We start from the raw sequence: 56,822 nt of genomic DNA on the forward strand, positions 1-56,822 counted from the left end.
TCCCAGCTACAGGGAGGCTGAGGCAAGAAGATTGCAAGTTCAAGGCTGGCTTCAGCAACTTAGACCCTGTCTTAAAATTAAATATATAAATAAATAATGGCTAGGGGTGTAGCTCAGTGGTGGAGTACTTGCTTAGCATGTACAAGGCCCTGTGTTCAACCCTCAGGATACACACTTGCACGTACCCCCGCCCCCCCACACACAAATATAACCTGAAAACTACTACAACTGTTAAAAAAAAATTTACTTTGTAGTCAATAACTTTCCAATAGAGAAAATTCCATAATGCCAGATGGCGACAGTAATGATGTCAGTCACCAAATGCAAAAATACAAAAAGGAAATATAATACGAATCCCACGAAATTTCTTTCAGAAAATTTTATAAGACCAGAATATTCTAATACCATAAATAGAAAAGGATAGTATAAGAGCACTACAGAAAAATATCCCTCATCAATATAGATATAAAACACTCAACAGAATATTAGCATCCAATATTCTGCGATATATTTTTTTAAAAAATAAGAACACATTAAGACCAAGTAGGACTCATCCCAGGAATTCAAAGCAGATTCAACATTAAAATAAGCAATCAATGTAATTCACTGTATTGATAGACTAAACATTGTTCTAGAAATCCTAGCTAGTATAAGAAGCAAGAAAAATAAACAAAAGGCATACAAATTGAAAAGAAAAATAAATCTTTCTCTGTTCTTTTATGACGTGAGAGTCTGCATAGAAAAATCTCAAAGTATCTACATCTCCCAGAACTAATAAGTGAGCTTAGAGAGCTCACAGGATTAAGATCCATATGCAAACATCAGTTATATTTCGATATACTAGCAATGAAAAACTGGGAATCAAAAATTTTAAAACAGTACAATTTACAAGATGAAATGCTTTGATATACCTAATAAAATACACTCTGGGTTTGTATGCTGAAAACTACAAAACATTGATAAAAGATATCAAAGAAGAGCTAAATAAATGAAGAGCTATAATACATTTATGGATTAGAAGACTCAATATTGCTAAAATTTATATGCTCTCCAACTTCATCTGTACATTCAATAAAATTTAACAATCAATCAAAGTTCCAGAAAATATTTTCCTAAATATTATCGACCAGTTAATTCTAAAATTAACACAAAAAGACAAAGGAAGTAGAATCATTAAAACATGTCAAAAAAGAACAAAGGTAGAGTACTCATACTACTTTTGTTGTAAAGCCGTAGTTATAGAAACAGTGTGGTATTGCCAAAAAACATACACACATCTATCAATAGAACAGGACAGAGACCAAAGACACATGAATATGATCAATTAACTTTAACAAGGGCGCACGTACTATTAATGGAGGAAGGACAGTATTTTTAACAAATGGTTTTGTAATAATTAATTGCATGTGCAGATGCAAAGAAGTGAACCTTGACCTATTATGTCATACCTTATACAAAAATTAGCTCTAAATGGCCAGGTGCATAGTGCATGCCTGGAATCCTAGCAGCTCAGGGGAAGGAGGCAGGATTGTGAGTCCAAGTCAGTTCCAGCAAAAGCAAGGCACTGAGCAACTCAGTGAGACCCTGTCTCTAAATAAATAAAAAATAGGGCTGGGGATGTGGCTCAATGGGTGAGTGCTCATGAGTTCAATCTCCAGTACCAAAAAACAAAACAAAACAAAACAAAAAATTATTAGCTCTATATGGATCATAAGGTGATATAGCTCAGTGGTAGAATATTTGACTCGAGTGCATGAGGCACTTGGTTCAATCCCCAACATCAAAAGAAAAAGAAACAAAAAAGATTATTGACTTAAATATAAAATATTGAATTATAAAATTTACTGGAGGAAATCTTTGTGAAACTCAGCATGGATTAAGCAAGCAAAGGGTACTTAGATAGGCACCCAAAGCACGATTCATAAAGAAGGAATAAAAAGACACATTGAACTTCATCAAAATTAAACTTTTGACCTGTGAAAAATTTACAATTAAAATAAAAGCTCCAGACTAGGAGTACCTGAAAATCACATATCTGATAAAGTGGGCTCATATCCAGAATATATAAAGAACTCTCAAAACTCAACAAAAAGGGAACAAGCAGACCGGTTTTAAAAGCAGGTTAAGTATCCCAGTAGAGACTTCACCAAAGAAGTTATATGAATAGCAAATAAGGAAACATAGAAAGGTGTTCAACATCACTAGACATTATAGAAATGCCAACTAAAACCACATGAGACCTTACTACTATACCTAACTAAACGGGTTTTTAAAAAACAAAACAAAACAAGAATATCATGTATGGGTGAATATGCAGAGCAATTGAAACTATCTCTACCAGTAATGCAAAATGGTACAAGTGCTTGAGAAATAGGCCATGTCTTATAAAAAGTAAATATATACTCCCCATATGACCCAGAACTGTCAATCGTAGTTATTTACTCGAGAGAAATAAAAAAAAGTTTGTTCACACAAAATTCTGTTAACAGATGCTTATATAACAGATTTATTCATAAAATCGAAAAATTGGAAATGACCCAAATGTCCTGTACGTGGTGAATGGATGAACAAAATAGACTCTATCCATACAATGAAATGAAAAAGACCTCGGCGAGAGCAAGGAACAAATTACTGGGTGACCGAGCAACAAGGATCAATCTCATACATCATGCTAAAAGAAAGACACCAGACCCCAAGGGCTGCATACGCTATGTTTATGTTTAAATGACATTCTTCATGGAAAGATGGAGGACGTCACTGAGGTTGCCTCTGGTCAGGAAAGGGAAGCTACAGAGGGTGACACAGGGAGAGTTTGGAGAATGATGGAAACTGTAGCCATTTAAAATTTATTCTTTTCTTTCAAGGTTTGATACTTTCAGTCTATGATATAAACTGACGATAGAGAGATGATGGGGAAAAGAACACACAAAATTTATTACATGCCTAAGGCAAAGAGGGATAAGATAGCTGACCCCTGTAGAGAGCTTGAAGGGACAGGGTCTTGGGCTTCTGGGGCCAAGGGAGATGGCCAGGCCTACAGGAGAGGGCATGTAAACCACAAGTAAGGCTTGTCTTGTTATGCAGATGAAGTCTCCCAGATAAGACCCACTTTTAGCAATCTGTGTCAGCTGGCAGACACTCAGGCCCTCAATCTCTTCTTCTGTAGAAGATCTTTCCTTGTCAGAAAGGGCTGGGGCAGATGTCAGAGAGAAAAGCCTCCGTCTGCATTTGCTATTTATTAATATAAATAGATTTGGATTTCTTTTTACCAAAGGACAGCTTTTCAGAGTCATTCTCATATCTGCAGAGGTCTGTGGTTTCTCTGAATAACCAATTTGAAATGTGCCACAGAAACATATTTGGAGTGGGATATTTTACTCTTCCACAAAACTTTTGTATTTTGATTGTGGCAGCGGTTACACTACTCCATGTGTTTGCCAAAACACATAGAACTACACTTTAAAAGAATATGATTTATTTCAAATTAAAAAATAAAACAAACACTAATAAAATGTCTATTTTTATTTCTGGTACTGGGGATTGAAGCCAGGGGTATTCTATCCACTGAACTACATTTCCAAGCTTTTTTTATTTTTTGTTTTGAGACAGGTCTCACTATGTTGCGGAGGCTCACCTCAAACTTGTGAGCCCCTTGTCTTAGCCTCCCATGTCACTGGGATTACAGGCATGAGCCACCACTCCTGGCTAAAATGTACTTTTTGTAATTAAAAGTTTCATAGCTTATACTGTAATGCCAGATTCGTGGGACCCCAACAGACCTCCAGGAGCCGAATCTGATGCAATCACACTAGAGTCTTTATTGCAAGCTCAAGCCTGGACTCACAACCATTTCCAACTCAGCGGTCCAGAGGAGTGAGCCCCGGTTCTTTGTTCAGTGAGATTTTTATAGGTTTTTGGGGATACTCTATGTGTCACAAATCACACAGCAAATCATTTCATACCGCGGGAAAATCAAACAACAACTCTTAACATTGATTAGCACATTCACTGGGGGGAACAAGTTGGGGAGGGGTGATTGGTTAGTACAAGAAGAGGATTCGTTTGAACGGATTGGTTTAATCCGTGAGGAGTGTACGTGCTAAACTACATGGTTTCCCAACATGTTATCAATCACCAAGACCACTGGGGGGTCATCTGTCATCCTCCCTGTCTCATGCTGATTGGTGGTTGCTAGGGGGGTTGCTATGGGTCCTCACCTAGCCTAACTGAGTCAGGGACACCCGGGGCCACAGATCTCTCCTGTTATTTGCAGACAAACAACTCAGCAGGGTGGGTATGTGCCTAGGAGTGCTCTGTGGGTTTTTCCAAGGACAAGGGTCATGCATGCCCCCTCCCTCTGGACAGGCCTTGAGGTAGAAGCTGTTTTCAAAAATGGAGTCACATCAGTTTCTCAATACAATATTTTTTACATTCCTTTTTACATTGTTGCCTATAAATTGGGATTTGTGTGTGTGTGTGTGTGTGTGTGTGTGTGTGTGTTAGAAAAGTGTGATTGTGTTAGAATTTTAAAAGAAATACTGAAATCCAAGAGTCAGAGTTTGATGGCTGCATAGGTCTTAAAGAAGGTTTGGAAAACTTTCAAACTACCTCATTGTTTCTAGAGAAGGGAGGGGGAAAAAAGCACAATTTTCCATTGTTTGAAACTCCGCCCCATATACTCTAGGTAAAGTTCCTCCTTACATCTTCCTAGGGATTCTTCCGCTATTTTCTAAGATGCCAGGCGTCATGACTTCCCCTTCTTTCCAAAGCCACACGAGGGAATTTCCTGGCTGAGAGGACCCAGGGAGGAAGCTCGATCCCACAGCTTCCCTCCCCCCAACCTTAACAAAACTATAAATCCCCCCAAATCTCACATAACAAAAGAAATAAAACTAGGGGAGGAAAATTACACAACAGAGGCATAGAAATTACCCTACCAATGTGAGGGCCAAATTCCTGCCAAAAATCTTTCAAAAAGGGGCAACTGGAGTTAAAGAAACAAGAATGCAGGGCTGGGGATGTGGCTCAAGCAGTAGCGCGCTCGCCTGGCATGCGTGCGGCCGGGGTTCGATCCTCAGCACCACATACAAAGATGTTGTGTCCCCCGAAAACTAAAAAATAAATATTAAAAAAAAAAAAGAATGCAGAAATATGCCTGGGTTCTCAATGCTGCCTGACCCCTCCCTCACCCTCAACCCCTTAAACTGTAAAGGAGAAGAAAGACCCAGAAGACAGCACTGGGGAATATCTTCTAATTATAGGAAAGATAGGAGAATAGACGGTTATCAGTGATTTTGAGAACAGATACAGAAATGTCTTCCACACCCCTACCATCTCCAGGCTCTCTCTGGAGGTAGGAAAATCCATTGTTTTGATGTTTTCTGGCTGGAGAGCTCAGCTAGAGGGCACAGAGCACAATCATGTGGCCAGTTGCTCTAATTTTCTCTAGCCATATACAGGCATTTAGGAGACAGATGACGGCTGTCTGGCCTGAAAACAAGTCAGAACGTCTCTCTACCTCAGGCTGCACAAGACTGATTTCCATTGACTGCGGTGAAGAAGATCTAGGATCCAGAGGCAAAAGCTGTTCTCATTTTAAAGTGAGTACCAAGGGCCTTCCTGCCCACCTGTTGATGATGGGCCTCCTGATCCTCCCAGAAATATTGTGATATGAAGTAGGCACTGCATATCTGGTATTCTGGGCAGTGTGTCCAGGAGTGTCACCTAAGCGCTATTGCCCAACCCCTGTAGGTAGGAGAGGCAACAAATCTAAGTGAATGGATGATGCCAACTCTCCTTTCTTCTCCTGCCACCAGGATTGTGTTAGTAAGTTTTCTGTTACTATGATGAAATGCCTGAGATAATTAACTTAAAGGAAATAAAGGTTTATTTTGGCTCACTACTTCAGAGTTTTCAGTCTTTGGTGGCTTGGCCCTGTTGCTTTGGGCCTGTGGAGGCATAAGATATCATGGTAGGAACGTGTGGCAGAGGATGCCTGCTCTCTTTGTGGCGGATAGGAAGTAAAAGAGCAAGACAGGAAGGGTAGGGGTCCCAGTATCTCTTTTAAGGGCACACCTTCTGCTCCCAGCAGCCAAGTCAGCAAAGCTGCCTAGGTCCTTGTTGCTGGATTCAGTCTCCTATCCTCATAACAGATAAACTAAATTTTAAAAAATTAATTCACTTGTAGTTTTGGCCAAAACTGAGGAGAAGCCGCTAGCCTGTCTCTAGTGGTCCTATAGAAGTCATTAGATTTATAGAAACAGAAGACTTTGCTGGCACTTTGCTGGGTTTTGGAAGCCATTTCTCAGTTTCCATTCTCAGCAGGAAGAAACTCCAGATGAGAAAAGCAGTTATCAGGAAGTTTGCTTTTTTCATTTTAAAGGGAGCTCAGTTTCACTTCAACTAGGCCCCGCCTCCCAAATGTTCCAATACTCCCCAATATCACCATGGGCTGGGGACCTAATCTTAACACTTATTCAAACTGCAGCAAGTCCAGATGGCTTTCAGGGCTTACCCCCAAAGTCCTGTGTCAACAGAAGAAATTACACAGGAAGCTTAAACTAGCCAGTGTCAAGACTGGTCTTTGAATTACCCAAACATTCTTTTTTTTTTTAAACATAAATTATTATCAGAAATTTTATTAAGGCTTCCCCTGTTCAATGGACCCAAACATTCTTTGAAGTGTATGTGTCTCTGAAATGAAGGTGCAGTCTGCCCTCAAAGCCGGATTCAGAATCCAATTCCAGGAAAAAGAAAAAAAAAAAAATCTAGTTGCACTATGGTGATAGTTTTTCATTCTACTTCTATGAACTTTAAAATATTTACTCTAAACAAATGACAAAACAGCAAGAAAAAAAATTTCATCAAATTGAATGTGCAGTTTAAAAATAAAAAACCCAGAAAAGCCAAAAAGCAAAACAGTACCCAAAGTCTCCTCTTGACATCCTGCCCTCACCTCTCCTCTGCTCTCTTGAAGTGGCTATTTAAATCTCAGCTATTTTGTCCCAGCGGATAGGGTTTTAAAAACCTGTGGTCAGTGTCAGGCAGGACTGAGGCTTTCTGAGCTCCCTAAGGCCCAGAGGGCTGAGGACTGAATCCCCAGCTTCTTCAAGGGAGAGGCTGGCCCAACTGTGTAGATGATGGGAAGATCAAAGGCAAAGCAAGCATAGGGCTGTCTGTGCATAGGTTCTAGCTACTCTGTTATGATTTGGATGTGAGGTGTCCCCCCAAAAGCTCACGTGTGAGACGATGCAAGAAGGTTCAGAGGAGAAATAATTGGGGGTTGTGAGAGTCTTAACCCAATCAGTGAATTGATCCCCTGATAGGGATTAACTGAGTGGTAGCTGAAGTGGTAGGGTGTAGCTGGAGGAGGTGGGACTTGGGGCGTGGCTTTGGGTATATATTTCTATCTGGCAAGTGGAGACCTCTGCCTCTGCTTCCTGATCATCATGTGAGCTGATTCCTTCTGCCACACTCTTCTGCCATAATGTCCTGCCTGACCTCAAGCTCCGAGGAATGGAGCCTGCTGTCTATGAATTGAGACCTCTGAAACTGTGAACCCCTAAATAAACCTTTCCTCCTCTATAGTTGTTCTGGTCAGATCCCTTGAACACAGTAGCAAAAAAGCTGACTAAAACATACTCTTATTACTGCTTCCTGCACTATGACCAGGGAGTGATTTTGGAATCTTGATTTCCCATTTAAGAAGCAGGATCCTTCCGGTTTTCATTCTTTGGTGTTAAAATGGTCCTGAATTTCTCCTCTTCCCACCCCTTCTTGATCATCATGAGAACTGTGGCTATAGTCAGTGTCCATCAAAGACAATGTTCACGTTGCCAAAACCTGTTTGAATATCTGGAGTCCAAATCTCCTTACTCAACTTACATTTTTCTTGAATTTGTCATGCAATGTACAGAACGGAATATCTCAATGGGCAGTATTGCATCTAATTAAAACCCAGAATGAACTTATTTTCTTTGGGTTGGGGCCATGACCCAGTTTCAAGCCCAAAGGGAAGTCTTCTTTTCAAGGTCAACACACAGAACACTCAGCAGAGGTGAGAGGCGGCAGATAGACAGCCTTATCTCCAAGTTATGGCTTGTCACTCCCCAGTTGTGTGTACTTCTGACTCCCTCCCTAAATATCCAAGGCTATTGCTACTCCTCCACGACTCGGCATGATGATTTTCTCTCTCATTCTGCCTCCCTGGAGACTATGAGGCCGGAGAACATGAACTTGGGCTCAGTCCCCATTGTGCACACCCACAGTAGTTACTCAATATTGTGTTTTGTTGATTCCAGTTGACTCTCTTTAGGAGAAAAGGCAAGAGTTGGGAAATGAAAGGATGTTCTGATACTAAGAGGGTTGGATTCTGCCTGAAGTTTCAGCCACACTTGTTAATCTCATAAACTGTTTTCTATTTAAGAGAAATCGCTCTTGACCGCTGGCGTCACAAATGCCTCAGAAAGGGCTCGCATCTGTCTATGATTATGTCTCTTTCCCTTTGAAGTTTTCTGTTGGAGAATGAAATTTAACGTTAGGATACATGCGTGCCTCCCTTCACTGCACATGCAGAGGGTCCTCATTAACAGGACAACCACTATCAGAGAAAACAAAACTAAGGCTGAGATGGAGACATATCAAGAATGAAAATAAAAAATGGCTTGATCTCCAAAATGAAATGAAGTTATGAAAAGATTTATTTTATCTTAAAAACCTAGATTATATTTGCAGTTACCGAAAACTCTTAAAATGAACAAAGATTGAATCATAATATGGAGAAGGGCAAAGAAATTCAGACAAAAGGTGTGATTGCTTGATATGACTTCCTTCTCTTTACATTTGATTCCTATTTTCTTCTCTTCTTCACATTTGATTCTTGCTCCATGATCATGAGTCAGTTTTGCAAAAACATGTAATCATTTGATCAATTTTCTTAACTCATTGAGATTCAAATCATTCTTTTTTGAAGCACCTATCATGTCATTAATCTAGTTGATCTCTTCAACTGTTGACTGGTCTATTTTTTATTGTGTTGTTTATTTTATCAAAATGAAACATTTTTAAATGCATTTACCTTCAACTCTTATTTTCATGTGTTAAGATCATTACATTTGCCACCCCCAATTGTTACTGCTTGATGAAAAATTAATAATTTTATTTATCTTTTTTTTTTTTTTGCAGTATGGTGCTGGAATTGAACCCAGGAGGGCCTTGCCCATGCTAGGCAGGTGCTCCACCACTGAGCTATATCCACAACTGTTATGCTCGAATTCGAGACCCCCAAAAGACCACCAGAGACCCAAGATCGATGTAAACAGCAAAGAGGTGTTTATTGCGAGCTAGCTCGGTCCTCCGTGCGCACACACAGCAACTGGTGACACTGAGAGGCCCCGAGCCCAGGGTTTGCAGCAGTTTTATACATTCTTTGGAGAAGGCAGGGACTTCACATACATCATAGCATCTCTTAGCAAATCATCACACACCGGGGAAAATCAAATAACAACTCTAAAACATGATTAGCACATTCACTGGCAGGAACAAGTTGGGTAGGGGTGATTGGTCAGTACAAAAGGGGTATTCATTTGAACTGATTGGTTTAAGCCAAGAGGGGGTGTACGTGCTGAACTACATGGTTTCCCAACATGTTATCAACCACCATAAACTACTGGGAGGGTCATCTGGCATCCCAGGTATTTCCCTGTCTCATGCTGATTGGTGGCTGCTAGGGGGTTGCTGTGGATCCCCACCTAGCCTGACTGAGTCAGGGACACCTGGTGCAGCAGATCTCTCCTGTTATTTGTAGATAAACAACTTAGCAGGGTGGGAATGTGCCTAGGAGTGCTCTGTGGGTTTTTCCAAGGACAAAGGTGATGTCCCTTCCTTGGACAGGCTTTGCTCTTAGGTAGAGGCTGGTTTTTCACAACCCTTTTAAAATTTTATTTTGAGAAAGAGTCTCGATAAGTTCCCCCTAATGAACTTCAATTTGGGATCCTCTTGCCTCAGCCTCCCAAGTAGCCTGCATACTGTACTCAGCTTGCTGAATAATCTTTTTTTTTTTAAATATTTATTTTATAGTTGGAAACAGGACCTTTATTTCATTCATTTTATTTTTTACGTGGTGCTGAGGATCAAACCCAAGGTCCCGTGTGTGAGATGAGCGCTCTACCGCTGAGCCACACCCCCGCCTGCTGAATAATGTTTAATCACACAAGGATGACCTGTGTAATATTTTCCCAGTATTTCGTTTTGAAATTTTTTCTCCTACTATAAAAAGATACAGTGAGTTTCTCACCTAAAAGCCACCATCTTCATTACCACTCCAAGTTCCTGGTGTTACAGAACACAGAGCCAAGGAGAGAAAACTCTTCCTAGAACAGATCTGTGGGCTCTGAGTTCACACAAACTTGACTCTGTACCTGCAGAGTTTTGGGTCCTTTAAACATGGCATTTGAGTATGATCATCTCAAAGCATCTATGGCTTTAAATTAAGAGTAGGAATACTGGCGATTGCTTATTAGGCATTTACTATACACTCCCCAGTGCACTGAGTGCTTTTACAGTTAGGTCACTCAAGCCTCACAACATCCCAGTTAATTCAGTTCTATGATTAATCCCATGATCAATCTCATTTCATATATGAGAAAAGTGAGGCTCAGAGAGTTGAAGGACTTTCCCAAGTTACCCAGCTCTTGGCTAGTCCTTGAACTAAGGAGCCTTGGTCTTACCTGGGTCTGTATCTACTTCATTCTGGCAAGTTCCTGTACTGTCATTCCTATTCTGTCATTGTATGGATGCCAATCCAAGGCCCCTTCATAGGGACTCTTTTTTGAACTTGCGGCACTTGATCACTGAGCCACATTCCCAGCCCTATTTTGTATTTTATTTAAAGACAGGGTCTCATCAATTTGCTTAATACCTGCTTTTGCTGAGGCTGGTTTGAACTCTCAATCCTCTTGCCTCAGCCTCCCAAGTACTGGGATTACAGGCTTGTGCCGCCACGCCCTGCTTCGTAGGGACTCTTATGCCCAGCCCTCTTCCATTCCCTAAATCTTCCCTAATTCTGCTTTCCTCCCTGTTAATTTAACCCAAATATGCCTGGGGTGCCAGTAGCTCAGTCTATGGGTATTGTGGTCAAAGACAGAAATACATCCTGAAACAATTTAAACAGCCTTAACTTATTAAATCTCTACTCAGTCTTTTAAGGAAATGACACAAGTGCAAAACATTCATAAGGCTTAGCAAACTTTCCAACTCTCTCTCTCCACCACTGCCGAGTCCTCTTGGCAGCAGCTGTCCAGGACTCCTTTCCCCCTTGCAGATTTCCTATTTCTTTTCTTTCTCATATTTTTCCATCTCACAGTTTGATTATGTAGATCAGTTTTACCCCACTGGTGTTTTGAGTTTCATTTTGTCCTTCATCTATTATCCCAACCCAGCACTACCAAGGACAGGCCAGCATATGACCCAGAAAGCAAAAATCCTTTTTTCCTGGAAACCAGGGGGTGATGATGAGGGGTTGAAAATTCTTAGACATGAATACTTTGAGTCTCCGTAGCCTTAGTGAGATGAATTGAGCCTCCCTTGGAGCCAGCGTGGTTTCTTGCTCCTGGCAGGAAGGGAGGAAATAGTTCAAAGCAAGATTTCCTGGTATGCGTCCCTCTTGTATCTTTGCTAAAACATCCTGTTCCCTGTGCACAGGGTCCCATTCATTTTTAAAGACGTTAGCCCCTGTTCAGTGTGGTGGGCCACCCATGGGTTCTGCCACTGAGCAGGTGTGGTGGAGGGAGGTAGGGGCGGCTCAGGCCCTGACAGCCAGAATCAGCATTTTCATCTTCTCCAAGCAGCAAAGCAGCAACTCTCCCCTCCTGCCCACAGACTTTTTATACCAGCAATAAGACAACTCTGGGAAGCTCGTCTTGCATTAACTCCAGGGAGTAATCATCTAATCACATTCCAGGCTGATTTGAGGCACTCATCTGGACCAAATGCCTCCCTGCACCCCGGGAGTGGCTTTATGAGGCGGCAGCCAGGCCCCATAGAGCCTTATTGCTTAATTAAAAACAAATTCCCCAGTAATTTATTTTTTTTTTTGTTTTAAATTTTATTTTTTAATTTTTTGCCTTTCCATAAAACCTGCATCCACACAAAGGGTGAGGGAGAAGCCAGGAGTCAGGAGAGGAAGCTGAGAGTCACAGTTCTGGTTGCCGTGCCACTTGGGTTGGGTTGACATTAAATGAAAGCCATCCTGCAGGGACAGAGCCTCTGAGTGCCTAGAGTGAGGAATGCAGCAGGGCAGGATGCCTGGCTTTTGTTAAGCAATGTCATCCTTCAGCCCTTACTCCCAGTTTTAGTGTGACTGCTCTGGGCTGAGACAGACCCTTCAGAATGGGGCGATAAGTTCCCTATCTGCCCAGGGTTGCTACAGAAACCTTAGTGCCACACATGGAAGGTCCTGTGTGCCTCTCCTGGCTGTGCCAGTGCCTCTTTGTGCCCTGCAAGGGTTACATTCTGATTCCTAGAAGAATCCAGCCAGGATCCAGGAGCCTGGGCACCCACAGCCCTGCCCTGCCTAATAAGCCCAGGTCAACTCTGGGCCACTCTTTTTTTCTCTGGGCCTGTTTTCCCAACTGAACAAAGAGGTTTGGTTCTATTTGTCTCACAAGGTGATAGAGGGATCAGACTGGACAACAGAGTCACATAATAGCCAGGAATTCCCTTTCTATTGCAGGGCATGAGGAAGACAGCACTGGTGCCAAGGAGACAAGTGACTTTGTTTGTGAATGGACAGTAGCATCGAAGAGCACAAACTCTAAAAACCCACCAACACACATACACACACGCGCACACTCACACATATACACACACACAGCTAGCATGGGTTTGAGACTGGGATCTAAAGTGGGGAGGTTGACCTTGGGGACTGAGGGACTGAGCCTCCAACCTGTGGGATCTGACCCTATCTCCAGGTGGTTAGTATCAGAATTAAATTAAATTAGATTGAGGATACCAGCTGGTGTCCATGCAAAACTGATGAACTGATTACCTACTTGCTGGTGGGGAGAAATCCCCACACCTCTGGTGCCAGAAGTCCTTTGTGTTGATTGCAGTGTAACGGGCAGAGGAAAAACAGACACTTTGTTTTCTGAACACAGAGGCCAAGATGACAGGGTTCAGGTTTCAACACTATCTTGGGCAAGTGATGTAACCTCTGTGGGCCTCAATTTTCTTATCTAATGATAGCCCCATAACTCAACCTCATTACACAGTTGTAAGGAGTAAATCAGTTAATTCACGGAAAGTACTCAGAAGAGCGCCTGGCATGTGCTTATACATATTGTACATCTCTGAGTGTGTGTGTGTGAGTGTGTGTGTGTATGCTTCTATAGGTGTCTGTGAGCTTATGCACATACTTGTGAAGGATATTTGTGTACATGTATGTGTGTGCATGTGCACAGAGCAGGCCTTAGCCTGTGTACGTGATGTGTATGGGTGGACACTTTGTATGTCTAGGGACCTATTGACTGGGAGCTGCTCACCTCTCAGTCAATAGGTCCCTAGAACCTGAACAACAACTGATAAAGAACACAGAAGACACCTGTGCTCACCAGATGAGCATCAGCATTGCCTTCTCGAGGACTAGTTTGACAGATTTCTCTGCTCTGGAGTCTGGGGCATGATTGCAGCTAACAAGAAGGAGGTACAAGCTTTTCTTATCATCTGTTGGGCTTTTCTTTCCCTCGGGACTCTGCAGGGAGCAGGGGGAATGTTCTGGAAGGATCCAGATCCCTTCAATTTCTCACTGGGTAAAGGTCACGCAGTTAGCTACTAGCTGCATGGGGAGTAAGAGACAGTTGAGGCCAGAACCTGGAGGGGACCTGGGTGAGAATGAGCAGAGCTCTGAACTGTGGAACAAACCAAGTGCCATGGCAGGGGAGGTGAGAAAATTCAAGTATGACAGGACTAAAGGACACAGGCAAGGCGCCTTCCCTGAGGTGAGTCTCTAAAGACTGAACACCACATGCTTCCCTAAGGTTTATCAGGGGTGGTCCACAGTGTGGTTCCCAGTTCTGAATCCAAAATCAGGGCTCTTTCCTCTGTGCTCTCCCCGTGTGCGCTCACCTAGGCTTACCAGGTTAGCACTCTTCCACTGAGCTAATCCCCAGCCCTTTTTATTATTTTCTTTTGAGACAGAGACTTACTGAGTTGCCCAGGCTGGCCCTGAACTCAAGATCCTCCTGCCTCAGCCTCCTGAGTATCTAGGATTACAGGTGTGCACCACCATGCCCAGGTGTATTTATTTTTTATTTTTAAAAAGTGAATAGATTTACACATCAGATTAAGAAGCAGAACCTCTCAGAAAGCCCAGAGGACCTGACTCAAGCACCCTCCCCACAACCATCTCACCAATGAGCCAGGCCTGGCTCTGCCTGTATTTTGATTTTATATCAAAGGAACCAGATACTATGTCTTTTCCTGTCTTCTTTCTCTCAGTGTTGTTTGTGAGAGTTAACCACATTGAGGGAGCAACAGTTTATTCATTCTCATTTCTATGTAGATTTCCAATACATGAATATTCTACCTTTTATTTGTCCATTTGTCCTGGCTGAACATCTGGTTTACAGTTTGGGACATTGGTAATAGTTCTCTATGAACGTTCTCATACTTGTATTTGGGGGAACATATGGGTTCATTTCTTATGGGTAACTATCCGAGAGTGGAATTGCTGGACCAGAGAGGATGTGTTTTTCTGCTTTTCTAGAGATGGCCATATGGTTTTCCAAAGTGTTTGTCCAATTTGAATACCCAAATAGGGCACAGGAGGGTTCCAGTTCCTCCAAATTCTTCCTAGACCTTGACATTATTTTCTCTGTACATTTTAGCCATTTTGTGGGTTTATACTAATAATGTATGATGGTTTTAATTAGAGTTTCTTCAAAGACAAATAAAGTTGAGCTCTTCTTTATATGCTTACTGGCTCTGTGCATCTTTTGCCCATTTTTTTCCTATTGTCTTAACTACTTTTCTTTATTTATTTGTGAGAATTAAAAAAATAATATGGGTATGATTTTACTGTTGCATATATGCATATATAATATCTAATCTGTGGCTTGTCTTTTTCTCATTTAAGGCAGTGTGAGATTTTTGTTTGTTCGATTGTGGCTTTTTCCTAAGAGTCAGGGTCTTGCTAAGTTGAGCAGGCTGACTTCAGAGACATGATCCTCTTGCCTCAGCTTTCTGAGCACCTAGAATTATAGGCAGGCCACTATGCCTCATAAGGCAGTGTTTTTTTTTTTTTTTTTGTAGTGGGGATTGAACCCAGGGACAGGTTACCACGGAACCACCTCACCAACCCTTTTGATTTTTTGTTTTATTGTATTTTTTTGGCACCAAGGGTTGAACCCAGGAGTGCTTAACCACTGAGGCACACCCCCCCCAGCCCTTTTGATTTTTTAAATTTTAGACAGGGGCTTGCTAAGTTGCTTTAGGGCCTTACTAAATTGCTAAGGCTATTCTTGAACATGAAATCCTCCTGTCTCAGCCTCCCGAGCTGCTGAGATTACAGGTATGTGCCACCATGCCTGGCAAGACAGTTTTAATGAACAAAATTTCTTAATTTTATTTTAATGTTGGATAGTACATTTTTAAAGTCAAATTAGAAATACACAGTGAGATTTTCAGCTGCTGCCTGGGTCTTTCATTATCCACTTTGCAATTATGCCTTTGTCCAGTTAGCTAGGTGTGTCTCACTTTAGAAGCGAGGACTTCTTTAAAATTTCAAGTAATATACACTTCTTCAACCCAAAATCACATTTTCCCATGGGACTTTAATTTTAAAAATTAAGGATGAGACTTCTAGAAATAATTTTGTTCCTATGATAAAGTAAAATCACTGAGAAAAAGTGGCAAACCTTTACATGACAAGTCCTGATTATGCAGAAATGAGTGTGGCTTATATTGGGGTACAAACTGGAATAACTTGTTCATAGAACTAAAAAGAAAACAGAGTTCTCTTTTCTACCCTTACAATTCTGATTGCCTAAAAACTTGCCTCCTGGGGTTGCAATTTCAGTAGGAGAGCTGAGCCCAAACACTCTTCTATTCCTGGCTTTCCTCTCCTCTCATGCCCATCATCACTCAGAAATAAGAGCCAAGTGGCCAAAATCAGCTCTTGAAAGATTGTAATCAGGAGCAGAGATCTTGAGCCACTTCAAAAAGAGGCAGCCTTTTCTGGGATATTTAAGGGTCATTCATTAGCATCTGCAGAAAAACATTCTAGAGAAGAGACCCTGCAAAAGGTTGTGGTGGCAAAAGTGGAGACTTTGACTGTTAGCCACATTGGGCCCAAGGAATACCAGGATAGGGGCCCCAGGGAGTGACCCTCAGCAAAGGCAGGCAGCTGGAGGGGCTCTAATGTGGCTTCTGTTATTGGCAGGGCCTGACAGTGGTCTAGAATTAATCTGCTGAATTTGTAGAGATTTGTGGGGAAAGCAGTGGTTTTGGAGTCAGAGATCGGGGTTCAAATTCCTGCTATCCCATCTTGTCAGCTGAAGCCAAATTCCTGAGGCTCATGGGTAAATTTGGATGCTTGTAATTGCAAAGATTTGAAGGAATTACCCATAGAACACCAGTAGTGGCTCAATCAATGTTACAGATATAGGAAGCAGTTTGGTTCCTGGCCCTGATCCTGCAAGTTGAAGTTCAACAGCCACTCTCTGCATCTGCTTACCTGCGGGCATCCTCAAAAACTCTAGGACATACCTGTGTCCATCTGCATGGTGATCCAGAAGTGAAAGAGAATCAACGCCTCTGGGACCAACTGGCATTGGTGGATAAATCCCCAGCTCCCTCACCTTTCCTAAGAGATAACTGAGGTGGGCGTTGTATGCAGTCTCCCAAAGTTCCAGTGGAATCCAGCTCCAGTCGCCCCCAGGAACTTGGTGGGTGACACTCCCTTTATTGGCTACCTTCCCTTTTCTGTGTCACTTCCCTCCTCTATTTCTAGTGTTTCTCTTTACTTCTAAAATAAACAACCTGCATTAACATCCTTGTCTCAGGTGTTTTTCCTGGGTTGGGGCAAATTAAGACAGTTTCTTTACTTCTGTCTTCTTCCCCCAGTATCAGACTGGCAAAAATTTGATGCCACACCATGCATAGTCTTGTCACTAAAACCAAATGCAACAGAGCTATGTAGACATCTTTGCCTGTTGTTTTTTGCTTGCTAGCATCTTCCCTTTTGGAAGAAACACCTGTATTCTTTGGAGAACTACATCTTTCTCTCTCTTCCTTCTTTTGCCTCAGAGAAAACTGATCCCTGTCTTGGCCTTAGAGATGGACACATGGTGTGAATCTGGCGGGTTAGAGTACTGTGTTTTCTAGCTGCAGTTGGTGCAGGGACCTGCCTGTGTTCTAAGGGAGTCCAGTGAAGACCTACCTTAAGCCCTTTGCAGGGAAAGTGATATCCTGGGGAGTCCAGCTGTTCCAATAGGAACTACACGCCTCCCAGGAGCAGTTGGTAAGAAATTTTATTGGAGAGTAGAACTGTCATGAAAGAAAACACAGTTGATATGGAGAAAGGCACATTCCTGACAATATCTTTGAACCCCCAAATCCAGTCATGTCAGAAGTTACAATCGCTTTTGATTACATATCCAACATATCACGCCCCTCCTACACTCACACTTTTTTTTTCCTTATTGCATAGGTCAAATTTTGAGTTTGATTTCCACAGTTTCAATCTACTAAATAGTTCAATTCTGCTCAGCTTTCTGATCAGGAGGAGGAGATATATGGTCTTGATTGACACCTTGCACCTTTCTAGAGTGAAGGTTTTTTCATTGGTGACCTTGGTGGAAAGTTACTACTTCCAAGGATTGCTTGAGTAAGGGATGTGTCTGCATTCTTCCATTGGTGAGGATATTTTCAGTTTCAAGTAGCAGAACTCCAGAAACTCCAAATTGGATTGGCTTAAGTGAGAAGGAATCTTGCATAACAGGAAGTTGAGAAGTGAGAGTTTCAGGGTTGGTTGACCGAATGGTTTGGCCATGTTCTCAAGGATACTGTTTCTATCCATTCCTCTGCCTGTGGTTGTCTTTGGATGGTGGCTTTCCCTTAGACTGGCTTCTGGTCTCAAGGTGGGGCAGAATTCCAGTTTCTCATCCAGACATGGCAACCCCTAGAGGAAGAAAAGGATACTATAGGTTCTAGTTCCCTACCTCCTTTTCATAACAAAAGAAACCTTCCTTTAGTCCCAGGAGACATTTGTAAGTCAGGATACACTAGTTTATGCAGCAGTAATAAAACATTTCAAAGAATTAATTATTTAAAGCAACAGACATTCATTTTTTACTCATATTACCTGCTATTGCAGGTCAGTAAAGGGATTCTTATTGAAGTCCCTCAGAGACTTAGGCTAAAGGAGTACAATCATCTGGATTGTTGTTGGTGACTGTGCTGTGGGAAGAGAACTCTGGAGGGTCTCGTGCCAGTGGGTAAATAGTCTGACTTAGAAGTGACACACATGGCTTCTGCTCATTGGCTGGGGTTGACTATGGTCCCATTCAACACAAGGGGGCAAGGAAACAACATCTTCCCCTAATAGAATTGGTGAAATATTAGGCAAACAGCACTAACAACTGCTCACATTGGCTAGTCCTTGACAAGGAGTGTTGGACTGCTTTGCTGGCTTAGAATCATTGGAGGACACATGGATGCTGCCCGGTCAACTACGAGGACCTTCACAGTCTATGAATAGATCTCTAAATAGCAAGATGAACACTGTGAGGGTATCCTCATTGGAATAAACCATTGGAAGGAGGTGCAGTTGGTCATAGGGAAGATGTCCATGACTCTGCACTAGGCATTCCATCAGAGCAAAAGCTACCTCCAAAATGGATTTGGATGCCTGGCAGATATGAACCCTCTGAGAGTGTCACTAGGAGTCCTTGTAGGCATGGGGTAGAGGCTGCTCCTGGTACTGGTTGTGGCACTGTCCCATGTGTTGTTCCTGTGCTTACTGGGATGATTTCAGAGAAGGAAGCTCAGGGACTGTTGACAAAGTTCTGTTGGAGAAGCAGAGCCACTTGGAGATTAGATATAAAAGATTATTCCAGAACTTGACCTCACCCCACTCTGGGAGCCAGTTCAACAGCCCACATGAAGCAGTTGCTTCTGGGTCTGATGCTAGAGCCTAGAGCACACTGTGGGCCAGGTAGTGGGGAAGGGAAGATGGACGTGTCACGGAGCACGCCAGGACAGACTGGACCTTGAGGTTGGAGCTGCGTCAGCTGCTCACTCTCTCCCTGACTCCAATCTCACCCAGGGTGTTCTTTGGAAGAGGCTGGCAGCATATTCTCAGCAGGAGGCTGGAGAAGCTGCAGAAGGGCCTGGTAGGAAGGAGCTGCAAGAGTCATGGCCTGGCTGCCTCCTGTGTCACCCTGTGAGCCAGCAGACGCACCCCAGCATCACCCACTGACTTCCAGAGCACTAAGAAGCACTAAGAAGCCTGCAGCCTCACTTCTACCTCCCAAATCCGCCCAGTATCCATCTTTCCTTCATTTTGTTTTATCTTTCCTCCCTTCTTTTAAATATAGCACCATGATTTCCTTTAGAGGACTATCCCCTTTCCTGACAACCAACCCAGGTGTTGCGAAGGCACAAGCATGTGACCTGGGCCTGGTTAATTAGTACCCTGGATGATTAACCAGGGTACACTGTGATGTACTCTGTCACCATAGGGATGGGGACCTGACATTAAGGGTAAAATCAGGACAAAGACATTCTAGGACTAGAGGAAGGGTTCCCAGAAATATCTTTTTTCTTTTTAGCTAGGCTCCAGCTAGACTGAGGGAATGCAGAGCTTGAGCAAACATCTTTAAGCTATGAAGGGAAAACCTGTCTGAACAAGGAGGCAAAACAGATCAAAGGTAAAGTGAGACAGAAGAGGTCCTGAGGATGTTGTTTCATTCTCTGGATCAAACCATTCCTGAAGGCAGTACTACTCTGACCCTTTAATTTTGGGGTTTTTAAAATTCTCCCAACTTGGGTTGGGTTTTGTTTTTTGCAACTCAAACAGTCTCAACTGATGCACCCAGTTGCCACAGGTCAAAGTAAGTGAGTGTCTCCTGGAACAGCAATTGAGAGACCTGTCCACATGGGGCCACGGTGTAAAAGAGGCCACCTTAGTGCTCCTGAGATAGAGCAGATATATCATGGGCTTCTGCAGAGGGTAATGGAGTAAGAAAACCTGAACTGGAGTCCAGCTCCAACCCTGTCAACCTGTGACTTGTCAGGCTTGTCCCTCCCTCTTCTGAACACCATTTTCCTATTTTTTCACTTGTCATTGTCCCTAGTTCCTGAAGTTGTTAGAGAACTTTCTAGAATAAACCTGATTCATTGCTCCCTGATGTCTAGAGACTTCCATTTTTACATATAACTGAAATGAAATTTGGGGAAACAACTGACCTATGTGCACTTCATTTTGGTATTTTATTTTGTAGTCTATTCTAGGTCATATTCCAGCTATATTAATGACAAGAGCCAGTAAAGTTGTGATGCACAATTTGGAAACATTAGCCCCAAAACTGTAACTGCAAGGCATGCTGAGACATGGACCTGGCATGTATGTAGACTGTGGGTCAGGCAGTCAAGGGAGATGTCTCAGAAGCACAGTCTTGCCAGAGATGGCCCTGAAATGATTCACAAGTGCCTGATGACACAGTTGTGGGGATGTTCACTGATTCACTTATTCTCTGAGCACCTGCATTGAGTCAGCCTTTGTGCTGAGCCCTGGGACTCAGAGTGAATTTCTCAGAGTTCAAAGACAAGAAGGCAGACACAGGTTTACAACACAGCGCAGAAGGATCATGACAAACACAGGTTCCCGGGATCTGGTCTCTAGGTGAAGGGGAATCTGGCCAGGCCTGTGGCCCCAGGAGTGACCATGATCACCTTGGAGACCCAGGGGATGTATCTGGGGTGCTGAAGCACTTCAGTTTTCAAAGCTCAAGTTTTTCAGACTTGTTCTTGGAGGTCATGGATCATCCTATCCATTCAACAATAGAAAGAGCCAAGACAGAGCAAATTCAATGAGCACTTACTTTGTGTCTCGCTGTCCTTACAACAGATTCTCAGAGTGAATGATGTGCCCAATGCCATGCTATTTAAAGGCATGCAGATACCAGGCTCCCCCACCAGGGTTTCTGGTCTAAGTTTCGGGCTGGCTGTTGAAGTCTGGGCTCTGATATTGTCCTGAAAACCCCCCAGGTGATTCTAATGTGCACCCAGAATGCAGCTGCACTGAGCTGGATATAGGTTCTTCCTCAGAAAGGCCAGCCCCAACTTTCCTGCAAGAGCCACCAAGAAGTAGAGAAGAGCAGGACTGGGCAGTCACTGCCAGGCCTGGAGAGCCAGCTTTGTTCCTCAACACTGGGGAGAGGAGAGTGACTGAGTTAGGGTGGCTGGGAAAGTCTCTCTCTAGAAGGCGGCAGTTAGTCTGCCCTCAGAGGAGGGCCAGGAGTCAGCCTTCTGTGCACTCAGTGCTTGAGATCCTTCAGACTCATGTTGAAATCTAATCTCCAATGAGATGACATTAAGAAACAGGGCCTGTGGGAGATGATGAGATCACGGAGGTGGAGCTCTCGTGAATGGACTTAGTGCCCTTAGTAAAGAGGCCCCAGAGAGATGGCTCACCCCTTTTTCATGTCACAATGAAAAGATGGTTGTCTGTGAGGAGGGCCCTTACCAGACACCAAATCTGTAAGCACTTTGATCATAGCCTTCCCTGCATCAGAACTGTGAGAAATAAACTTCTGTGGTTGATAAGGTGCCTAAGCCTGTGATATATTTGTGTTCTGGCAGCTTGAATGAATAAAGACACAGACCTAGAATGGGGGGGGGGGGACCATCCTGGACAACTTTCCTGGGACCACTGTAGGCTGGTGGGGCTGGAACAGATGCCCAGCTGCCTTGTTGGCCCAGGCTTGTGATAAAACCAGGACAGTTCCCAGAAAATGTGGTCAAATTGGTCCCCTCACCAGGAGCCAAAGGACAAGAGGGAGGCTGATGTGAGGTGGGGCTGAGCGGGGCAAAGGCCAGTCCATGAAGGACTCAGATAAGATTTTACTGTATGCTCCGGGGACTGGGAGGAACACCTCTGGGAGGCCTGGAGATGTTGCCACAGGGTTGCAGGGAGCACTCGAGCCTCCAGGCCAGAATGGAAGGAGCCTGTGTGGTAGTGACTCTGTCATCTGATTTGGGAACTGCAGTCGGAGCTGTCCTATGTTGTGGAGCCCCCCGAGCCCTTCTGTCTTCATTATTTAGGGCCACGACTTACCTTTTACTCAACAAAGCCAGAATGGGGCTGCCACCATAAAGCCCCTGGAATGGGGCCCAGGTGGCTGGCAGGGCCTCCTCAGAGAAACATAAGCCTTTCGTGAGCGGACTGTAACTATCATTTACATTAATTAGGCAGCCGGATAATAGGGTGTTCAATAGTTATTGCAGTCTTTAAATTCTGCAGCAAACACCGCCAGGAGCCAGAAGCTGGCAGGGGCTCGTGCCTTGCAAAAAAAATAGTCTTTTTCTCATCCTGGCAATGGGGCTTTAAATCTGAGGGAAAGGGAGCCTTCCTCAGGTACTGGAAGGAGGGCCGATTTGGGGAGAGGGGCAAAGCCATATGATCCACCTGCTGGCTACGTGATCCTGGGTGGATTAATTCATGTCCTTGGCTAGTAATTGGGCCACTAATGCCCAAATCTCAGGACTACTCTAAAGTTCCACCAGGAGTTGGGCCATGGAGGGAACCGCTTGGCAAAACACCTGGTCCTGTATGTCCGGAAGATGATACTGTCGTTTTGGCACTCTGAGTTTTTGGGTGACCCCACACACGTGAACCTTCATCCTTGTGCTTTATTCATGATGCTTATTCTAGAGAGGACATGGCATCAGGAGGTGGTGCCTTGCCTCAGGTCACAAATTTGAGCAGGCAAGGACCCAGCCCTCCAGCGTCCCAGCTGTGTGCCCGCATGCATCCCTCTCCCTGGTCCCGGCTTTGCCTGCTTCTTTCTAATTTCTGGCTGCCCAAGGCTCCTTCCTCTCGGACTTTCCCACCTACCCACCCCTCTCTAAGGAGACCTCAGCAGCAGTCTCAGCCCTGCTCCTCTGCCCTGCCAGCTTCAGCTTCCTGCCCTTCCATCTAACAACCCAAATTGCTGATGCCAAGCCCCCTCTCACCTAGTGGCCCTCCTTAGACAACTTGGTTATGATAGATGGAGGCTCAACTGAGTCCCTGAGGCCTTGATCATGGGCTACTGTTTCTGTGTATATAATGTCAAACCTGTTGCAGGCCACGGGTGTCTTCCACAGGCCGTGCCTCCTGGAGGTTTCCTGGCCCTTACTCTGGCCCCGCTGGTTTACTTCTCCACCTCTGCCCTGGATTCCTGCTGCCCTGCCCAGTGCCTGAACGTCCAGCGGCATCTCAGCTGCTCTTCCCTCTGGGTCCTGCCCCCAACCCTGATTCCTGGCTGAAGGTTCCTTTGCCCACCAGACTCCAGCTCAGCTCTGAAATCTTGTCTTAAGGTCAGGTCCTGAGGGAAGCTTGCTCATCTCCAGATCTGCCAGGGACCACTGACTTAAGCCCCGTTCCCTTCCCTATCCCACCCCACAGCCGCCATTCACCATCCTACCCACTAAATTGTGAGCCTCACATGGGTGGGAACCAGCAGATCTGTGGCAACCACACCCTAGTGACTGAAGTGTTGCTGAATTCTTGGTCCCCACAGGACCAGGGCAGAGAAAAAGTCAATATTTTGAGAGGCTGGGGGAGACAATAAAATTGTGAATTTGGTGACATACTGCATTTCTTAGGACTTTGAGTTTTCTTGCTTTAAATCTGTGATTCTTAGGCAGGGGCCATTATGATAATTGGGTCCTGCTGTTAAAGAACAAGATTGCCAGAGAAATGCTAAAATCATTTCAGATACCTATAAAACATTCACAAGATAGATTTAATTATTCTTTACAAATAACATTAAAATATTTTTAGTTGTAGGTGGACACAACTACTTTATTATTTTTTTTTTTAGAAAGAGAGAGAGAGAGAGAGAGAGAGAGAGAGAGAGAGAGAGAGAATTTTTTAATATTTATTTTTTAGTTTTCGGTGGACACAACACCTTTGTTTGTATGTGGTGCTGAGGATCGAACCCGGGCCACACGCATGCCAGGCGAGCGCGCTACCGCTTGAGCCACATCCCCAGCCCATAACTACTTTATTTTATTTTTTTATTTTTTTATGTGGTGCTGAGGATGGATCCCAGTGCCTCACATGTACTAGGCAAGTGTTCTACCACTAAGCCACAACCCACTCCTACAAATAACATTTTTAATTGAAGTATAACATACAAGCACACAGATACAAAGTTTATAGTGCTGTGTTTTCACCCAGCAAGTGCACTCATATTTCTAGCCCCCAGGTCACAGAGGTACATGTGACAATGACAGCCCTTCAGGCTCCAGTCCTGTGCAGGAAGGGCACTGGGGAGACAGACCCTCAAGTTCCACCAGGAGTTGGGCGCGGAGGGAACTGCTCTGTTCACTGCTTCTGCTGTGAACAGAGTAGCTTCTGTGTGTTTCGGGCAATGGTGTGGTGGTAAATATTGAACAAGCCCTGACTTCTGCACGTGGTATCTGCTGTGGTGTAAATACTGCCGTGGTAGGTTCAAGCTGCTGATGTGGAGTTGGGAAGAGATGCACCTATTGGCTGGCTGGTGTGAGCCTCTCTAGTACAGTACTGGCTTCAGGCCCATGTAATCATAAAAAGCATTGTAATCACACACTTTGTGGGGAGACCAAGGGCAACTAAGGGTGCTTCCCATCTCACCTTCACTGCAAAGCCAGCTTCCACTGAGCAGAAGGCAGGGCCATTAGCAGCATTACCTGCAACATCATTTCTCTCTCTCCCTCCTTTTTTTAGCAGAGGGTGAAGTTTAGTCTGTGTAGATTAAATGTTTCCACAATAAAGGCCACAGCCCTTTTCTTTGCATCTTTGCTGCTGGAACTAAGGTCAAGAGTAAGTTGAGCCTTGAACTGAGGTTTCCCGACTCAATGTTGGCAGCACACCTGCCCCCTGGGGTTCAGTGGGTGAAACTGAAAAGGACAGGGAAGCACTGGTCACATGTCACAGCTGTTTGCAGAGTGTAGATTGATCAGTATGAATAGAAGGAGGGGAAGGCCCCAATGATGCAGGCTTTCTTGGCACCTGGGGACTCTTACTGGCAAGGGTACTGGCCAGCATGGAAAGGTGGGGTACATGTTGATGTCAGGATATGGTGTTACTCTGCAGCGGACAAGCCACCTGGGGCTCTGTCTGGGCCAAATGGAGGTCACTAGGTGGCATCATGGCTTCTGTGTGCACTAACCCTTATCCACTATCAGAACCAACCTTTGTCTCATTTTTTTCCCTTTTTGGTCAGACAAGAAATATTTACTGAACATTTACAAAGTTTGAAAAGCCATGTTCTGCATCCCACATGGGGTTTATGATGGTTACAATGGAATATGAGGTAGGCAACATCCCAGCGTTCATGGAGCTTACTATATCCTAGTGGGAGAAAATGACATTAAACAAGCAGGTAAAACTGTCAGCTACTGAGAAGGGCTTCAGAAGATGTAAGATGGTGTAATATGATATGGAGGGGTTGCTGGGGGGGGAACTAGGAGGGAAGGGGCCTCCCTGAGGCTTCCAAGTGTGGCAAGAGAATGCAGGGGAGGAGGTCACCTTAACCTAGAGGGTCCAGGACCAGAAAGTCTCAAGAAGAAGGAGTGGTAAGTGAAAATGCTGAGTCAAAAAGCAACAGGGGCAAGGACATGGGAAGGGGGACAAGATGGCTGAGGTGGCAGGTGGAGAGGGCCTCAGCAACCCTGGTCAGGAGCATGACTTAATTGTGAGAGGTTGCTCATGGTTTTTAAGCAAAGGAGTGGCCTGATTTGAGTCATGTTTCCAAAGGTCATGTGGCGTGGCCAGTGAGGGACTGGCTGGGAGTGGGATGGCGGGCAGAGGAGGGCTGGTGCAGGGAAGATGAAGAGCTGGGAGGAGAGCCACCAAGACCTCCAAAGATTGATTGGGGGCATGAGCACAAGAGAGGAATGGAGGATGGCTCCTGGTTTTGCCAGCTGAGTAACGGAGAGATGATGAGGCCATTTGCTGAAGTGGGAATGGAGGGGTGTGGATTTGCAGAGGGAAGTCCACGACTCTGGGTGAGGCCCTCAAGTGGGGATGCTCGTTAGATATCCAAGTGCAGATGTCAAGGGAACGGAATTTTTATTCCCTCAAAAACCTATTACAGGTCAGATATGTTTCTAGATAATTGCAAGTTGGAGGCCAGCCTCCAGAACTTAGAATTTGTCTCAAAATTAAAAAAAAAAATAAGAAGAACTGGGGATATAGCTCAATGGTGAAGTACCTCTGAGTTCAATTTCTAGTACAAAAGCAAAATCAATAATAACAAAAACTCCAAATATGGAGCTCAGGGAACATACCAACAATATTTGAAAGTTTGGAAGAGGAGAATCCACCCAAGGACACTAAGCAGCAACAGTCAGGGAAGTGAGTGAAATTTGGGAGCATGGGGATTCAGAGGAGTTTTAGGGTGTAGGAACAATTAATGATGTCTGATGCTGATGAGAGAGGCCATAAGATCAAGATGGAGAATTGACTACTGACTTTGGAAAGACGAATCAATTGAGTGAGAGCTATTCAATGGAGCGGCAGAGGCAAAAGAAAAGTGATGTTTTCCATTTAATCCCATCTCATCCTACTCAACCCACCCACCCCAACCAATTCTACCCTATCCCTGTCTATCCTATCTCACCTGCTCCATGATACCACCTCATGATCCATGATACTGTAGACATCTGGTATTTAGTGAGAATCTCTAGGCAAGTTCCTATAGTTTCTTCATCTTCCTCCCTCACCAAACCCCTCCTCTTCCAGGACTCAGCCTGATGGACCAGGAGAGAAAACCTTTTCTGTGAAAGGCATATGGAGAGGGGAGGGCAAATCTTTTCTCCTGAGAGCTTCCTGTTATGACTGGAGAGTATCATCTTCTTTAGGCAAAGCTGACCAGGACACAGGATGGTGAATCCCATTTGGGGCCTGTCCATTCAAATTCCCCCAGGGATGGCAGCTCTGATGCTACTCTGTGTGCAGCCCATCTCTGCGCCTGTCTAGTTAGCAATGCTCGTCCTTCACAGCTCAGGAAAAATTACCAAGAATGTTATTGACTCTAATTTTAATTTGTCTAACACTCTTGTTAATGATGTCTATTTAAGACATCCATTAAAGGCCCATGAGGTTAATTAAATGGACAATTCCAATACAGTTCTATTAGAACCCCCTCTATTAAATTAATATTATAGACATTTAACAGATGTCTTAATGAGGCATTATAGCTAAGAAATGCAAACTAAATTAACACTAAAGCCATTGTCCAGAAAGAAAGCTTTTTAATCATAATTTATGGCTTTTTGGAGGAATGTTCATGTTTACTTTTCAGAACCTAGGAGATCAGTCATTTGATGATCTTTTCTGTCATCCAGAAAATGCTGGCCCAAGAGTTCCAAATCTTAAATCACAGTCCAGACACCAGAGCTGGAAGAGACTTTAGACACCATCTGGAGTCCACCATCCTCAAACATCAATGATTGAAGGAAACAGCTGGGGTCTTAGATAAACACACAACTGTCTAGGTCCTGTCCCTGGAGTCCGATGCAGCAGGTCTGAGGTACAGCAAAGGATCTGGCTGCTTTTGACTTGCACTCTGCTGACTTGGATGCAGGAAGTTCCAAGATCTCATTTTAGGAAACCTTGATCTAGTCAAATGGCCCCACTTAGCAGTTGGTTACACTAAGACCCCCCAAAGACTTCAGGACTTGAACGGATCAGCAGAATTCCACAATCTGTCCCATGAATTAAAACTTTCCTAGCAGTTTTTGCTATTTATCTCCTTCCATTAATGAGTTGGGCAGAACCTTAGGCATCTTCTATGGGGTTGAGACTGGCAGCCACACATCTCCTTCCTATCAGTGGACAGACCCTCATGAACCTTTCTCTGATTTCCTGGGTAATTTGTGATGATCCTGCAGCCTCCTGTCCTGAACCTGGGTTTGACTACATTCTTTAGATCCCACAGCTGCCCAGGCTTGGAGCTACATCCTCCCAGGGGCCTCCTTGGTTCATTCACGTTGCCCACCTCAGTATATATTTCCTCCCACAATAAGGGAGAAAGAGTTTGGCATTTGTAAAAATAAAGGGGAACTTAGCAAACCAAGGGTTTTAGGATCTGTAGGGAGCAGCCCTGAATCTAAGTAACTGAAAGAGCCAGTAATATAACTCAGTGGAAATGGGAGCTCAGGGGCTAGAAATTGGGCTGGTTGAACTGGCTAGTGATCCCAACACCTCATATATTAAAGCCCTAAAACTCACAATATGACTGTATTTGGAGTTAGTTTGTTGTTGTTGTTTTTTTTTGGTTTTTGTTTTGGTACTGAGGACTGAACTCAGGGCCACTTTACCACTGAGCTATATCTACAATCCTTTTTATTTTTAAATTTTGAGACAGGGTCTTACAAATTGCTAAGATGGCCTCAAACTTGATGTCCTCCTGCCTTAGACTCCTGAGTTACTGGGATTAAAGGTGTTAAGCAACTACGCCCAGAAAGAAATAGAGTCTTTAAGGAGGCAATTAAGGTTAAAGGTGGTCGTAGGGTGGTGCCCTAATCCAACAGGACCAACGTCCTAATTAGAGGAAGACACACTAAGAGACCTCTCTCTCCTTGCATACAGATGACAGGCCACATGAGAACACAGTGAGAAGGCGCTGGCTGTCTGCAAGTCACGAAGACTTCTTCTGGCCTCAATAGAAGCCAATCCTGACAGCACCTTCATTGTGGACTGCTTGCTTCCAAAACTATGAGAAAACAAATCTGTTGCTGAAACACCAGTCTATGGTATTTTGTTATGGAGGTTTGAGCAGACTGATAGCACCCTCCAGTTGCTTTTCTCCCCACAGAGAGGCTCTGGCTTGTCCCCTGGGTGCTCTGTGCTGCAGCTAATCCTCAATTCAGAGATGGCTCTGGGAACTAGAAAGGTGCCTCAGGGCCTGCTCACTCTGGAGAACAGTGGGTCTCTGGGCTGACACCTCCTGGTTCAGAAGCCTCCTAAGTCCTACTTGGAGGTGGTAGCCACCTTTTCTCCCCATTGGCCTCTCTGGCACTTTTTCTGGTGCATGATTTACAAGAGGCAGACTTAGTTATATGGAACATGGGCTTGCATTTCAAGGCCTCAGCCTCTACTAGGGTCCTGCTCCTTGGTTAGACACAGATCAGACTGCCAAGTACCACTGTGACAAGGCTTGAGTCACAGCCTGTGGGGACATGGCCATCCCTGATCCATGCTCCTGCTCTGTGTAGCTTCATCAGGACCTGTGCCCTTCCTGACTTGGCCCTCTTATGCCTGGGAGGAGGATGTAGACCTTAGTGCATGGGACCTGGTGGCCCCTAGGTGGGCTATGGAGACAAAAGTGCATCCCAGAAACAAGCAAGCACAGCCACAGCTTTGTGGCAGGTGAGGGTTCTCACCAAGTCTCCTTTGGCAGAGTGGGAGAGAAGTCTACAAATTATACAGCCACTCTCACAGAAACTTGAGTCTGCGCCAAATGAAAAACAGATTTCACATGGCAAGTGGTACCAACAACTTTTCTGGAAAGCAACTGTGTATTTACACAACATTGGATGCCTTTTGCATTGCAGAGGGGTGGGAATGGGCAGGATGGCTCAGGGAGTTATAGCACCTATGCCGTTGTTACAAATGTGGCACTTTCAGCTGGTTGGAAGAACAGAAGCTACTTTGCACTGAAGGCAGACATTTCCTTAGTGGGAAGGCAGGTAGTAAAGACAGTGTATTATGTACTTTAGCACATTCTCTTTCTCTTCTTTGCAGCCATTCTACAGTAAAAAAAAATACAGCTCTAGAGCCAGGCTATTAGGTTCAAATCCCAGCTTTTTTGCTCTCAGTCAGTGAGGCCTTGTAGATACTATGCCAGGTTCCCTGTCCAAGGTTATACTGGCACTTGAGCTCTGTCCCCTAGTCCGTGCACCATAGCAGCAAAGACTGTGTGCTAACTGGAGAGAGCACCTGCACTGCCTCAGAAGCATCCTGGAGAGCAGTGGGCCCCAACACACTGGATGGAAGCAGGGCCAAGCAACGAGGCTGGTCCCGCGGAACCGCAGATGCACTGAGCTTCCAGGAGGTGCAGTGTCACAGAGCTAGGTCTTTCTGTTCTCCTGTCACAAAGAGTCAGTGTTTACACTTCCCTTCTCCACCCTGGGTGGAAGACACTGAGAAAGCAAAGCTTCTGGCATCACTGCTTCTTCTGGGCTAAGAAAAAGCACATGAATTGGATCACCAGGGATGCTTCTGCCCTCACCTTGGTGGTCAACAGACACTTGCTTCTTACAGGGAAGGAACAATTTGTCATCCTGAGCCATGTTTCTGACCCATGTGGCTCTCCCAGCACTAGCCACTGGAAGGCTGGTCCCCCACACCATTGGTACTTTGCCCCCTGGCCTATTTTTCCTCTGGCCCTGCATAGAAGGGCCTTGTCTACTGGCCTTACAGACACTGCCACAGAGAGCTGGAGTCAGGTTGAAAAGCCAAGTCTTTCAACAGCAAAAATGGTATTAAGATATGGAAAGGTGCCATGTGTTGGGGACTTCGGTTTTCCTAGGTGAGACCTTGGAAAGTGATGCAGTTAACCTGCCTCTGGAGCCCAGGAGACTCAGGAGGGAGAATGCAAACTGCAGGTTTAAGTTACTTGTACTGGAACAACTGCTAGTAAGCACAGATGGACCTAGTGTTTTGTCTCAGTAACCCACCCCTCTTCTAATCCCTGAAGAAATGAAACAGACATTATTACTACTGTGTATATATATGTGACTGCATGACCAATGTGATTCTGCAACCTGTATACTCAGAAAAATGAGATTTTGTAACCCATGTGATTCAAATGTATGATATGTCAAGGTCATTGTACTGTCATGTGTAACTAATTAAAACAAATAAAAAAAATACCAGTTTTTTTTTTTTAAAGAAATGAGCCTTAAGTCACTTAGCAACTTCATCACTCACTCCTCTTCAACTTTCCCTCTCTCTCTTCCTTTTTTTTTTTTTTTCCTGCTACATCCCCAGCGCTCTCATAACTTTCTTTAAACTGCAACGTAAACCTTAGTTAGCTCAATGAGTTTGATGGCAGGTACTTTTAAAAGTAATGTGTCAAAGATGTGCTGCATCAATGTGAAAGGCAGGGCATGATGGCACAACTCTGTGGCTCCCCTCCCTTTCAACCTGGTGAGTTGCAGGAATAGTTCTTTTTTTAAATATATCTTTATTTTATTTATTTTTATGTGGTAATGAGGATCGAACCCAGTGCCTCACATGTGTGAGGCAAATGCTCTACCACTGAGCTATAGCCCCAGCCCAGGAATGTTTATGCATACATGTATATTTTATTACAACATGAAGAAGTGATCATCATACAACATTCAGAAAACACAAAAATATGAAAAAGAAATAAACGAATAGTTCCACTCTTCAAATCAAGCAGGGTTAATCCTGGTGTGTTCTCTGCTATTCTCTTCTCTCCATGGGAGTAATATAAAATTAAGATCACTTAGAAATAGACCTCTGTCCCCTGACTTCTTTACTCAGTGCATTGTGCATTTTCCCATATTACTCCATGTCCTTAACTCTCATTTCCCTTGGGTGGAAGTGGTCTACTACCAAAATCTCTTCACTGATAGGTGGCCTGTAGGGTGTTTCCAAGTTTCAGGTATCACAAACAATTGTCAAAAGTGGCAAAGAATTCACAGGTCAATTATTCCCTTTGCTTTGAATTTCTTGGCAGACCGTTCACTTGACCGAAGCTGGAATTTGCTCCCATAAATGTAGGAAACAAAGTCATCAATTTCTACTGTGAACACACAGTTTACCTTGGGAATAACTGGGTTAGGGTGGGGAGAAGAAAAAGGATGAGAAAAAAAAAAATCCAGTGGTAAGCTCAATTTATGTAGAATGTTATTCACAAAACACATGTATTAAAAAAAATAAGCTAAGAAAATAGGAAACAGGGAAACCCACCAAGGTAGCAGCACATGACTACCTGTGGTTATTCTGTCATAAAGCCAATTGACTCACATTCTAAGTATAACTCAACACCTAATTCTCAGGGCCAAAGGCTATGAACCAAATTCCCAGAACCAGAAGCTCCCAAACAACTGCAGAAACAGGTTTTTCCACATAACCTTCAGACAGGCTCTTGGCCTTATGCTCAGTGGAGAAACTTTCACACCACTTTCTGAGGTTTATAATGTTTAGCAGAATATAAGAAGGAACAGTGACTGGGGGTAGAGTGTGTGCTGGAAAAACAAGAGAGAAGGAGGTGGGGATCTCTGAAATTCTGGCAGACCCAATGTGCCTGCTTGAGCAATGCTGGCCACAATGATATCCTAAGTGTCACCACAAAAAGCATGGTCCTCAGAACTCCAGGCACAGGAGTTCTCCAGGCACATGGTCCTCTGTTATCTGTTTACTCCTGTGGAAGGTAGCAACTTTTGGAAGATGGAGGGTCCCAAACAGAACTTAGACAGAACCAAGCAGTCGGGGCTGCTGGCCAGGTACACAAATGCCTCCTGGGAGGCCCAATGGGCAGGGGTGGGCTCTGCAGGCTAGGAATGTAGAGTTGCTAACTATCTGCAATCTGTCCTGACTCAATAGGACAAATGGAACTCCTGGAGCCCCAAAGAGATACGGTAGCAGGTAGGGAGACCACAGTCCATAATACCCTTAGAGACATGGTTACATACCTTTCAGACGATCTTCTTTGGTGATAATTTTGAAAACATGCTTTGTTTCCTGTAGAAGGATTCCTGTGACACCCACGTATGAAGGGCATTTGGATTTTGTGACTGCAAACGAGAAAGGTAGCTGAAACCTCAGGCCTCTCTGGTGTTGGAAAAGCCAGTCAGCCAGTCCTCAAGGGTTTGGGGGTGCTGGTTCCATTTACTGACCTAGTAGCAGAATAAAGGAAGCACCCAGAGGGTAGAGGCTTCATAGCTTACCCAAGTGAGAACTCAGGTTTCCCAAATCCTTGCCCTGGAGCTTTGTATGGTCTGGGTTGTTCTTATGAGATGCCCTTTGGAAGGCATGTGGACACCAGGGTCTGAGGAAGGGTTTTGGAGACAAGAGGTCATAGGTGCTCAGCATCACCAATGCCCAATGTCTGTTTTTCTGATGGAGCCAATTGTCATTGGCAGAATCTGAATGAACACCTTCCTGTTGTGCATTCTCCAGGATCTCCTGAACTCTGACTGGAATGGGAGTCCTGCTGTAGAGCAGTCAGCAATGTGAGGTGAGTCACCACCATAGGCAGCAGGTGGTGACCACTGACTTGGTGCTGTATAGACATTCACTAAGCATCTACTATGTTCCTGATACAGTTGTAGGTAGTGCTGGGAGCACAGCACTAAATGAGATAATTCTGGATCCTGCTCTCGTTCAATGTTCTAACAGTGGTGGTGGTGGGGAATGTGTGGCAAGACATAGAAAAATATATTTTCTCAGTAATAAGTTCTATGAAGAAAATAAGGACAGAGTAAGAAGGTAGAGGGGGCCACTTTTAGCAATGGCAGACCCTCAGGAGAAGTGATATCTGAGAAGGGGCCTAAATAATAAGAAACAATCAGTAGATGAACACACAGGATAACTCTCTGAGCAGAGAGAAAGAACAAAGGCAAGGTCCCTAAGGCAGGGCCAAGTCGAAAGAAGTGAGGCAGAAAGAAGGCCAGTGTGGTTAGACTACTGCCCAAGCGAAGTAAGCCGGGCCTTTCAGACAACAGTAAGGAGGGAGACTTACTCAAAAAGGATGGAAAGCTCTTGGGAGGTTTAAAGGAGGGAAGAGACATGAGTTGATGTGTTCTTTTTTCCCCTTTTCTTTGTGTGTGTGTGATGGAACTCTGGGCCTTGAGCATGCTAGGCAGGTGCTCTACCACTGAACGATACCTATAGCCCTTCATGATCTGATTTCTGTTATAAAACCTTTGGCTGTGTGATCTGGGTGAGGGGGAAGTGTGTCCGCTGGGAGAGGGTTACGGAGCACCTGAAGAAATGCAGGAAAGATGGTGGTGGTTTAGATTTGGCTACTAGGATGTGCTGATGGACTAGAAGAGAATTAGAAAAGAAGAAACATGCATATCTCTTACATGTTTGGCCTGGTAGTTCTATTAATTAAGATAGGAAAGACCAGGGGTGGGGCTGACTTGAGGGGAGACTAAAAGTTCTGTTTTGAATACATAGTTTGAAGTTCCTACTGGACACCAGGCCTTGTGTTCAGGGAAAAGGTCTATGCTGGAGATGTCATCTTCAGAACCATCTGTCAGTCATAGCAGACTTTGGAAACCATGTGACAGGCTGAAAGGGACTCTGTGTTCAAGATTCTTGGCCATGCATAAATTCCCACAGAGTGTGTGCAGAATGTGTCCAACAAGATCAGAATAGGCCCAGATAGCTATAACCATCTATGACCATGCTGATAATCTGGAGATATTTTGAGGAACCCATGTGGCAATGCAAGCGCTATGTTGCTACTGAGTGATAGTATGAACATCTGGATGACCAGGTGCTCTTAAGCAAATTACCTGAAATAATAGCACCGTGAAGATCTGCTTTTAACAGCTTGGCTTGAATCATCTGTGGCTGCCTACAAGGTAAACAGAAGCCCTTAATTTATACCATGATGAAGAGTTCTGAACAAAGCAAACAGGGTCTACAAACTTCTGCAGCCAGGCAACACAGACAGCTGCTTCCTAAGGCTGCACTGACAATTACCCTAAGATTTGGGATCTATTCCAATGGGTAAGTCTTCAAAAATCAACTCACGTGTCTGGCTTGAGACCATTGCACAGGTCCCGGATATACTGTTTCCAGAGTTCATGCAGAGGGAGAAAAAGACTGTATCTGTGATCAAGTCAGAAACAGGTGAAAAGTTAGGCAATATCAGCTTGGTGTTATAATGTTCAAATAGCACAGAGCTTGATTTCATGACAATAATGATGACCTGGAACCATTAGGGACTGGGTGTAAATCCTAATTCCACTGCTGACAATTTAACTAAAATCAGATACCTTTATCTCTTGAACATCAGTTTCCTTGAAGGTAGACCTTTTTGAGGTTGTTTCTCCTAATGAGAAAAGAAAGGAGCGGCCCTTCTTTGCCCTGTCATTCTTCCTGCTGGCTAGATACCAGCCATGACACCTGGAGCTTCAGCAGTCATCCCAGACCCTGAGGAGCATCTACAGGCAATAATGTGCTGTTTGGGTCCCTGAGGGTATGAGACTGGCTGCCTTACCAACCCAGGGTGCCATTCATCTGTTCTTCTCATGAGAGAGAAATAACTGCAGTATTATTTAAGTAACTGAAATTGAAAGCTAATCTGTCACATAATATTGAACTTAGGGAGCCCTCGGTGTACAGGAGTTGATAGTTGTCATGCTGGTACACCTGTAAGGTAACAGGTGTGTCTGGAAGGTGATGGAGCAAGTGGTGGGAAGGGGAGAGAACAGGTGAGAGTCCCCAAAGGCCTCCCTCCAAGGCTATTATCACTTGTCTTGGTGTTTCATGGGGACTCTATTTACATGAATGAGGCCATGGGTTAGAGAAACAAGAACCATAAACTCAAAGCTGAAAATGACCTCAACTTGTGAGGACAGCAGTGAGGTAACCCTGGGGCAGGTGCAATCACCTCCTTCACCCACAGCCTGCTGCTGGTTTCTTGAGAGGGGCCATGGACAAAATGACATATTTCAATTGTCTTCTGAAATGTGGGAGGCTATTTGGCTATGGATCTCCAAGCAAAAGCCTATAAATAGTCCCAAGACACCCAAACTCAGAATTATTGCCAAAGGGAGACAGAGTGTCAGCCAGAGGAAAATGTCCTCCCACAAGATGGTGATGCATTCCTTTCAGAAATTTTCAAAATGTGTAGGCAGAATCTTTCTCTGGCAATAAAACCCCAGTGTGTGGTTCTGTAGAGTGATATTAAAAGCTACAAAGAGTTATATATTAAGAAATATCAGTTCTTCTTTTCTAAGAAAGCCAAAAGACAAACAGCCCGTTGCCATAGGCAACAGACTCACTTATGGCACTGATCTTATTAGTTAAGGCTAGGACAGAAGCCAAACACTGAAGAGTCCTCAGTCTCACCATGCCTTGCTATTAAAAGCAAAACCCAAACACAGTATGAATTGGTAAAGGAAGGCTGCCCCCTTGTGGAGAAGATGGAGAATTAAGTGGGGCAGAAGCTGCTTAGCCAGCCACAGTGCTCCCTGCCTACCTCAAGACTAGGCAGGGATAGGACAGCAAAGCAAAGGCAGGGCTCACCTCTGTTGCTCTGGTTTAATGTCAAAGAGCCGAAGATCCCTCCTCTGTCTGGCGGAGAGGCCTTTGGATTTCTTTTTCTTCTCCTTTCGCTTCCTGCGGGTGAAGTACTCCAGAACAACAGCCTTGCGCTGCAGCTGATCCTCACAAGCTTGTTGGCTCATGTGGGGCATGCTCCGCTTTAGGAAGGCCCTCACAAAGGCCTCTGCCTGACTTGCTTCCTGATGCTGCACAGAGACAGGGTGGATGTAGTATTCATTATTCTGGGCTGCCAGGACGCCAGACACTCTCACCCATCACTCCCGAAAGCCACCATCTTCGCTGACCCATCTGTCTACCCACTGAGGCTCACACAATCTTTATCTGCCAAGTGTTTGCTACCCACAGTCATCAAGATGTCACATCCATATGCCAACTTGTGAGTCTGTCACACTCAACAGTCATGTCAAACACTGCCTTCCTGTCCTGCTTCTCTGAGGTTATTCTGTTTAGGATTAAAAAGCCTTTTTATTTAGAAGAAGACTTCTCTCATCCTCAGCAGGGAGCAAAGCTTGGAAAATGTATGACAATGGTATTTATTCAGTCCCAACCATATGAAGGAGACTTCAGTAGAATCAAGCTATGTTGTGAGGGACAGGAACCTAAAACTAGGGAAAAGAGCAAAACTAAGAACCTCAGGGTGGCCAGGAAGTAGGAATTCTCATACTGAGCCCACATCACAGTCCTCTTTCCTTGGGTATCCAGCCCTATATTCAGTGTGGCTAGTCTTTAAGTGATCTGTTCCTGCACTGCTTGAAGAAAGGTGTCCAGTGCATCTCAGGTTCTTGGCTCACTTTCTCCAATACGGCCACAGTGTCAAGGTACTGTGAATGAGCACTTGTTCTTAGAGAGGACTTTTGTCCTCTGTCATAATTGTGTATAATTCCTTAAAAAAACTGCAATTGTCACTGCCTCTCAAGTTGGAATTCCAGCAATCTATTACTCATCGGGCAGTGGGTGTCTCTGCCCTCTTGTCTGCTATAGTTTTGGACAGTACTCTTTACTGAAGACCTGCCTTTTGGTTTGGCCATTTGCTTGGCTCTTCTTGCTCAAATTGGATTATAAATACTAGACTGAGGTTAAATGAAAGATGAAAACTTATGTGTCAAAATCTCTCCATGGGGAGGTGGTTCACAGTAAGGATGGAAGGAATAACACTTGTTTCAGCTTTATACTTTTAGACACTAACTTTTTATTTTTAGTAATAATGATAATGAATTCATTATCATTATTACTAAAGATAAGAAGATACTTTTTAAAAAAAATTCTTTTAAATACCTAAGTGGTCTTTCTTTCATAAAGCAGCAAAATAAAGGTATAGTAGTCTTTCAAAATCTTGATTTCAAGATCTTATTAGGAGCCACAAAGTAGAGCTTTTGCCTAAATAACCAAACATGTTGAAACATCCAGATATAATCTGTAAATTCCTCTTATGAAATGTGATTTGTACACCTTCTTCAGGAGTGAAGGGAGTACAGTGACAAGGTCAAATGATAGTGCTCATCAGGGTAGTTAAGAGATGGGCACGGCCTAGTACTCCCTACATAGTGGGAGATGACAAAAGATCAAGGAGTCCAAGTTCATCAAACTTGACTTTGGCACAACAGGAAAGGAGGCTGGCATATGGAAACATTGGCACAACAGACCTTGATGTAGTCAAAGATGTCTACCAGAAAGATGAGAAGTAAATGCAGGCAAGTACAGTTAAACCAGTACTAGAGGCTTAGAAACAACCAAGACTTCTTCACCATTGCCTCTGTTGCTCCTGGACCTCCTCCCCAAAACTGTACCTGAACATCGTACTCTTTTGCCTCTTTCTGAGAAAAAGCACGGTAGATCACACCTGGGGGATGAAAGGGGGAAAAAAATAAGAAATGATCTATTAGATATGGCTCAAAGATTGAAGGTTTTTCTAATTATGAAAATAACTATGCTCATTCAGAGGTTGAAGATGTGAAGCAAAGCTTGTTTTCTTGTTTTTTTGGGGGCGGGGCAGGGAGGTGGGGTGGAAGACTGAACCCAGGGCCCCACTCATGCCAGGCAAGTGCTCCACCACAGAGTAGCACCTCCCAACCTTCTTGGATGCTTCCCTTTGGCAATGTCTGTCCTAGAAGTTCCAAGGGTATGATTTAAAAAGAGTGCTTTTCAAACTTTAATGTGTTTAAGAAGTCTGGGATCTTATTAAAACACGGATTTTGGGTCCTTACTCCCAGATTCTACATTTCTAACAAGTATGCAGATGATATTGCATGTTATTGGACCACCCTTAAATTTGCCTAGTTAAAAACACAAGTCAGAATTTTGAGCAGTTGTTCACTATGTTTAAGGAGGCAACTCATTTAAAAGTAATGTGATATAGCTGTCCGGGATGCACATGGTTAGAAATACTACATTTTGCTGATTGCTTGATATTTAAGAAAGATTTTTCACATTTTAGTATTATGAAATTAAAATATATAATTGATGATATCCTTCACTGATAAAATATAGTGGTCTTTCGTCACTCTATATATTGGTCAATGTGGTGTCAACTTCTAAAAGCTTCTACACTCCTTTTTCTTCCTTAATTTGTCTGAAAAATAAAACTGTGGTATTGGGAACAGAGAACAGGTGTGAATGGAATAAAATTGGGATAAAGGTCTAGCAAAAGAGCTAAACGAGGGCTGGGGTTGTAGCTCAGTGGTAGAGCACTTGCCTGGAATGAGTGAGACCCCTGGTTTGATCCCCAGCACCACATAAAAATAAACAAATAAAATAAAGATATTGTATCCATCTACAACTAAAAAAATAAAAAAAATAAAAGAGCCAAATGACTAGAAAACTAAATTCACGCTACACTTTATAATTTCAACCAGGTATTCTGTGCTTCCATGAGTACATTTTTAAACACACACACATATATATATATATATATATATATATATATATATATATATATATATTTAATTGTAAATGGATCTCCTGTTTAATTTATTTATTTTTATGTGGTGCTGAGGATTGAACCCAGGGCCTCACACATGCTAGGCAAGTGCTCTACCACTGAGCCACAACTCCAGCCCCTAAGTACATTTTGATCAAGCAAATCAAGGCGGTTTTAAGTTCTATATAGAGTCCAATTCTCCCTCAAATGGGAGATGGAAATTATCAATTGTTTGTAGGCATTTCCAGGGCCTGGAAATTTCAACTGTCATAAATGTCTAGCATTAGACTTGGAAGTCTCTCTGCAGCAATACATAGTTATCAAACACTCATTATTTGCTAGGAAGTTGATTAAAAGGCACATATATTTTATGTCTCATTATGGGGGGAAGAACAGTCAATGTAGATAATAAATGATTGGGTTGGATAGGGAAGATAGAGGCTGGTTTGAAAGTAAAGTATTTTATTTTGAAATAAAATACTAATACCTTTAGGACACTTCCCCTGCCCCCTCAAGGTTGCCAAGGTTACCTGCCTCCAGGGAATTGTTTTCTCCCTGCAAGTAATAGTTAAGGAATGCCTCCAGGGCTACTCTCTTCCTGCCTGTATTCCTAGGTGGCTACTTTCTCACTCTTGGATCACTCCACCTTTTGGTCCCCAGTCACATAGGTAAGATAATGGAAGAAAGGGAGCATGAGAACAAAGGAAATCTAAAAATCTATACAAGGGGCAGGACACCCTGACTTCCTCTGACACCCAGCTCTGAGATGTGTTGTACACTTGTGTTGGAGTTTTTTGGGTGTTTAATATTCACACCAGGGAAATGGGACTCATTCCTGATTCTCATCACCGGTATAAATTCACTTTCTAAGCAATTTTTTTTTTTGCGGGGCATGGAGGTGTGGGGGACTCGGGATTGAACCCAGGGGTTCCCTTGACCACTAGGCTACATCCCCAGGCCTTTTTATTTTTTGAGATAGGGTCTTGTTAAGCTGCTTAGGGTCTAACTTGCTGAAGCTGTCCTTACACCTACAGTCCACCTGCTTCAGCCTCCTGAGTCGCTGGGATTACAGGGATGTGCCACTACATTCGGCCTAAGCCCTCTTTTAAAATTGCTATTTCCATTTATGCACACGAGAAAACTGAAGCTCAGATATGTTGAGACACTTTAACTTGAACACATAGGTAGGAGGCGGCAGAGGTGGAAATCAAAATTCTGATCTTGATCTCCATGCTCTCTTGCCTAAAACGGTTCCGGTGCTTGCTTCCCCTCCCTGATATATCTCTTCTCGGTTCAAATCCCAAAGCCTTGGGTTCCTGATGATTCCCCAGCAGCTCCCAGCACTTTACATCAGACAAAGGTGGGACAACAGGTGATGAAGGGCCTGGACCGCAGACACCAGAGAGATAGTGGCTAGATGAGGCCAATCTCTTGGGCCTTCCGGCTCCAGCACAGCGTAGCGCTGAGCAGTCTCCGGGAGCACCTGCCTTCTACTCTGAAGTCAAATCCTAGCTCACAGACCGAGTCACCTTTTATGTAAGGTGTGACAATTCCCATTGTAGTCAGGTAGCCCTGACTTGTTTCACCCACTAGCACCAAGTTCCGGACCCTTACATTCCCATCCCAAACCAACATCTTGGCCCTCAACCCCTTACTCTTCATTGTCGGGCCGCTTCCGGTGCTCTCTGATGACGTCTCCCTCAGCGTCGTTCACTCTTTCCCTCTCTTCACTCTGTCCTGCAGCTCTCAGCCACGAGGAGGCTCTCTCTGCAAAATTTCGGCTGAAAAAGGTTCCTTGTGCCCGAAGCTGCGCGGTGTGAGAAATCCACTGACACTCCGTGGTCGGCCTCCGGAGACTTTGGGAGCGCGGAGCTGGCGCCGCGTGTGACGCCACCAACGCGTGCCGGCGTGGGTTGCGCAGGCGCCGTGGGGCTGATTCGCTGGGCGGTTTCAGTTTGGGTCTTCTGTAGGCCAAGTGTTCAGGGTGGGTTTAGGGCATACGGAATACTGGTGAAGACCTGGAGTATGGCTAGGCAAACCCGTTTGGAGAGGACACGAGGGAGGTTGGGAACCGTGGAGGGCGCAAGTAGGACTGGGATGGTGGTGCTACGCGAGGCAATGATGTCTGCGTTTCCTAACCACGGTTATTAACAATCAGCCGAGGCCGCTTCAGCTGTCGGTGCAGGCAGTGAGGTTGGGATGGGGGCTCAGGATCTGTTTCTCTTTCTGCTACTAACTAGTCTTGTGCACTCGATTAAGGCGTTTCCCATGTCTGGGCCTCTTTCCTACTTGTAGAGTGAAGTCGGTCTTGCTGGTTTCAGCTTTTTTTTTTTTTTTTGAGGGGGTTGATTACTGGGGATTGAACTCAGGGGCACTCGACCACTGAGCCACATCCCCAGCCCTATTTTGTATTTTATTTAGAGACAGGGTCTCACTGAGTTGCTTAGCGCCTCGTTTTTGCCGAGGCTGGCTTTAAACTCGTGATCCTCCTGCCTCAGCCTCCTGAGCCGCTGGAATTATAGGCGGGCGCCATAGCGCCCGGTTCATTTAAGCATTCTTGAAACCCAGAATATTGGTTTCCAGCAATACACTGAAAGGCACAGAGGTGGTTCTCATTGCTTTGGGGAAAGGTCCCAGTGTGAAACGAAGGCTTGGCTCCGACCCCTCTGGAGTGTCTGAATGCTATCCAGACCTTTGTGTCCTTAATTTGAGTTGACGTTAATTTGGATTGAATACTGGGCCTGCTCTGGGTGCTGGGTGGGAGAGAATAGCAGTATGACCCTTATACTCTCAACTTTGAGTGCTATGTAAATTCCTTTCTAAAAGGGGGAAATTCCCAGAACTGGAAATAAGTCCGTGGGTCTTGGTTTGGGTGATGACCTTGTGCCAGTTTGATGTTGAAAATAAGAATGCAGGCCCTGAAACTTAGTGGCAAGAAGGTGACTCATATAAATGAGCTCAAATGTATTTACTTGATAGGTAGATTACCTGGTTCAGAATGGAAACAACATTTAGGTCCAAATGTTTTGCACTTGCGGATGCCTGTGAATAGCTAGGATCTACAGGACTGAGTTTGAGAAAGTGCTCGGGACTAATTCCTTGTAAAAAATCAAATGTAAGCTTTGTTTTTATTTTTTATTGACAAATAAAAATTTTATATATTTATATATATGACATTGTGTTTTGAAATATGTATACAGTGAAATAACTAAATTGAGCTAATTAATATGAATTTCTCAGTGATTTTCAAGTATACACTGTATTATTAACCTTAGTTTTCATATTGTATCATAGCATGCTTGACAAATGGGAGTTTTTTTTTTTTTTTTGGTGTGTGTGTGTGTGTGTGTGTGTGTGTGAGTGAATGTGCTGGTGATTTAAAACAGGGCCCTGGCACCTGGCTCTATACTGAAATACACCCCCTTCCCCACAACATAAACTTTAAAATAGCATGAAAATACAGTAGCCTGGAGGTGTAGCTCAGTGGTAGAGCACTTGCCTGGTATGTATGAGGCCCTGATTTTGGTCCCCAGTGCTGCACAAACAAAAAAGACTTGAGGGGACCCTTAGAACATGACTTCTGTGATTATGGAGATAGAGAAGGCTGATCTCTTTTTGTTTATTTTTTAGGGTTTTAGTTGTCTAACTCTCAATGATTCCTTCTCAAATAACCTTGGGAGTTTTGATATCTGCCAGTCTTCCACATAAATCTCAGATTATGGCCGGGTTGGGGTGGAGGGCATTTCTCCTGCTCACTAATTTTTTTTTTAAATAAACAAATCACTTTATTGTCCTTGGAAAATAATTATGTTTTGTATACAGAGATATACCTGTAAGGATATTTGTGATTGTTGTTTAAAATAGCAAAAACTTGGAAACAGCTCAATATTTGACAGCAGTGGACTAAGCAAATAAAGTATGTGCTACTTTATTATATAGCTTAGTTTAAATGTTTTACAATCACAGGGAAGGCTTCAAAAATTCCCATACCTCTGTTAGGTGCAGGACAAAACTGAGTAAGCTGTCTGCAGGGCATGCCTAGCTGCAGGATGACCTGGCCACTCAAACCCTCTGTCTGGTTCTTTATCATCTGTTTGCTTCAAGCCCAAATGCCCAAGCCCCCACTCAAGGCTGAGCACTTCACCCCCGCCCCCCAAGGCTGAACACTCAACCGGACACTCAAGGCCAAGCACTTAACCCCCTTGTATGCCAACAAGGCAGCTTGCAGACCCAGAGACCCCATTATATTTGGGCTATAAAAACTCCCTTCTGTGGGCCTCTCTCTCTTGCGCTCGCGCTCTCTCTCTTGCTCCCTCTCTCTCTCCTTCTCTTTCTCTTTTCTCCTCTGTTGCACTGCTGCAATAAAGATCTCTAGGTCGCTCCAAGTGTTGTGGTCACTTCCTTTCAACCTCAGTATCATCTTTGGAGATTTTTATTTAGTAGATAAGTCCCAAGAATCTGTATTTTTTAAAAAGTATTCTGAGTTCACAATTTTTAAAAAAGATGACAAAATATAGGGGCTGGGGTTGTGGCTTAGTGGTAGAGTGCTTGTTTAGCATGTGAGAGGCACTGGGTTCTATTCTCAGAACCACATACAAATAAATAAAGGTCCATCAACAATTAAAAAAATATTTAAAAATATTACAAATATAGATAAGCCAAATATATGCAGAAAAATAATTAGAATTATGTGGGAGGCCATCCTTGCACGTGATTTGAGTTTTCTCTCTGGCTGGGCAAGAGACGCTTAGGCACAGCTGTGTGAGACCTTTCCTCACCCTTCTCAGGTCCCAGGGCTTGTCTGTGTGGAGGCATGTCTGGCCACTGCCCCGAAGACCCAATCATCGCCCCTGACCTTGGGATGCTGCTCCCCTTAATCTTCATTGGATGGGATTTTCCCCAGAATTTTTTGTTCCCCAATAAAAGTCCACTCCCTGGCGTATTCTCTCTCTCTCACTAGCCTCTTCAGTAAACCTCGCTACCACAATAGGTGGCTGGAGGCTGGAGCTAGGAGGAGCTGTCCTGGAGCTAGTTTAAAAGTAATTAGAGTCTCTTTAATTCAAAACTTCCTAGTGGTTTCTCACGTCTCCAACTGAACTTTCATTCATGAAACTGGCGCGGATACTAAAGAATTATTCAAATACATGAGATTTACAGCTCATTAGGTAAGGATTCAGGAGTTTTTTGGTTTATTTTCTAAGTTTTCATTTGGTGAAAAGAAGACTTTAATTTTTTTACATATAAATGATAAACTTTCAAACATGGATATGTATACACTTTTTTCCCACTAGTAGCCTTGTGAATTTCCATGGGAAGTCACAGTTTGATGGCATCATTGCAATGACTTCCCCTGTCCTCAACATTTATTATGAAAAACTTCAGAATATAGAAAATTATTTCAGATATGGAAATAATTCTTCAGTGAACACCTATATGTTCTTAAATTCTGCACTTAACATTTTTCTCTACCTGTACAGGTTTCTTACACCTATGGAGGAATGGAACCCAGTGCCTCACATGTTAGACAAGCATCTTACCACTTGAGCTACACTTTCAGCCCTGTAAAGGTTTTCTTATGATTGCTGCTATTAAGACATTCAGATTGCACCACCAGTGTTGTGGTGCATACCTGTAATTTCAGCTACTTGGGAGCTGAGGCAGGAGGATGGAAAGTTCAAGGCAACTTGGTGAGACCTTATCTCAAAAATAAAAAATAAAAATCACCAGAGATATAGCATTTGGGGTTTAATTCCTGGTATGGGGAGGAAAAAAGAAAAAAGACATTTTAGGTTGTTCTGCTGAGTACTGAAGAAAAATTTCATGTATAAGCTCAAAAATATTAAGTTTCAACTATTAAATAAGAGCATATCTATGAAAACTAGGACATTCCTTGTAAATAAACACAGCATTCATTTATCTCATAGCCTTTGGCTGTACAGTGGGAGAATTTTTTTCTGTAGTCCCTTCAGTCCATAATTTTGGATTAAAGATAAACATTTCTAGTATCATTTCCTGGCATTACTTTAAGAAGAGGTATTTGTTCAAAAGAAACCTTCAACAAAGATGTAGAAGGTTTTGTTTTAGTGAAAGTTGTGATCTATAAAGTTAAAAAAGTCAATATTATTTTACATATTATATATGTATGTATGTGTATATATATGCATACATATGCATATACATACACATATAATTTTTCTTTTCTGTGTTTCTTTTTAAATAATTATACCTGGTGTGTTTGAGAGAGATCAGGTCTGACCTGTAATGTAGGTTGAAAATAGTGCAGGTTGCATATTCTTTATCTGAAATGCTTGGGACCAGAAATGTTTCACATTTTGGAGGCTTCTGGTTTTGGGATATTTGCACAGATCGTTCTGGTTGAACATTCCTAACTCAAAAAATTCACTCTGAGGGCTGGGGATATAGCTCAGTTGGTAGAGTGCTTGCCTCACATGCACAAGGTCCTGGGTTCAATCTCCAGCACCACAAAAAGAAAAAAAAAATCACTCTGAAATACTCCCAAATCCAAAACTTTTTGAGCCAATACCCTGAGATTGCAGAACATTTCAGATTTTGGATAAGGGATGATCCTATACTTGCTTCCTAGAATGACTTGGAGCACTCAGTGAGATGATGCACCCATTAAAATGGCCTGGCAGAGACTATAAGATTTGAGAGATGATAGCCACCATGATTTATATCCTCACAAAGATCCAGGAATTTCTGAGGCACAAGATTATGAACTTCCCTGGCCCTGCTTTGCACTGGCCAAGTATAGAGCATTGACAAGGGGACCAGGGGAGGGGACATGTGGGAACAGGGAACCTGGTCAGAATGGTGCCAGTAATCAAGCATTCCTCAGGTTCAATAGTGCCATAGGAGACTACCCACTCTGACAGAGAATGAAGAGACTTAACGGTAAGGCGCCTATTGGTGTGTGTGTGTGTGTTTTGCTGGATCAATTCAAGCACATTTCATGTGCTGGGCAAATGCTTTACCCTCAGCTCAGCATTGGACATCTCCGCCAGGCAAACCCTTTCCTGATGAGTCAATGGCTACAGGGGCTCCTGATGCTACAGGAAGACCACATGTACATTCTCTGTCAGTCAGCTTTTCATTGCTGTGACCACAGTACCTGATAAGAACAACTTAAAGGAGAAAAGATTATTTTGGTTCACAGTTCCAGAGGTTTAATTCATGGTGGGCTGACTCCATTGATCTAGGCCCAAGTTGATGCAGAACATCATGGCAGAAGGGTGTTGTGGAGGAATGCTGCTCCATTCCTGGCAGCCAGAAAACAAGAAAGAGGGGAAGGGGCTGCAGGAAAGATGAACCCTTCCAGGGCATGCCCCCAGTGACCCGTCTTCTCTAGTCACAGTCCACCTGCCTACAGTTAATACCTAGTTAGTCCATTCAAATTAGGATGCATTGATTAGGTTACAGCTTTCACAATCCAGTCGTTTTAACCTCTGAATATTTGTAACCCAGAAGTTTTTGGTGGACCTCTTATAGCCAAACCATAAGTCATCCCTCAAGCCCAGAGGCAAGCAGTGACTACTTTAAGTCAGTTTAAGACTGACCATTTGGAATTCTGAACATAGGGCCTATGATACGTGACACATATGGCCCCAAATCAGTTTTAAAATCCAAGTTCCTCGGTTTTTCAACCTCCAAAAGTTACTGTTCAAGGCCATACATCCAGAAGTATAGAATACAACTAAAATAGATTCTTTAAGTTCCCTGAAGTTTCACTCTAAACTTAACCCACAGGAAATCTTCCCCTTCCACACACATTTCACTACTAGAAATTGAACTTGGGGTGCTTTACCACGGATCTCCATCCCTAGTCCTTTTTATTTTTATTTTGAGACAGGTTCTTGTTAAGTTGCTGAGGCTGGCCTTGAACTTTTGATCTTCCTGCCTTGGCCTACTGAGTCACTGGGATTACAGGCATTCACCATGTGCTGGTGGAAAGCTTGGTTCTGGTGAGGGGATGTCCAATGAACACTAGGCTCTTTGGGGCCCTAAGAGAGCTTCACCGGGTTGATGGAGGGGGGGGGGGTAATTCCTGAGGTACTGGGAGGATTTGCAGGAAAGTTCCTGCAGATTGCACCGGCATGTATGCACACGGCCCACACTTTCCCTTGCCTGTTCTGACTTGAGCTTTTGGGGAAGCAGACATTGGCTCCAGGCCCAAGATCTGTGTATTTACATATGTATGAATCCATTCTCCTTCAAAATTTGGAAAAGTGGGAGGGAGAAAGAAACTTAAATAAAGACACTTCAAACTGGGATTGGGATAGAGATAGAAAGCAAAAACGTCTGGTTTTGTGGTGCTTGAATCCTAAAGCCCAGCTGGAGGAGGGGGACATAGCTCACTTTTAAAATACTTGAAGTGGAGGGACCTGAGACGATTGAAACCTGATTCAGTGAAGAGGTCGGACCCTCAGCATAGCTGCCTGATAGAGGAAAAAGTGAGTCCTTTCTGGGAAATGGAAATACCTTTTAGCTTTCTCCAGTATCTTCTGTTCTCTAACGTACAACATCCAGCTTAAGATGTAGAAAGCATTACACATGACAACCCCAGCAGCAGGAAGCCATGACCTATATCACGAAAAAAGAACCATCACTAGAACAGAACCATAGATGCCCCAGATGTTTGAATTAGAAGACAAGGACTTTAAAATACAAAGATGAATACCTCACATCACACAGAGGGAAAAATGGACCCAATGGGTGAACAGGAGTTTCAGCAGAGACATGGGAATTCTAGAGATGAAAAATATTTTCATTGTTCTCTGTGATGGTAAATGTCTGAATATTCAAACTTAACTTTTTTTTAAAAAAAATAACTACTGAGAATATACCTCTTAATCATCTGATAAACAGATATTTGTCTTCTAAAAGGCCTGAGACCTCTCTGGGAGCCATGTCTGGGGTTGGGGATGTGGAGGTTGCCAACTTTGAAAGTGGCTCTATTTCTAGTCTGAGCTCTGAATCCGTGTCCATCTATCTTCTCAGTGCCATTAATGCTCTTCAATGAGGCTCCATCCCTCCTTCCAGAGTGTGGCAGTGGGGAGGAATGGTCCTAATTCATACTTGCTCTTGCAGAGCTCTTAGGCCATGAAATGGGGAATCTCAAAATTTCCCCCTGGAGATCTCAAAATCCTTGACAAAAAGACATGAGCAGACAAAAGCTGCCCACAGTCTGTAGCATTAGACCTTATTGTGTCACTAGATGGCAGTGTAACACAAGGAATGAAATTCCCTCATCCCAAGGCTCAGGGTTATTTCCCTCCTCCATACCTGTCAAAATTCCAGTTTAACAGGCTACTTTAAAGAATCACAGCCCCTGTGAGTGGAAACCTCAGACATCCTGGAGCCGAGTTATTTGTCTATAAACAATGTGACTGGATTTTGATCAACACCTCCATAACAGACAGTGCAGAGTCAATGGCTTAAGTAAGATAGAGGTTAAAAAGGAGAGAGAAATTTCGAGACCCTGGGGAAGAGGTGTGATTGTGGATGACATTCAGGAATTGATGGCGCATCAGTGAGGTGGAAGGGGAGGAGGAGAGGAGCTATTCCAGATGGCGGGATTCAGGGGGTAGATTATAACCTTTTACAAGACAGGGATGCTTAGAGGAAGACGAGGGATTGATTTCCACTCCTATATATATATATTTTTGAGGTGCCCCTTTTTTCTTTTCTCTATGAAATGATTTTTCTGCCCAGTGACCTTGCTATTACCACGGAAAGAGACATTCATATCTGCAGAGTAAATAATACAACATTGGGCAGTGATGTATAGACATGACCTCATGAATTTCATGTGACAAGTGTCCTTTTCTGTACCGAGGTAGAAATGGAGAGAAAAAGAGATGAAGTTACCTAGCGAATTTGCTACCAATTAAGCTTTATTTATTTATTTGACATTTAGTGACTATCTGTTGACATTTATTGGTGACATCTGGGTTAGGAAGCATTGAACTGCAATTTTCCTCCTCATCATAGGAAAACAGGTACTTGTGGACGAGAGGCCAAAGGCAGAGGGGACAGCAGGAACAGGATGCTTGGCCTCATTATTATTACCTGTCACAAGCATGTGTGTCCACAGAGCTGGCACACGGTGGCGCACAGACGATGTGAGAGAACAGGAGTGACCGAGAGGCTGAAAGCCCTTGAAAAGCTCTGAGAAGGGCTGGCCTCTGGCTTAGGCAAAAAGGGGGGCTTCCTAAGCAATGTGATGCCAGGCGTACCACAGGATGCCTGTCCCCCACTTCATCCACCCAGGAACCAGCAAATTCCTGCTCCAAGAAAACACAGTGCCTGAAATTCGAACAATGGAGTCAGTCATTTCTTTAGGTGAAGCATTACTTTCTATAGGAGTTTGTTTTGAAATGCAAATGCCCCCTGGTGAGAGCAACAAATAAATCCTATAGTGTGAGAAGGGGAGTCCCCTAAACTGAGCCAGGGCTAATGTAGTCAGGATGGGGTGGGGGCCAAGAGGAGTTCTGGGAGGAGATCCAAAGCAGGGGAGGGGTTAGAGGTGGGCTCAGACTGACTAGACGCTTGGTTATTTCACCTTTTCCCCTGGAACCTGGAGTTAGGTCATTTCAAGTGGATAGATCACAAAGAGCTTCACTTACCTTGGTGTAACTGGGGACAAGAGAATTGTTTCCTTTTCTTGTTATTGCCTGGCTTCCCTCCCACCAAGGATCCCAATAAACTGTTGCACAAAGGTGTGGTGGGGGCAGCGGGGGCAGGGGGAGCCCAAGCCACTTGGCTTACCTAGCTGGGGCATGGACTGAGTTCTTCTGCCTCCAGCTCCTTGTTTGGGAGGTGTTATACTTTTCTCCCTCCTGGAGACCCACAAGCTTTCTTTGGAATCACAGAGCACAAATTTCTCATTGTGCTTGAAAGGTTATCTGTTATTAGCACTGAATCCTGAGCAGAAACCCAGCCCTGAGGTATATGAGAGCAGCACAGGAGTCACATAAATTCACTCTGATGCCCGGGGGGAGGCCTTTCCTTCTTCTTCTTTTTTTAATTAGGTAATTGATCAGTAACATTGATCAGGAAAAAATTATGCCTTGTTGACTATATTCTTGGATGAAGATCATGATGTTAATTTTCAGTACATCAATTCCCGCACCGGGCCCTAATTGGAAGGGATAAAGCTGTGTGATCTATCACTGGGTGAGACTCAGGACAGCCACACCCTCAAAGGGGGTCCAGGAGATTTGATTTCACTCACCCATTCAACAGATAATAAAGAGGAAAAATGGCACTTGGTAGATGGACCCTGAAGATAGAGATTTGAAAGCTGTTCCAGTTCTTTGGTACTAATGCTCTTTGATACTCCCTGGGCTATAGTGAGAAGGAAAAGACGACAGAGCAGGGCTTGGAGCAGCTTCTGTTCCTTCTGCTCCAGATAGGAGCCTCCTTCTTCTCCCCACCCAGCACTCCTTTATTTCCCCCTAAACCCTATATTTGTTACCATTGTGAGAAAACTTTAAGTTGAAAGATGGCAATTGGCTCAATCAAATATAGAAAGAGTCAGAAATAGTCCAACAGCAAAGTCTTCTAGGGTTTTAATTTGGGTGTTGACCAATTGCATTTTATAATGCGTGTGTGTGTGTGTGTGTGTGTGTGTGTCTTCTTTAAGATGGACTTAAGTAATTGTCAGCTTCCTGAGAAGCATTTGATATAGTCTGAGGGCAGATGCACCGTGTTTTTTTTTTTAACCTTTATTTATGTATTTTATGTGGTGCTGAGGATCATATGTGCTAGGCAAGGTGCTCTACCACTGAGTTATAACCTCAGCACCAGATGCATATTGTTTTGACCCCTGATCAGTGGATCAGGGAAGCCTGGGCTCCGGGTTCGATGTGAATGTCCCCTAAAAGCCCATATGCAAAGGCTTGGTCCCCAGGTTGTGCTACTGGGAGGTGGTGAAACCTTCAGGAGGTGAGACTTAGTGGGAGGTCTGTGATCAGTTTGTTCTGCCATGTGGCCTCTGTCATTGCCATCTGGCACCCCCACCAGAGACCCAAAGCAATAGGTCTCCCTGATCTTGGACTAGAACTTTCAGAAATATGAGGTTCTGAGATAAATAAACCTTTTATCTTATAATTATCCTAGGTATTTCATTATAGTATCAGGAAGCTGATTTTAAGATCCTCACTCATCTAGGTCACTGCTGTGTGCCCTGAGTTGCTGCATGGCCTGCAATAAAGCTCTGGAGAGGAGGCTTGCCACAGCAGATGGGGGGCAGCTTGGGTCAAAGAATGTAGTCTGGCATGGCCATTGCTCTGGTAGCTTTTCTAGGCTCAGGTTTCCACTGAAACTTTTGGATTCTCAGACACTAAATTGGGGAGGTCCCTTATCCAGGACAGCTCAGCTGTTTACTATATTTGGCTGATGTAATATTGTAGTGGAATAATGTCTTGAGTCCTTAGAATGGTGCATTTTAACATTTCCTTTTTCCAATTGCCTATTTTACTTTAAAATAATTTAGGGAAGCTTTCAGCGAAAATTTCATTACAATATCAGGTGTTATCTTTAATGGGACCAAAAATGTTACGAAATTGAGTATAGTTAAATGCAGAAGGGATTGTTCTTCCTTCCTTCCTTCTTGCTTAACCCTTTAAAAATCCTGCTTAAGCTTTTCTGTTAGACCATGGACTCTTTGAGGCCCTGAGCCCTGAGAATAGGGGCTGGTAATTTTTCCCAAATGAAGATTGCTTTCTTAGTTCTCCAAGATTTTTTTTTTTTTTTTTTTGAGAGAGAGAGAGAGAGAGAGAGAGAGAGAGGAGAGAGAATTTTAATATATATTTTTTAGTTTTTGGCAGACACAACATCTTCGTCTGCATGTAGTGCTGAGGATCGAACCTGGGCTGCATGCATGCCAGGCGAGCGTGCCACTGCTTGAGCCACATCCCCAGCCCCCCAAGATTGTTTTTAGCCAATGATGCTCCAATGAATCCTTGGCAAATTCAGATTTAAATGGGGCTGATTTTTCCATGGAACATCTCCCCTAGCTGACTGTAAGTTCCCTGAGAATAGGGTTCTGAGTTAGACTCCTTAATGGAGTGGCAGGAATATAGTGGGCACAGGCCAAGTCCCCATTCTTGGGTGGGCAGTTCAGAGCCTGTGACTATGCGACAGTGAGATCCCTCCTGGGATATTCAGGTTGCCTGCCAGACACAATTTCCTGTAATCGATTTGTATTGACTTGTGGACTCTTTTGCAAGTAGCTATTGTCTCTGCAAAAAGCATTCCCAAATCACACCAAACTAGTTGAGATTTGGGTTGTAGTGGTTTCTGTTAACTGAAGTGGTCACTATTAACTCTCATCTTGAGTTGAGGAAGGGAATTATTTCTGGAAGAAGGAGATAGCTTTGGGCTCTTGATTTCTCTGGGTCAGGAATTTGGGAGTGGCTTTACTGGGTAGTTCTGGCTCAGGGTTTCTCATCTGGTATCAGCCAGGCCTTCATTCTTCTGAAGGCTTTGCCAGGGCTGGAAGATCTGCTCCCAAGATAGTCCACCCACATGGCTGTGGGCAGAAGGTCTCTGTTACTTATCTTGTGTACCTTTCCAGAGAGCTGACTTTTTAAATTTTATTTTTTATTTTGTCGGGTCTTGTTAAGTTTCCCAGGCTGGCCTTGAATTTGTAATAATTCTACTTCAACCTCCCAAGTAATTGGGATTACAGGCATATGCTACAATACCGGGATTTGTTTTTTTCCACTTTTTGTGGTGCCGGGGGTTGAACCCAGGGCCTCTTGCACACAAGGCAGAGCAACTTCACTGAGCAACTTCCCTGGCCTCCCAGGGCTGTTTGAGTATATTCACAGCATGTCAGCTGGATTCTTCCAGAGTTGATGATCCAATAGAGAACAAGACAGAAGCTGCAGTGATTTTTGTGACCTGCCTTCCAAAGATGCTATCACTTCTGCACTATTTGATTAGTGGCACGGGCTGGTCCTACTCATTATGGGAGGCGACAATAATACCAGGTAGTATGGATCATTGGGAATCATTTTGGAGTCTGCCTACAGCAGGGCTGTCTCTTGCTAATAAACAGACAAAGGGCTCTTGATTTCTCTGGGTCAGGAATTTGGGAGCAGCTTTACTGGGTAGTTCTGGTTCAGGGTTTCTCATCTGGTATCAAAGAGAAGGATAATAGCCCCCAAATCTCCCTGTCTTTCCTCCCCTGAACAAGCTGGCTGCCCCGGCAGGAACTTCTTTGGTCACCTCTGCCTCAGGCCCCTGGCAGCAAGGAGAGTTCTGAGTCTGTCCTGGAGATGTTGCTGTTTTCTGTTGGTGAGTACGTAGCTGCCCCTGTTTCCAAGGGCTGTCCCTGCAGAGGGTCAAGAATCAGCAGGTGGCCTCCTGAGCTGCTCTTGCTGCAATTACTCTTTCTTCTCCACTTTGCACCTTCAGAGTGGAAGCTTCCTCTGTCCTTCATCGAGGCTGTGGTTCATATCTCTAAAAAAATAAGCTTTTGCTTTGCTGACCTAGATTGGTCACAGCAAAAGCAAAGATGCATTTTCTCCTAGGGCCCAAGGCAGTCAGCCCCTAAATGAAGTTTATTTAATAAAGGAATTAGTTCCAGTTGAATTCTCGAGATGGAATTATGGGTTCATTTGAAGCAAAATGGAAAGGGCAGCAAGCTGGAAGGTCAAGAAAAAGCTAATAAAAACCGTTTTCTAAGCATACGTGATGCTCTGTGTGAAAAATGCAATGTTTTGAGTGGGGACTGAGGATGGATGTAGTTCAGTGACAGAGCACTTGCCTAGCATGCATGAGGCCCTGGTTTCAATCCTTACACCATGAAACAACAATAACAAAACAATGTTTCCAGAATGAAATTTTCACTTCCCAAGCTTGTGGCAGGCTGTCTCTCTCCTTCATAGAACACCCTATGGAGACTAAATTCTATCTCAAATGTATGTTTAGGCCATGTCTCCTTGTTCCATTGTTTTCCATTCCTGGAGAAGTCTTCTCAGGGCTCATGCCTGGGAGTGAGCCCCTTTAGGTTTCTTGGAGGAGACAGTAGTTATTTATACTTCCCAGCATCTGCTCATCCTACCAGGAATAACTTCCTCTATCTTCACCTGAGGATCGCCATCCCACTTTCAACCTGTGTGATCACCCACACATTCCTTCTCCCTGGGCTCAGGAAGAATTCATAATCCAGGTCATACCAACCAGGATCATGATGGGACTTTTGAAGAGTCTGTGAAACTGCTGCCACAAGCTTACTCCTGTATGTAGTCACCTGTGCATCAGGAAGACCTGAGAGGTGAAGAAAAGAGGCCATGAATTGCAGATCCAGCTATAGCAGAACTCAGCCCTATAAATTCTCCTTTGGCTTAAGCCAGTTTGGATTGCCAAATTCTGTCAACCATGGGAGATCCACCTGTACATATCTCCTTTGTAAAAATCAGGTGGTTTACCTCTTCTACATGGACCCTAGTGCTTCAGATACAGATGCTGTGGAGAAGAGATGTCTTTCATGCCTTGTGTGTGGCTCTTTTGATATGTTTGTTTTTCATGAACTAGACTCTGGCTTTCCTGCAGCCAGGAACTAAACCAGGTTCCTCTTTGCATCCCTGGTGCTCATGCAGCCTGGTGTCAGGTGTACGGTAACTGCTTGATCCATTAAGCCTGATCTTTACATCTCTTCATGAGGCTATTCTGTACAAGGGTAGCATGAGACGTGATCCAAGGTGTCTTTGTTCTCTGCTGTCTCTCAGATGTGGAGAGAAATGAGGTATCCAATGAAGCAGCTGGAAAAGGAGGCTGGACCTTTACTGCTGTCTTCAGGCCAGTTTCCCCAGTTCTGGGCTTTGCACAGAAAGTTAAATCATCCCTGGCCCCCCCAGGCATCACAGCTCCCATATTACACACTCTATTGCTCTGCAATTAAGCAATAATGCAATTAGAAATAATGCAGTGAAGATGATGCTCTGTGGGGCCCATTCTCCAAAATGCTTCATTTAAATATCGAGCTCAGTACAGAGAAAGAATAAACATACATATTTCTATCTTTTTAATGTAAAAGGAATTGTCTCAAAACAGTTGTGGGTCGTGAGTCATCACTTCTATTCAGCCTGCAGTTTTCTGCTGTGAGATGTATTGGAGGAGTTGTTCCCTTGTGGTACCCACTCTGCTCATCTCACCACGAGCGGGGGTGGCTCCACAGGCAGATCACATCCCTTGCTACCTTTGTACCTCCTGGCACTTTACCATCCCTTACCTGAGGACCAGCTGAGAGCCCCATAATGTTTACCCCCTTTCCTCTCTTGGGGTTATGGGACTGGCTGCTGGGTTGGTGTGGTGGGGGAGGGGCGTGGAATCAGAGCTCCATCCCTGGGCACAGTGTTTCTATGATAGTGGCTCCGGGCTGGGCTTCCCTGGCATTTCCTTGACTCAATGGGAAAAGTCATCCCTGGAGACTCCATTGTGATGTGGCCCTCTGGCTCCCAAAGCTAGTCCAGCGAGCTCAGTATGGACAGTATAGCAAGTGCTTTGTAAAGAATTGTGTCCCACATTCTGAGATGTGACCTTTTTGCCTTTTTGGTTAAAATGTCTTTTCTATTTGAAATGTTAATAATAATGGAGTTTTTCAATGTTCCTGCTCACTAAAATTAGCTTTCCAAATTGTTTTGTATTAGGTTGAACCATATGAAATTGCTAATATTCAACTGTTTTTGACCTATAAAAATGGCAAATTTGCTCTTATTTGATCATTTTGACCAAGAAAAATGGCAATATTGGATGGTTCAATGGAACAACTTTACAATTCATGAGAAGTCAAACATCTGGGACTCTGGGGTGAGGTAGAATGACCTTTTCACTATGAATTGGTGGGTAGAGAGTCTAGATTGGTCTCTCTCCTAGTGACCTCAGCATCTCCCTTGCCTGGATGAGGCTCAGTCTTCTTAGCTATATGGTGGAACTCATGATCCTTGTGCTCCCCATCTCACAGGGTCATGTGGAATAATGTACATTAAATTAAATAGTAAAGTGCTTTGTGAATGTTGGGTGAATACTTGCAGTCTCAATAATTCTTAAGTACAGTGATTGAATCCATAGATTGGGTCTCCTGGGAGAAAAATGTTCCTCCTTTAACCCCCAGTTTTATCTCCTTAGGATGAAAATACTTGGGGACCAAGCTCTGGGGACTGTCCAAGGTAATCATGAGAGGCTAAAGTTTACATTTGCTATGGTGGCACCTTGCCAAAAATCAGAACAATTGAGTTAAAAGTGCAAAAATCAATCTGTCAGTGACTGTCACCAGCAGGTTATGCAACCAGTGTGGATCTTTTTAAAAAAGAAATTGACTTAAGAAAAGAAAAAAAAAACAACTTG

At 43.8% G+C, this 56,822-nt stretch overlaps 1 protein-coding gene across 2 annotated transcripts; it reads right to left on the reverse strand.

Moving 5' to 3' along the window:
- Nucleotides 1-17,508: 17,508 nt before the first annotated feature.
- On the reverse strand, nucleotides 17,509-41,344 carry Pop4 (POP4 homolog, ribonuclease P/MRP subunit). Of its 2 annotated transcripts, none has more exons than XM_046448179.2 (7): nucleotides 41,099-41,344; nucleotides 38,314-38,366; nucleotides 36,488-36,711; nucleotides 34,988-35,065; nucleotides 34,747-34,808; nucleotides 32,917-33,018; nucleotides 17,509-18,175 (listed from the first exon to the last, which is right to left on the reverse strand). In XM_046448179.2, exons 1-7 carry the CDS (start codon nucleotides 41,103-41,105, stop codon nucleotides 18,156-18,158), a joined length of 546 nt encoding a protein of 181 aa, XP_046304135.1. In that variant the 5' UTR covers nucleotides 41,106-41,344; the 3' UTR covers nucleotides 17,509-18,155. The 2 variants fall into 2 exon arrangements, with proteins under 2 accessions (XP_046304135.1, XP_046304134.1); XM_046448178.2 differs by lacking the exon at nucleotides 17,509-18,175 and adding an exon at nucleotides 31,541-32,054 and having other exon boundaries at nucleotides 41,099-41,341.
- Nucleotides 41,345-56,822: the final 15,478 nt, after the last annotated feature.

Source organism: Marmota monax, unplaced genomic scaffold, assembly GCF_021218885.2.
Source record: "Marmota monax isolate L192 unplaced genomic scaffold, Marmota_monax_Labrador192_F-V1.1 WCK01_AAM20220418_F8-fsc00101, whole genome shotgun sequence".
NCBI lineage: Eukaryota > Metazoa > Chordata > Mammalia > Rodentia > Sciuridae > Marmota > Marmota monax.

Bases quoted from the DNA above. Each gene is read 5' to 3' on its own strand.
- Pop4 (XM_046448178.2), bottom strand. The intron at 36,712-38,313 runs GTACAGTTTTGG...GTCTCTGTGCAG, and splicing joins CAAAAGAGTACGATGTTCAG to CATCAGGAAGCAAGTCAGGC. The intron at 33,019-34,746 runs GTAATTTGCTTA...TCTCGTTTGCAG, and splicing joins TCACGGTGCTATTATTTCAG to TCACAAAATCCAAATGCCCT.